The 72,089-nt window shown below is 36.5% G+C and overlaps 3 protein-coding genes across 3 annotated transcripts; all 3 read right to left on the bottom strand.

Moving 5' to 3' along the window:
• Window positions 1-33,811: 33,811 nt before the first annotated feature.
• LOC100777794 (AT-hook motif nuclear-localized protein 28) lies at window positions 33,812-34,522 on the bottom strand. The gene has a single exon (XM_003556702.1). It carries the CDS (start codon window positions 34,520-34,522, stop codon window positions 33,812-33,814), a length of 711 nt encoding a protein of 236 aa, XP_003556750.1.
• Window positions 34,523-49,596: 15,074 nt separating this feature from the next.
• LOC102662371 (AT-hook motif nuclear-localized protein 17) lies at window positions 49,597-50,004 on the bottom strand. The gene has a single exon (XM_006606618.1). The coding sequence runs from the start codon at window positions 50,002-50,004 to the stop codon at window positions 49,597-49,599; it is 408 nt and encodes a 135-aa protein (XP_006606681.1).
• Window positions 50,005-62,912: 12,908 nt separating this feature from the next.
• LOC102662240 (AT-hook motif nuclear-localized protein 16-like) lies at window positions 62,913-67,231 on the bottom strand. The gene is made up of 2 exons (XM_006606617.1): window positions 66,746-67,231; window positions 62,913-63,026 (listed from the first exon to the last, which is right to left on the bottom strand). Exons 1-2 carry the CDS (start codon window positions 67,229-67,231, stop codon window positions 62,913-62,915), a joined length of 600 nt encoding a protein of 199 aa, XP_006606680.1.
• Between the last annotated feature and the right edge of the window lie 4,858 nt (window positions 67,232-72,089).

The raw sequence follows: 72,089 nt of genomic DNA, 5'->3' as shown, positions 1-72,089 counted from the left end.
AAATAGAAAATATGATTTTATAAGCTAAAATGCATTAGGAAATAATTATATGTCTTTAAAGAAATCAATATCATAAGGCTTGATTTTGATTTAATTCTTAAAATGTCTCTAATGACTTTTGATTCTTCAAATAAAATTTTACCATCCAAATATGAATTATCATGTTTTAGATAAGTTTCAAGATATTCACAATGTAATTTAAAGTCTTGACAAGACAATGGTTTAAGTTTTTTAACTCTAAAAAAAATCCAAAATTACATATATCTTATACTGCTTTAATCTTCTTTTAAGTGAACCATTTTTTTAATCCAAAAGTCATTAGAGATGTTTTAACAATTGAATCAAAATCAAACCTTATGATATTGAGTTCTTTAAAGATATTTAATTTTTTCTAATGTGTCATAGCTTATAAAGTAATATTATAGATTTCTTTAATTGTTGCATCTGCTGAAAGAATTTTTTTAAAATTTAAATTGTTAAAAATGTTAAATCCTATATAGACACAATAGTATAAAAACTCATTTAATACCTATTTTTTTCTTTATCCTTCTAATTTTTTATATTATATCCTTTATCTATTATTACTTCTCTTTATCTCTCATGGTGTTGACTAGTATTTATTGTCCACAATACAATAATTATTTCCGCCTTTGACACCAACTTAGCCATCAACAAGAATTCTGAAAACCATCACACACCATCATAGAAGATCTTCAATTTTCCATGAACTTAAAATTCTCTCAAAGGAACATATCACTTGAAGGAAAATGAAACTAATTAAAAAAAAAAAAAGAGGTGTTCAATAATTGAAGGAATCATTTAAAGTAGATAAGTTGAAACAAGTATGTTGGCACATAACTTATCACACAAAAAAAACCCAGCAAATTTGTAGGAAAGGGAGTTCTTCATGGAATTGTTTGTCATCATGACAAAGAGGTGAATGAAATGAGAGGAGTAAAAAAAGTAAAGTGTTTTGGGTGAAAGAGAATTAGATAAGGCAAGATGCAAGAGCCTTGCTTGTGATGGTGTGGCATACGGTAAAATTTTGGATTAATAAAATCTTGTAACGAAAATAATATGAGGACAAGATAATGATAAAATAATTGAGATCGGTAAATAGTTTTTTCAATATATTTTTAATTTTTTTTTCATCCCATTTATCACTAAAATGAGTAATTAAAATTCATATGTAAAGTTAACTATTGAGGAATCATTTATGTTATGCCTAAATATATTTTTGGTTCTTGAAAAAAATTCAAATTTTGCATTAGTTCCCAAATAATTATATTTAGTATTATGCTCTTAAAGATACATTTATTTTGTTATTATACCGACGATTATGATAAAAAAAATTTTGAGGCACCAAAAGAAAAATCCCAAAATATTACAAGAATTATTTATAATAGAGCAAACATAATGGCAAAGACAACTATGGAATAACTTTTTACAGAGAAAAAAATGTATTTAAACCTTTATGCTATAAATATAATAAAATAAAAAATGACTCATTTTGGAATTTATTTTAAAAAAAAATATTTAAATACATTTTATTACTTCTTAAACATATTTTTGGATAGGTTAAAATCATTTAAGACCTATTTGATGAGAAATAGAATTGAATGACACACATATTATTATGTAAACTTCATATAAATTTAATTCAATAATGAGTTTTATATTTGAAAAATGTATTTAAAATGGATTGGTTAAATTTCTCTATTGTAATCAGATAAAAGTATATGATAAAATAATATCAGAAACATAATTGAGTTTGTTAAATAATGTTGTTATAGTTCATTTAAAAAAAAAAAATATTTTGGTTAATCTATAAAATTTTACAATCAGATAAATAGGAAATTTTAAATAAGTAAAAAATTTAATGTTCATTAGTTTTTTAAAAATATTAACCATTTTATGCTTACAAACCTTCTCTGCCTTTCTTTATAGGCATACTGACCTTCCCTACTGTCGCAACCTACCCTTCGGCGGGAGGGCGACGCGTGACTCGCGGGATGCGTGTTCCACAAAAGGAATATGCGCGGAGTCGCCACCAACGTTTATTTGAGGAAAACGTCGGAAAAACCGGAAAAGACGCGATCTACGAACTTTTAAGTGAAAGGCTCGGGAGTTGTATTTACGCACGGGGAAGGTATTAACACCCCACACGTCCGTCCCAAGGGACGACAGCCTTTAATCGTATGTGCAAACATGACTTTGATTTTTTTATGTTCCCTTTTTATGTCTTTTATATCCTTTATACCCTTTTTATATTTTTTCCCTTTTTGTGGTGGACAAGGGTGTTTACCTTTGCTCCTATGTATTCCTCAATTGCGATGAGGAAATCAGACGTACGTAGTTCTTTTTTATCAAGTGATTCTTTTTTACTTAAAAGGTGATCATTTTAAGGCGTTGGACCTTGAGAATGATCCATTTTACTTAGTAAGAAATTGAAATGATAAACTTCAAAAACCTATTTTTATGGACGAGCTTGACTAGGCGAGTTGATTTTAGCCTTAATTTCACTTTAGTTATTAGTCAATTCAATTAAGAATGAGAAATCCCAAAGAGAAAACGTCCGATTGATTTTCCGCTTTATTTTACTAAAAGACATTTTTTTATTATTTATATTATTATTTTACCTCTTTTTTTGATTTCCAACGTGGTTACAGCACGACCGAACGGTCGGAATTCATTTTAACCGAAGTTAACGGATAATACAATTCAAACGATCGGTGGAAATTTATTTTATTTTTAGGTTAAGCAAGAAATGACTTAAATAAAATGGCTTAAGCATGTCAAAAGGGGGTATAAAAAGTAAATGAAACGAGAATAAAAATACACGAAACACAATGTGGACCACCACGGGTACATAGAATGAATCGAAAGGCTTGGTTCGAGGTACTTACCCGTTGAAGATCGAAGAACAATGAAGAACGTCGTAGAACGGTCGAAAACCTTCGCGAAATTCCTCACGGAAACGTTTTGGAAGCGCCTCGGCTTAGATTTTCTTCACGGAAACAATTTTTCCAAGCAAATTCGAAAGAGAGAGAAGTGCCTAAGGGGCTGAACCCTTTTCCACTTCACTTCCTCCCCTATTTATAGCAAAATAGGGGAGATGCTTGCCGCCCAGCTCGCCCAGGCGAGCAGGGTTGCTTCCTCCAGAAGCAACAGCCTTCTGGAGGAATATTCTGGAGGGCCCAAGTGGGCCTGGTTGCTATTTGCACCCCCATTTTTACTAAGTACACCCCCCTGCCTTTTTTTTGGTGATTCTTTTTTCGTAAAGTTACGGAAATTTACGAATTTCGTAACGATACTTGTTTTCTTTCCGTAATGTTACGGAACCTTGCGGATTACATAACCATCCCCTTTTTGACTTACGGAATGTTACGGAACCTCACTAGTTGTGCAACGATGCTTCCATTTTATTTCCGGTGTGTCACGGAACCTTACGGATTGTGCATCAATATTTTCTTTTGTTTTCCAGCATGTCCCGGAATTTCACAAATTGCCTAATGATGGGTGCCAAGCACCTCACAAGGACCAAACAAAAGTTGCATGTCATCAAGCAAAGGTCCCCGGACGAAATTAGGGTATGACAGTTGCCCCTCTTTACTTGTCTTTTATTGGAGATAAAAGGAAAGTAAAGATAAGACACTAATTTCGTTCCTCTCGATTGACGAGAGTCGCGGGTGACCATAAAATCTCTGCATGCAAATGACTTGTTGTTCCCCGGGGGAACAAAAGGTGCAGAAGACGATGTCAGTCTCTGCATGCTATCAAGCGTTCTGTCTTACAGATAGCAAAAGAATGTTTATACAGATAACCACTCGGGTGTTTCCGCCCGTCAGCGTGACTCAAAAGTCAGTATGACAGATCTTGTGAGCACGGAAGATGATGTAAATCTCCGCGTGTCATTGGGCCCGCCGCCTCTGGATGACAAAAGGGTGCAGAATGACCATAATTTGTCTCTGCGTGCCATCGGACATGACTGTGTCTGAAAGGCAAAAGGTGTGCGGAATGACCATAATTTGTCTCCGCATGTCATCGGGCCCGCCTCCTCTGGATGACAAAAGGGTGCAGAATGACCATAATTTGTCTCTGCGTGCCATCGGACACGACTATGTCTGAATGGCAAAGGGGTGCGGAATGACCATAATTTGTCTCCGCATGTCATCGGGTCCGCCGCCTCTGGATGACAAAAGGGTGCAGAATGACCATAATTTGTCTCTGCGTGCCATCGGACACGACTGTGTCTGAATGGCAAAGGGGTGCAGAATGACCATAATTTGTCTCCGCATGTCATCGGGCCCGCCGCCTCTGGATGACAAAAGGGTGCAGAATGACCATAATTTGTCTCTGCGTGCCATCGGACACGATTGTGTCTGAATGGCAAAGGGGTGCGGAATGACCATAATTTGTCTCCGCATGTCATCGGGCCCGCCGTCTCTGGATGACAAAAGGGTGCAGAATGACCATAATTTGTCTCTGCATGCCATCGGACACGACTGTGTCTGAATGGTAAAGGGGTGCGGAATGACCATAATTTGTCTCCGCATGTCACATGACCTCAGGGTCAGTATGACAGAGATTGTGGGGCGGCCGACAAAAGCAAGACTCTTGCTCCTACGTATCCTCCACTGAGGAATTCAGACCTACGTAGTTCTGGATAACTTGTGAGACTTGAAAAAGTCTCCACCGGAAGATGCTGACATCTCCGGAAAGGGCGCAGATGACCACATTGGCCTCTGCTCATCAATCACACTTGGGGTAACTGAATGACGAGGTGCGGATAACCGTAAGGTGTCTCCGCGAGCTACCAGTTCTCGGGTCATGGTAACAAAAAGTGGTGCGGTCGACAAAAGCGAGGCTTTTGCTCCTACGTATCCTCCAATGAGGAACTCAGACCTACGTAGTTCTGGATAACTTGTGAGACTTGAAAAAAGTCTCGGTGTTTTCTCCACTAAAATGCAAACATGCTTTAGCAAAGAGACAAATATTCCAACTGATTAGAGCAGCATATGCTTTTTTGAGTGAAAAACAATGCGTCTACCGGGGAAGGAGAGTATGCTGATGAAATTTTCTCATAACCATAAATGAGATTTTGGATGTTAGCATTTCGTTTCTAAATGACCATTTAGAGGAAACACTGGGTTCGACAAAAATAGAAGAAATCCACTCAAAGTGTATCAATCTCGCACAGGTAAGTGTTTTATCCTAATTCCGAACCATAGATATGTCACGACTTGACTTTGCGAATTATTTCCTATCAAATCAAAAATTACATGCGTGATCATGGATCAATAGGAATTCCCTTGGGAATGGGTTCTTTTGGTGGGTTTTTCGGCTTTTGTGTGTTTTTGGCCTTTTCCTTTTCTGTTTTTGTTTTGCGCGAGGCGAACAAGTCACCGACGCACAGGATTTTGGTTGGTAATCAAAGGGAGAAGACCACTTTCAGGTCGTGGTTTCCTTTCCTTTTTTGTTTATTTGGTGAGAATTCTGTATTGTTCAGATATTGTCTGGTCCAAAGACCTTTCTGCACACTTCTTCTGTTTTCTTTCGATCCTTGATCAGGAGCTTTCTTTCCTTCCTTTTCATTTTCTCCCATTCTTTGGTTGGGAATTTCCTTTCTTTTCTTTTTGCTTTCTCCCACTCTTTGATTGGGAATTTCCTTTCTTTTCTTTTTTTGCTTCCGAGAGTAAGGATTGACATTCTCACCCTGGGTCAAGGTTTATGGTGAGTCAGGATTTTGGCTCAAGGCTTGTAGAATGGATAGAGATGATACATGTCGGGGTTTGGTTTGGTTCAAGGATAAAAGGGATGCCCCACATTATTTCCATAACACAAATGCAAAAATGATGATTTGGAAATTTTATGCAAAATTGGTCATGCATGCACCTATGCGGACACTCAAGTGTCAAATTTTTATGGTCATGTGATGCTAGGGCTCAGGATTCATTTCCTCTATTTTAGTCAACCCAATGTTTTCAAAATATGTTCTTTTATCAATTTGTGCATTCATTCGAGTCCATTTCGGGCGTCCAGGAAAATTTTCACAGCATTCACCCTTCAGGTGTACACACATTTTTCAAAAACTAGCTATGATCAGTGAATTTTTTCAAAGAAAAGTTGGAAGTAATCTCTTTTCAAAAACATGTTGGTTTTTCAGCTAGACAACTTATTTTTTTTCTTTTTTCTTACTTGCTCTCTCTTTTTTTTCTTACTTGCTCTCTTCTTTCCTTACTTGCTCTCTTCTTTTCCTTATTTGCTCTCTTCTTTTCTTATTTGCTCTCTTTTTCATTTTTTTGTTATTTTTATTTTTATCATGATTTTTGTTTGTTTTATTATTATTATTATTATTTTGGACGATGTTCCTAAACGAAGAACTCTACACGGTTCCAGAATTTCAAACATCGTTGATAGTAATGATATAAACACTAACGCAACAATCCAAACAAAAATGTATGCGTTGTACAAATGACAATCGAAACAAGAAAAACAAACATTAGTCCCTCAAGTCAAAAAAATAACATAACATAAAAAATGATAAACGAAATATGAAAGAAAACATGAATCTGGGGATCTCCCAATCATGTAGCTCCACTCCCTCCCAAGAAGTCAAGCAAATTGGTCATCTCCTCGTCCTCGTGGGCCTCCTCGCCATCGCCGGGAGCTTCTGGGGGCGCCTCTCCTGCTTGGGCCTCGGGCCAATCTCCGGGCCACGCGACCTCTGCCCTGAACTGGTCTGGAGTAGGGCATGAAAAAGAACGAAGCCCTGGCTCTGCATGCTGAGGCTCATCTGGTACAGACAATCATGGGTCTGTACATGTGCCCGGTGGTTGGCTGCCTGCAGGCGAACCAAATACCGTAAATACTGGTCCATGTCAAATGACCCAGCCTGGCCAGCCTGATGAGGTGGTGGTGGCGCGCCTGCGGCCTGTGGAGCATCACCCTGAGCCTGTCTCTGGGTACAGTACTTCTCAATAAAAGCCCGGGTGATGGGCGGTCGAATTACCTTGGTAGGTGCAACGGGGACTCCAAACGACTGGCAGAGTCCTGTGATCAGCGAGGGAAATCCCAAGGCCCTATTGGACTTATCTGGATCCAAAGGGTGCCTGGTAGGCGCCATACCTGCAAAAAAATAAATGGCATCAGCGATTAACTGAGCCACATGGATGCTCATCCGCGTCAGGATGGCGTACACCAGCTGACACTTCGGCAGGGGGAGGTCGGAATTATGGTCGGTGGGCAGGATGCTGCTGAGCAGCAAAGTCATCCATATCTGAGTCAGGGTGGTCATGTTGGTGCGCATAATTCGCAATCGCCTCCCTGCAGCAGTCCGGGCAAAATCTTGCCCCGGTATACATAGCAGCTGGGCGATGGCCTCCTCATCGAACCCATCAGACCGGTTCCTCCTCTGGCCATACTCGCACTCCTGGCCCTCTTCCAGCACTAACGGATATCCCAGGAGCTGGCCGATAGCATCTGCATCAAACGGGATCCACTGACCCCTTACCCAGGACCTCATGTCACGCACGCCCTCCTCTGTTGGCCAAGCATTGGCATAAAATTCGAGGACTATTTCCGGATCGAACTTGGCCATGGGGGTAACCAGTGATGCCCACCGCCGGCGACCTATTTCCTCCTGGAAATCAGTATACTCATCGTCCCTGAGCAGGACGCGTCGCTCCCGGAGAAACGACCATTCCTTGATGGCCTCGAAGCGCTGCTGGTGTACAACGCTCCTAAAGCGGTGACTGTCATACTCAGGAGCGGAACTAGTTCCTTCGGCCGCCTTATCCTTCCTGGACCTCTTTGAGGCAAGCTTCCTCGGGGCCATTTCCTGCGAAGGCAAACATTTGGAAAGTTAGTTTTACCAAGAAATGCTACTCTTAAAACAAAAATGGCATACAACCTCCTTTAATAAACACAAACATCAATGTAAATTTAGAGTAAACTCATGCACATACTTCTTTACGAACATTCACTCGCACAAGATATTCTTCTAACTAAGAAAAATGCACAATCAAGGCACCTTCGTTACCTAGATTATTTATATGTACTTCCAAGGTGTATTTGCTATCTACATCACATGCACTTCCTTTGCTAAATTTACATACATGCATACTCAAAGCATTTTGGCTACCCAAAATTGCACACGTGCACATTCTGGTATTTCTAATACCTATGCATATACAAACTTTGTGATGAATCTTGGCTATCTACACAATAAGGTGCTACATTTCATGCTTTATTCAAGTGTTTTTTCTACCTAAAGCCGCATGCAAATTCAAGTATATTTTCTTTTGCTGACTAAAATTGCATTCAAATTAAAAGGTATTTTTGTAATGTATTTTCTTTACATAACATGCAACATATATATATATATTTTTGTGAGACATTTTGACTACCAAAAATTACATGTACATACATCCAAGTATTTTGCTACCACACCCAAAGTGTAACTTGCCAAAGGTATTTTGCTACCTATTCTAAACCTACACATTTATGATGAGCAAAATTCCTAAACACCTAGGCGTAGGGAAATTATTGTAGCGTGGCTCATAGCTGATTGCTGGCCAAAAGGGGTAACTTTACCCAATATGCACCTCCTCTTGTGTTCTTTTGCATAAAAACTTTGGTTCTTAGGCCTAGGATATATGTGGGGCAATTACTCTAGCCCTTTCGAAACTGAATGCATGTCCAAAAAATAGAAAAATGTGCAAACCAAAACGCCCCATGGGTTGTTTCCCTACGAAAATCACACGCTAATGCCATTGAGGCATTTCACCGAACACTTAGTGGGCGCGCGTTTAGGCATCAATAGCAAGAAAATGGGGACAATGTGGCATGCCCCATTACTTCAAAATGCATTATAGGCCTAGGGCCATCTCATACAAATCCCCAATTCAACCCAATCAAGCAAGAAAACAAACCAAAATTGCCCTACATATTTGAGCACATTCCCACAATTTAGAGCACCAAAAGGAGATCAAAACACACCAATGAAAAGCTAGAAAGCTTAAGGATGGAATACTTACTTGTTGGTGATGAATAAAAGTGCAAAACGGAATCGAACAATGCGAAAAATAGAGATCCTAGGGCTGCAAACTCGTAAATTCCGTGGGTATGGCTTTTGAAAGGGGGGAAAAGAAGTTTTTGAATGCAAAAAGTCCCCCCCTTTCGTCACTTTTATATTTTGGTGCAGGGGTTGCTCGCCCAGGCAAGCTCAGCTCGCCCAGGCGAGCTGACCTGCATTTTTTTTTTGAGGGGAACATTAACCATGTCCCCTCCTTTCTCATGGGTTAGCGGCCCGCCTAACTTGAACTTACTTAAGTTAGAATTAGGCGTCGATTACTTATTTTAAAACAAACAAATAATAAAAGAAAAATGCGAATACAAAGGATACGGGGCTGCCTTGCAGCGACATTCTCTGCTTGTTTAGCGCAGAGAAAGGGCAACGATCAGTCGGTCGTGACTCCATCCCCACTTGCATCCGTTCCTAAGTACCTGCAAGTAATAAACAACCAGGTTTGGCCAATCTTGACCGCGTCGTTGTCTTACCTTGATTGGTTTCTGCTGTCCATGTTTTGTCCCCACCCCAGAAGGTAGCTCAAGATGATCCTGCCCCTGTTTTACCACAACAATATGCATGCGTATGCGTATGCATGAATGTTTTCAAACGCAGCAAATTTTAGCGAAAGTTGGTTTAGGTTCAATTTTAATTAAGCGCTTGGGGCATCCCATGAACTGAGCGGAAGGGCTCAGGTGATCACAAATCAACGCAAGGTTTGAAACCAAAGTGAGGACTAAAGCCTCGAATCCACGTTCATTTCTTTGAAAGATTGTAACGAGAGGTACAGCAGACGGGAAATCCCTGGGGGAAATCCAGAAAACACATAAAGATAAAGAACATGCAGCGACATCCTTAATTGCCCCAGATTCTAAGTATAATATTGCTTGACGACATCAGAATTCACGGGTGAAGGTAGCTCTTCGCCATCCATGTTGGTAAGCACCAGGGCTCCTCCGGAAAAAGCCCTCTTCACGACAAAAGGCCCTTCGTAGTTCGGGGCCCATTTCCCTCGATTGTCCTTGACAGCATGGGACATTTTCTTTAGCACAAGGTCTCCCTCATGGAACTTGCGCAAGCGTACTTTCTTGTCGAATGCATTCTTCATTCTTTGCTGGTACAAGCACCCATGACTCATGGCCGTTAAGCGCTTACCCTCAATGAGGTTGAGCTGGTCATAGCGCGTTTGAGCCCACTCTGATTCCTTTAATCCGGATTCTGCCAAGATCTTTAATGACGGGACTTCTACCTCAAATGGTAACACAGCCTCCATCCCATATACCAATGAGAACGGCGTTGCCCCAGTTGACATTTGCACTGAGGTTCGGTAACCGTGTAACGCGAATGTGAGCATTTCGTGCCAATCTCTATATGACACGGTCATCTTTTGGATAATCTTTTTGATATTCATATTGGCAGCTTCCACGGCTCCATTCATCTTTGGCCGGTAGGGTGAGGAACTGTGATGCTGGATTTTAAACTCCTCGCACATTTCCCCCATCATCTTATTATTCAGGTTGGTGCCGTTGTCCGTGATAATCTTCCTTGGCAAACCATATCAGCAGATGATCTCTTTCTTAATGATCCTGACCACTACACCCCTCGTGACATTGGTGTAGGAAGCCGCCTCGACCCACTTGGTGAAATAATCTATCGCTACGAGGATGAAGCGATGACCATTCGAGGCCTTGGGCTCAATGGCCCCGATGATATCTATTCCCCACATGGAGAAAGGCCAAGGGGCGGACATGACATTCAGAGGATGCGGTGGAGCATTGACATTATCTGTGAACGCTTGACATTTGTGGCATTTCCTTACATGGACACAACAATCACTTTCCACAGTAAGCCAGTAATAACCTGCTCTTAGGATCTTCCTGGCCATAGCATGCCCGTTGGCGTGCGTTCCAAACGAGCCCTCATGGACTTCCTCGATCATGTGATTTGCCTCCCTGGCATCCACACACCGCAGGAGTGTCATGTCGTGGTTTCTCTTATACAGTATACTTCCGCTCATGAAGAAACCGGCCGCCAACCTCCTCAATGTCCTCTTATCATTGTCGGCAATCTCTGGCGGGTATTCTTTGCTTACGACATATCGCTTGATGTCGAAATACCAAGGCTTACCGTCCCGTTCCTCTTCTACTTGGCAGCAATGCGCAGGTTTGCCACGACACCAAAATTCAATGTAGGGTAGATCCCCGTGCGGCGTTAATTGGAACATAGACGCCAAAGTAGCAAGCGCATCCGCCATTTGATTCTCCTCGCGGGGAACATGATGGAAGGAGATCTCATCAAAGGTTTTAGCCAATTCCTTGATATAGGCTTTGTAGGGTATCAGCTTGGGATCTCTAGTTTCCCATTCCCCTCTCAGCTGATGGATTGCCAACGCTAAGTCGCCGTACACCTTGAGTAGTTTGACATTGGAGTCAATCGCTGCCTGGACGGCCAGGGCACATGCTTCATATTCGGCCATGTTGTTGGTGCAGTCGAATCCTAGCCTGGCTGTGAAAGGTACACATTGATTGTCCGGAGAGACCAATACTGCCCCAACGCCATGGCCTAGAATGTTTGACGCTCCGTCAAACCATACGGTCCATTTGTCCCGATCTTTGTCCAATTTTTCCTCAAACAAGGCCATGATGTCCTCATCCGGGAATATAGGATGCATGGGCTGATAGTCGTTAAGAGGCTGTTGAGCCAAATAATCTGCTAAGGCGCTTCCTTTTATCGCCTTTTGGGTGACGTAAACTATATCAAACTCGGATAGCAGGACTTGCCACCGGGCGATTCGTCCCGTGAGAGCTGGCTTTTGAAAGATGTACTTAACCGGGTCCATCTTGGATATCAACCAGGTAGTATGGCTCAGCATGTACAGCCTTAGGCGATGGGACGCCCATACTAAAGCACAAAACGTTCTTTCGAGCAAGGAGTAATTCATTTCACAGGTCGTGAACTTCTTACTTAGGTAGTAAACAGCGTGCTCTTTCTTTCCGGATTCGTCATGTTGCCCCAGCATACACCCCATTGACTCATCCAAGATTGTCATGTACAAGATGAGAGGCCTTCCAGGTACTGGTGGCATAAGCACGGGAGGATTTATAAGGCACTTTTTGATCCTTCCAAAAGCTTCTTGCCAATCCTCATTCCAGCGATCAGTTTGGTTTTTGCGTAAGAGTTTGAACAACGGCTCACAAATGGCGGTGAGCTGCGATATGAATCTGGCAATATAATTCAAGAGTCCCAGGAAGCCTCGGACTTGCCTCTCAGTACGTGGTTCCGGCATCTCAAGGATAGCCTTCACCTTTTCGGGGTCTACCTCTATCCCTTTCTGGCTTACAATGAAACCAAGCAATTTCCCTTATTTGACCCCAAAGGTACACTTGGCGGGGTTCAACCTTAATTGATATTTCTTAAGCCTTTCGAACAACTTCCGCAGGTTGACAAGGTGTTCTTCCTCGGATTTAGATTTAGCAATTATGTCGTCCACGTAGACCTCGATCTCTTGATGCATCATATCACGGAACAAAGCTACCATGGCCCGTTGATAAGTTGCCCTGGCATTCTTGAGTCCAAAGGACATCACCTTGTAACAGAACGTCCCCCACAGGGTGACGAAAGTAGTCTTTTCCATATCCTCTGGCGCCATCTTTATCTGATTGTAACCGGAGAAACCGTCCATGAAGGAAAATAAAGCGAAATTGGTTGTGTTATCTACGAGGATATCGATGTGTGGTAAAGGAAAATTGTCCTTGGGACTGGCCCGATTCAGGTCCCGATAATCTACACACATTCGTACTTTCCCATCTTTCTTAGGGACCGGTACGATGTTGGCAACCCATTCTGGATACCGAGCGACGGCCAGAAAACCAACGTCAAATTGCTTCTTCACTTCTTCTTTTATCTTCAAGGATGTTTCGGGCTTCATCCTTCTCAGTTTCTGCTTTACCAGGGAACACTCGGGATTTAGAGGTAATCGGTGCTGTACAATGTCAGAACTCAAACCGGGCATATCTTGGTATGACCAAGCAAAGATGTCTTGGTAATCTCTTAGCAGGATTATTAATTCTTCACGGATAGGTGCGGTAATACCTGTGCCTATCTTTACTTCCCTTTTTCCACTGCCAATTCCCAAGTCTACTAGTTCTATTTCTTCTTGATGAGGCCCCATTTCTTGGTCCTCATCGGTGACCATCCTTTCTAATTCTGGGGGAAGTCCCACATCCTCGTTCCCTTCATCTTCCGTTTGATTCATTTCTTGCTCGAAGTTGATAGACGGGTCCCAGGTATTAGTACCTTCGGGGGACTCGTCATCGGATCTGTCGTTTCAGAAATAAAGAAGTAAACATGCAAATGGATGAGAATGGGTAGAGACATAGGAACAGATGAAGAAAGATCCTTGTATTATAAATTCGAAAACAAAAGACACAAAGCCTTAACAAAAGAAAAACTCTAAAGCCTAGGCCCAACTATAGAGCTTTTAAAACCGTAAAGGTTTACATTATGCTTGTTGCGTAAACGCCGGGGCGTTCCTCCACTCGCCAATTTCCCAACTGGAAATCAGGAGGGCATGGTCGTACCAAATCCAATGTACTCGAGACATCATCTTCGTATATCGCGACCACTTGACCTTCGTCTCCCAAACCTGCGCTTATAAAGCTTCTGCTTATGTGGCAGGGCGGGCTCCCTTCACTTTCTTGTCTCAACTGCGAGCTTTGACCACTGCTCTTCCTTCCCGTGATGCTTCTCTTCATATCCGCCTGAGTGGGCTTATAGCCTAAACCATACTTCCCACGATTTCCTTTGGCATTTATCAGGCTAGTTATGCCGCCGTTGTCTTTGCCCAAACCCATTCCGGGTTCGTAACCGTTCCCCAACATAACTCGGGCCATCATTACTGCTGCATCGGACAGGCAAGGCTGCCCAGAAAAGGAATCCACGGAGGAAATGCTTACCACCTCGAAAGACTGGAAAGCGGTTTCTAATGACTCCTCTGAGGCCTCCGCATAAGGCATAGAGGATGAGCAGCTCACCAAGATGTCTTCCTCGCCTGATACGATGACCAGATGCCCTTCCACTACGAATTTCAACTTTTGGTGGAGTGTAGAGGGAACAACTCCCACTAAGTGGATCCACGGGCGCCCCAACAGACAGCTGTAGGGGGGGTTAATATCCATTATTTGGAAGGTAACTTGACAGGTGTGAGGGCCTATCTGTACTGGGAGATCGATCTCTCCCCTAACCTCTCGGCGGGTGCCGTCGAAGGCACGAACCACCATTGAACTCGGCTTTAAGTGGGAAGCATTGAATGGTAATTTCTCCTAAGTGCTCTTAGGCATCACGTTTAAACTAGAACCATTATCGATGAGCACTTTGGCTACGACATGGTCCATACACTTGACTGATACGTGCAAAGCTTTATTATGCCCTCTCCCCTCGGCGGGGATTTCTTCTTCGGCGAAGGCAAGATAGTTGTTGGCAGTGATATTATTGACCAGCCCTCCGAAACCTTCTACCGAGATGTCTTGGGCCACATGGGCCTCGTTCAGAACTTTTACTAGCAGAGCCCGATGAGGCTCGGAGCTCATGAGTAACTCCAACAGCGAGACCCTGGCCGGAGTTTTGTTGAGCTGTTTGATAACCTTGAATTCGCTCTGCTGAATTATACGGAGGAACTCGCTGGCTTCCTCTAGCGACACCTCCTTTTTACCATCCTTTTTCTCCAGAAGACCTTTCACCGGAATATCTTTATTCGAAGCATGGGGCGCTTCACCATCTTGTTCCTCCACCACTTTTCCTTTCCCCTTGACGTTCGCGGGTTGGACTGGTAGGTCCAGAGGTGCAAACACACGACCGCTACGGGTCACACCGCTCAGTCCCGTGATATTTGTTACCTTAGCCGACAACGAGCTGACGTCGGTGGCTTCTTCTTCCTTCCCCCTCGGAGGTGCATATCTCCATGGGATTGCGTGGCTATTTTGGTACGGGAAAGGAACAGGTTTAGCTGCTAAGGGGTGTCCGGGCTTTTGTGAAGCTGTGCCCTTAGTGAAGTATATCACCAAGGGTTTGGGCTTCGCAACACTGCTCCCATCCGTGGACTGCATGCATATACGTTGCTCTTCTCTTCCTTCACTGCCAACTTCCAGTCGACCTTGATCTATCATCCGCTGTAACAATTCCTCTACTCCCAAACACGTTTCCATGTCATGCAGCTCGCCGGAATGCAGCAAACAGGAATCCTCCTTACACCCACTATGGGGAATCACACCTCCCTTTTGTAGGGCCTCAAAGATAAACCTCCTAGGGGTTGCCACATCCCTTAAAGGTTTAGACTTGCGCGGCCTATCGGACTCAACGGCGTTAACTGCTCCCCCTCCATGATTGGCGAGAGGGTTGGTTCTCACATTGGGCCGATCCTCTTGGAAGGTCAGCCATCCAGCATCAATCAAATGTTGGACCTTGTATTTAAGGGCCAAGCATTTTTCAACGGAATGCCCCGGGACACCCCCATGGTACTTGCAAGTTGCGTTAGGGTCATACCACTTTGGGAAAGGGGGTTGGAGGACCTTTCTGGGAGTTACCACAGCCAAATGGTTGGCAATGAGGGACGACAAGAGGTCTTCGTACATCATTGGGAGTGGGGTGAATTCTTGAAATGGCCTCGGAGGGAAGTTCCTTGTTGCATTGGAATTACCGGCCGGGCGAGTCGTGTTCGGAGTTGGAACTTGGGGAGCTTCCCTCTAGGTGGGTGCTTTAGGCTGCACGGGTGCTGAACTAGAGGCGTTCCCAGTATGAGCCGAGAAGCTCGGATGATGTTGCGCGTACTGATGGGTACCATGAGGTGTCTGCGGGGGTTTGACCCACGCGGGCGTTAAAGAGACGGCATGGGCATCTCCTTCCTTCCTTTTTGCCCCCGTTGCCCCGATTCTTTTGGCATTCGCACTCGTGGAGGAAACGTAATCGAACTTTCCTCTTTTCAACCCTACCTCGATTCTTTCCCCGGCGAACACTAGATCCGCGAAGCTAGACGGAATGTAACCTACTAGCTTCTCATAGTAGAACACTGGCAGAGTGTCTACCATCATGGTGATCATCTCTCTCTCAACCATGGGAGGAGCCACTTGTGCCGCCAGGTCTCTCCACCGCTGTGCGTATTCTTTAAAGGTTTCGCCCTCTTTCTTGAACATATTCTGCAGCTGAGTGCGATCGGGAGCCATATCGGAATTATACAGATATTGCCTTAGGAAGGCAGTAATCAGATCCTTCCAAGTATGGATACGGGAAGCTTCCAAATTAGTGTACCAAACTACTGCGGCTCCGGCCAAGCTATCTTGAAAGAAGTGTATTAATAGCTTCTCATCCTTAGAGTGTGTGCCCATCTTGTGACAGTACATCTTGAGATGGTTTTTGGGATAAGTCGTCCCTTTATACTTGTCGAAGTTCGGCACTTTGAACTTCGGGGGGATAACAACATCGGGTACTAAGCAAAGATCCGTCATGTCTGTGAACGGATAGTCCCCAAATCCTTCCACGGCACTCAATCTTTCCTCGAGGAGATCGAGCTTCCTCCTTTCTTCAGTTGTCGGGGGCGGTCCTTCCGTGGACAAAACTATTGGTTGTGTCGTGATGTTGGGCTGAGGAAACGTGCTGGGTGCCGGCCCTTCGGGGATCGGGGGATAGAACTCGACATCCCTTCGAGCATAGTCTTGAGGGTCTTTGTGGACCTCGTCGGGCTGTTGAAGAGGTTCTCTTTCAAGGACGGGAGAAGCAAGATGGCCCGCATCGTCTTGCAGGACGGGTGGTGAGTAGTTGGGCGGCAATCCATAAGGGTAAGTCGCTCGGTTGTATCCCAGGTGAGGGTTGCCATTGTGCCCCAGTGTGTCCCTTCCCCGTCCTACTACGTTTGAGGGAGGATGGTGCGCAGTTGCCAAGAGAGTTGGGTCTGCTTCGGCAGCCGAACTGACAGCGGTAGCGGTGGCCACATTTTTCTCTATGAGCTGCCTCATTCCTAACATGGCCTCCATCATGGAAGCCATCTGTTCTTTCAGAGCCGACATGTCGGCTTTCATCTGTTCCTGTGTCTCCTCTTGATCACCCATCGTTCTAGATTTGGATCTGGTGCGATAGGGATGCCTTGTGGCGCGTTTAGCTATGGTGTTTTTCCCTAAAAAACCAAACGTGAGGAGTGGGTAAAGAAAGAAAAAAAATGCATGCTAGAGATGAAATGCAGGAGTGATTTGATTTGCACAAGCTTTTTGGAGTAGAAACATGGGACCAACTCATTTTATTTCAAAAAGTTGTATCTAGTCAAGGTCTGAGAGACCATACAAGTTTCCTAGCGATTTCTAATTATGTGGGTCATTAAGTCTATCATATGCTGACAATAGCCGAGAAGCCCATGAATTTCTTCGGGGGCGGAGTAGGTGTCCGCCATCGCCTTGGCCTTGGCTAACAATCGGGGAAGTTCTTGACTCCCGTTCAAGGTAAGAGCAAACCGATCCATCCACATGGTTGCCTCTTGGTGTAAAGAGTCGATCACCCTTCCTCTAGCCTCTTTTTCCGCGTATACTTGGGCATACTCGTCCGTGACCCTATGCTCGTGGGCCGTGGCTAGACCTAACTCTTCTTGGTACTTGGTGATGATAGCTAGCATGTTGGTCTCCGTCTCGCATAAACGCTGAGACAAGCTCATTTTGGACCTTGAACAGGCAACTAACTCCTCTTTCAAAACCATGCTATGTGCTCGCGACTGGTCCCTCTCTTCCCTTCGCAGCTTAAGTTCACTGTTGCTACCCCACAGAGCTCCGCGAAATTTGTTACGGCCATACTCTTCCTTGCGAGCCCTCTTGGTCTCTTGGTTAAGGGCTCTCGCGGTAGTTGCATTCTCTTCCCGTAATCCGGCACACTCCTTCCGGATGTGTGTAGCGACCAACTTGAACTTCTCCTTGGCAAGTTTCGCCTTTCCTAACTCGCTTTTGAGAGCTTGGACCTCTTCGTCCTCTTCCGGTGCTTCAAAACTCTCTTCGCTGATGACTTTTAACTTGGCGAGCCAATCTAAACCTCGTATATGAACTTTCAGCCATTCATGGTAACCACCAATGATGCCATTACGAATGCCCATAAGTTCTTGATCTTTTCTTAACGGGGTTTCCCATGCCTTATGGATTCTTTGTATAGCCTTGAAATTTTGCGCGCCGAAATCCCTCACAAGGAAAGGAGACATGCTTTCTTCTGTCGGTGCTCCCCTCATGGGGTACCCTAGTTGTCTTATAGCGAGCGCGGGATTGTAGTTAATACAACCCCTCGTTCCTATCAGCGGAATGTTTGGGTATCCTCCACATGAGAAAAGGACTTCCTCCTTTCCTTCCTTCCATCGGGGGAACCAATTGATTGTTCTACCTCCTATCCCAGCCAAAAGCTGGTCCCAATCCATTCTTCTCTTTTCAGTACATGAGCGATGGCTCTGGAGCGGACATGGATGCCTAGTGTCTTGCAGGGACAGGTGCGAAACCAACCAAACACAGAGAGCGGGCAAGCAACAGATGATCCGTGCGCTACTCTTCTTGCACCTTCGGTCAAATGTGTCGAATAAATCTGCCAAGACAGCTACCACCGGACTTTCCTTGCTATGGTGGTATGCAAGGAAAGCGTCGATTGCTGCTAGGTCTACCAAACCATCTACATTTGGAAAGAGGACGACCCCAAAAATTAGCAAAGCTAACACATCCATAAACGGGACCCAATCTTCTTGATTGGCCATACCCCTTGCCTTGTCTTCTAGGTACTTCCGTGGTAGGCCCGCTATGCCGTTTCGAGTCTGTTTTATGCGGTCCAAACCTCTTGCTGAATCCTTGACCACAATTGCAATTCTGCTCAAGGAGGGGAGACACCCGGAGGAAAGGTATGGTTTTCTTCCCCCGAGAGGACATCCTAGAATTTCCTCAAATTCTTCAATGGTTGGTACCAATTGGAAGTCTCCGAACGTGAAGCATCTCAAAGGCTGGTCGTAGTATTGGGTGAGTGATGCAATGGCTTCTATGGATACCTCTGCTATGGTCAACTCTAAGATCTTTCCGTAAGTCTTGCGGAAGGCTTGCATTCGAAGAGGTTCCATCAACCGCCCTAATTCCTTGATGCTGGTGGTATCTAGGCTTTTAACCTTGACTTGGTAAAACCTCTTGCCGGTTTGATTTGTTCCCATGCTTACTAAGGTGAGACAAAAAGCTGGTGCAAATCAAAACTCCGATATCTCATGGGTGGAATGGATGAATGCATGAAGGAATGCATATGACACAGATGCAATCTAGGAATGTGGGGGCCTGAGGAATTGTCTCTTTCTTAGTTACAATGTCTAGGGGTAACAAAGTGCCCCAACGTATGTTTTTAAGAAGGCGACACGGACCCTCCGATGATTTGTTTACAGAGGGGATCAAGACAAAACCCATATGCGATGCATATGCAAAAGACGCAATGCGGGAATGTACATAGTATGACAATATTCACTGAACATAAGCAAAAGGGTATATGATACTTATGCATGGCAGTGTGAAAAATGGCACGCAGCGTATTTGCTCTGTGCCCCTATTTAAGGGACCTATAAGGGAGAGAACTAACTAGGCATTTAGTGATAACCCCCCCAAGGTAGTCATATCTCTCTTGATGGTTTCTAGAGGTATTATCCCCTTCGAAGAACATACAGCAGCAGTAGGGACTACTAGCAACAATATGTTTTCAAAGAGGAAAACTCTAGACGAGGGTTCACTGTAATCAAGCAAGTCGGAGACCTAGCATGATCACAGATTCACCTCCACTCCTTATGTTCCTATGAACCCGGGTATAGGGCCCTTTTTCAACTCACAGTGTGTGCAAATAGTGTTGGTGTTTGTGTGCATCAAATGAATAAATATTTACCTCATGCATAAATTTTAAAACGCACTAAAAGCAATAAAGAGTTTATATACACAAGAACATAATGAAGGGAAACCAACAAAGGAGTAAGTCATGGCAAAACTTTGCACAAGATTAAATGGCCTAACTCTCTAAAAACAGTCCCCAGTGGAGTCGCCAACTGTCGCAACCTACCCTTCGGCGGGAGGGCGACGCGTGACTCGCGGGATGCGTGTTCCACGAAAGGAATACGCGCGGAGTCGCCACCAACGTTTATTTGAGGAAAACGTCGGAAAAACCAGAAAAGACGCGATCTACGAACTTTTAAGTGAAAGGCTCGGGAGTTGTATTTACGCACGGGGAAGGTATTAGCACCTCACACGTCCGTCCCAAGGGACGGCAGCCTTTAATCTTATGTGCAAACATGACTTTGATTTTTTTATGTTCCCTTTTTATGTCTTTTATATCCTTTATACCCTTTTTATATTTTTTCCCTTTTTGTGGTCGACAAGGGTGTTTACCTTTGCTCCTACGTATTCTTCAATTGCGATGAAGAAATCAGACCTACGTAGTTCTTTTTTATCAAGTGATTCTTTTTTACTTAAAAGGTGATCATTTTAAGGCGTTGGACCTTGAGAATGATCCATTTTACTTAGTAAGAAATTGAAATGATAAACTTCAAAAACCTATTTTTATGGACGAGCTTGACTAGGCGAGTTGATTTTAGCCTTAATTTCACTTTAGTTATTAGTCAATTCAATTAAGAATGAGAAATCCCAAAGAGAAAACGTCCGATTGATTTTCCGCTTTATTTTACTAAAAGACATTTTTTTTATTATTTATATTATTATTTTACCTCTTTTTTTGATTTCCAACGTGGTTGCAGCACGACCGAACGGTCGGAATTCATTTTAACCGAAGTTAACGGATAATACAATTCAAACGATCGGTGGAAATTTATTTTATTTTTAGGTTACATAACCATCCCCTTTTTGACTTACGGAATGTTACGGAACCTCACTAGTTGTGCAACGATGCTTCCATTTGATTTCCGGTGTGTCACGGAACCTTATGGATTGTGCATCAATATTTTCTTTTGTTTTTCAGCAAATTGCCTAATGATGGGTGCCAAGCACCTCACAAGGACCAAACAAAAGTTTCATGTCATCAAGCAAAGGTCCCCGGACGAAATTAGGGTATGACACCTACCATCCAAACCTCGTGCATTTTTATTTTTTATGCAATCCTACCCCCAAGGGCATTGGATAGAAGACTCCAAGAAGATTGGGCCAGAGATGCAAGGGAAGGTCCTAGGGTTCTCATGAGCCTTAGGGTAGATTGCAAGCCCACGGGCTAAGTATGAGCCCACTTATCTTTGTACATATTAGATAAAGATTTCATTATTTTTTAGCCTTGTATTTAGGGCTCCATAATGTAGGTAGGGTACCCTAGAAATGTAGGATTCTTCAGCCCTTGTATTTTAAGGCACCTAGACTATAGTTTTTGTATTAGGGGCAGTTTTGTAATTTCACATGCATTAAGTAAATATGTGTGTGTTGGGAAATAAATTTAATTGAATTAGGAGAAGCCTAATGCAATTAAATTTTAGAGGGGGAGGTGAGCATTTGCTTGGTACACTCCATTGTCACATCATATAGTCATACTTTGTGCATGTCCTTCATGCTTTACATGCCTCATGACACCAATGAACACTTACCAGAGAATCTTGGACTTGATATTGGATTAGTGGGCTAAATCATAGCTAAAATTCACTAATCATAATTAGTGAAATTTTGGCTCCACAAATTCAACTTTAAATTCAAGTGAAATTTTAATGGAAATTCTAATTTCCCTCTAATTTTGTGTGACACTTAGGTTATAAATAGAGGCCATGTGTGTGCATTTTTTTAACTTTGATCATTTGAGAATTACACTTCAAAGTTCAAACCTTATTTGAGGTACAAAATTTCGTGCTTCTTCTCTCCTTCTCCCTCCACTCATCTTCTCCTACCTTCAAGCTCTTATCCATGGCTTCATATGGTGGTGAGCTTGTTCTTGACTCATTTTCTCCTTGGAGTGGCGTCTCCAATCATCTTTCTTCCTTCTCCATTCCGCTTCCATGATCTTCAAGAAGCAAAGGACTCCATTGATGAAGAAGATCCAAGGCCTACAAGCTCCACATGGAGTTACATCATGTGGTATCAAGAGAATTTTCATCTAGGCAATGTTCTTTTGCTTCCTCTATCTTTTTGTTTGATCAATTCACTTTAATTCCTTGTTCTACAGATTATTCTCCATGTATATCCTCCATTGTCTTGTGGTTTGGTGCTGTTTAGAGTAGATACAAAAAAATAAACCGATTAAATCTTAGATCTACACTTGTTATTGCATTTCAATGGTTCAAATTTTATAGATCTACTTTTGAATCATGTTTTTGTGTTGATTTTAGGTTCTATCATTTTTCAATCATAATCTTCTTGTGTTGAACCTTTAGATTTAAATTTTCTTCCAAAATATTCATTAACAAAACACAAAAATCTAAGTGTAAGTCACTTAATCCATGTTGTCTTAGAGTCATGTTTAATCATAATAATTGTCACATTATGTTCTAAGTTTGTGTTGAATTTCGATTTTGTTGATTGAATTCTAGATACATTTGTTCATGTATTCTTGTCATTCTTAGCCTATCTTTTGAATTTTGAGTCTAATTCATGCATGTCATTTAGTTCATAACATGTTCTAAATCAATTCCTAGAAGTAGTCTTGTTGAAAATGACACAAGTTGGCAGAAAAATCAGTGTCCAGAAAAGAAAAAAAAAGTGAAAGGGAAGTCTGCTTGTTGTTTTGGCTCAAAATTTGTTCTATAATTGGTGCCTATTTTATACCAATCTTAGTTCTGAAATTTCAATTGAAAATTAGTGTGAAAACAAGTGCCAAAACTAGAGGTTTCTTGAGTCTTATTTTTTTGTTTTTTTACTCTACTCTAGAGCCATTCTAGGTTTCTCTTTGAGTCCTAGCTTGCTTTTGTGTGCTTTTCATTGCTTTAACTGTTGAATAATCCTTGAAAATTTGTCTTGTTAAAACTCTATTGATTTAGCTTTCATTTTCATTTTTTGGTCTTTATTTATTGCTTGTCTCTTTGTTTCCTTGTTTCGGAATTGCCATATAGGGAATTGGAAAGGAGGATTGGTGTCATCCCTTTAAGAATTTGAGTCAAAAAGCAAGGGGCCAACCACCTTAAGAGTTATTGGACTAAGAAGCACTCCAAATTGAGTGAATCACCAAAGAGAGAAGAACCACCAAAATTGAGGACCTTTATGTAATTTTGTAATTGACAATTTAGTTACCTTCATTGCTTTCAAATTTTGTAACAAAAAAATCTTTCATTGGAAATAAGTTGGGAGCCTCCAATAGGTCAACCTACTTCCTTTTGTGTGTAATAATTTTAGGCAATTTTTCCTTAGGATAGTGAGTGTTTTGTTGGGAACCTTAAATGAGGTAATCCAAACACTCTTAGGAACCGCCTAGTTTACATTTCTTTTACTTTAATTTCTTGCTTACTTTCATAGCTTATTTTCTTTACTAGTCACACCTAGCTTATCTTGTTATTGCATAATACTTTCTTCTTGCTTATCACGCTTATCTTGAGTTCTTTTGGAACCCTAGCTTTTACCTTTTTTTCAAACCCCCAAAAAGAAAGAACCACAACTAAGGAACCAACATGAGTCATCATTCATCTACTCCCTGGTTTGCAAACATTGTCAATTATTTAGTTGCTTCTATTTTTCCACCCTTAGCATCTAAGGCCCAAAAAGATAAAATTAAAAGTGATGCTAAGCATTTTATTTAGGATGACCCCTACTTGTGGAAATTGTGCAGTGATCAGGTCATTAGACGATGCATTCTAGATCATGAGACTGACTCAGTCCTGCAGTTCTGTCATTCTTCCGCACCGGGAGGTCATCTGGGTGTTCAAAGGATAGCTCGCAAAGTGATTGACTGTGGCTTTTACTGGCCCACCATCTTTAAAGATGCGTGGAAGATTTGTAGCACTTGTGAGCAGTGTCAGAGAGCAGGAAGTGCACTTACATGGCGACAACAAATGCCTCAGCAACCTATGCTATTTTGTGAGGTGTTTGATGTCTGGGGAATAGATTTCATGGGCCCTTTTCCTATATCTTTTGGTTATGTTTACATTCTCCTTGTAGTTGATTATGTTTCAAAATGGGTGGAAGCCAAGCCCACTAGAACTAATGATGCTAAGGTTGTTGTAGATTTTGTCAGATCTAATCTGTTTTGCAGGTTTGGAGTACCTAAAGCAATTGTTAGTGATCAAGGAACCCATTTTTGCAACAAATCAATGCATGCCTTGCTTAAAAAGTAAGGGGTTGTCCACAGGGTATCCACACCATACCACCCCCAAACCAATGGACAGGCAGAAATTTATAACAGGGAGATCAAGAGAATTTTAGAGAAGATTGTGCAACCAAGAAGGAAAGATTGGAGTACCAGGCTAGATGATGCTCTTTGGGCACATAGGACTACCTATAAAGCACCCATAGGAATGTCTCCTTATCGGGTTGTCTTTGGAAAGGCATGTCATCTTCCAGTGGAGATTGAGCACAAAGCATATTGGGCAGTGAAGACCTGCAACTTCTCTATGGATCAAGCTGGTGAGGAAAGAAAGTTGCAACTGAGTGAGTTAGATGAGATCCGCCTAGAAGCCTATGAGAATGCCAAGTTCTATAAAGAAAAGACCAAGAAGTTCCATGATAGCATGATAATTAAGAAGGACTTCATGGTTGGGCAAAAAGTGTTATTGTATAATTCTAAGCTTGGACTCATGAGTGGTAAGTTGAGGTCTAAGTGGATTAGTCCTTTTGTTGTTACTAATGTTTTTCCTTATGGGACAGCTGAGATCAAAAGAGACTCCACAAACAAGAGCTTTCAAGGTCAATGGACATCTACTTAAGCCATTCCTCACAAACCCTTCTTTAGTGGACGTAGTGGTGAAAGAGACTTCCTTACTCCACCCTACTCTTCCTCTACCATGACTTAGGGAGTTTTTCTTTCTTATCTCCTTTAATTTTATTACATTTGTCTGATTCTATTAGATGGTTTAATTGCTTTTAATCTTTTAATTGTGCCACATTGAGGACAATGTGTTGTTTAAGTATGGGGGGGAGTGTGTTTTGGTTTTGGTTTTGTTAGTTTTGTTGGGTTCTAGTTTAATTTTGTTAGTTTTGTTGTGTTAAATTTGCATGTTTGTCTTTGAATTATAGGATATGTTCAAGTAATGGGTAATTGTTCTGAAAATAAAAGTCTATTGACATTTTGTGACTTGAAATCCTTGTTTTTCCTTTACATGTCATGATAGTTTTGAAAGCTCAATTTGAAAGTGATAAGTTTACCTTTGTGAGAATTCGAGCCATCCATCATCATAATCTTTTGGTGTGTTTTGCCCCATTGATTTGCTTGCACAATAGCCTTGGCTTGATTCTTGTTGATGCTTCCTAATTCACATGCATATTTGGAAATGATTTAGGCAATTTCGTTCTTATAAGCTTCTAGCCAAATGGACTTACCTTGAATTAATTCCTTTGATAGCCCTTTGAGCCTATTTTCCCCTTTCTTTGTTTTGAAGCTCATTACAAGCCTTAAGTGAAAAGCCCATTGGAAGATATGGAATTTTTGGCATGCTTGGATGTATTTATATATATTGGCCTAGTTTTTCTTTAATTTTCAATTTGTACTGTTCAATAAAAATAAAAAAAATGAAATGAAAAAAAATTCATTGCTGCAAATTCTGCAATTCGTACTATTCAAAAAAAAAAGAAAAAAAAGAAAAGAATGAAGTTGAATAAATAAGGTCTTGATTTGGGAGCCTTGGTTGATTTTGTTGATATTAGAGGGTTTGGTTTACTACTTGTGCTTAATTCCACTTATTCCCCATTGCTCCTCTATTCCTTTGGGATTTAGCTACTTATTCCATATTTTTTCCCTACCTTGTCCTTGGCCCCATTACAACCTTTAAAGACCTTTTGATCCTCATTGCATGTGTTGTCAAGTGTTTGTCAATTTTAGAATTTTGCCAAGTCTATGTGGTGTTTGTTTTCATGGGTGCTTCGAGAGTAAACAGTAGCCTAGACACTTGAGAGATAGAGTGTATATCTTGTGAGGCTTTATCATTTTCATTATGAGCTATTAACTATTTTGCCATGATTGGGTTGCTTGGATGATTTTCACGAATGTCTTGACTCTTTGGATCTCTTCATGTTAGATGTTACCCATTCCTTTCATTCCTTGATGTTCATTGAGAAATATGTAAATGTTTTTGTTTGTCTCTCTTTGATATCCTTGGATTTTGTTCTTTATTTCGTTTTGCCCAGGAGTGCAAAAGGCTAAGTATAGGGGGGTTTTGATGTGCCATTATTTTCTCCTATTTCTTAACCCTTTTTGCACCATTTTAATACTGATTAGTCTTAATTGTCAAATTTATGAGACAGTTTTAATATTTGGGCTCAATCAGCTAATTTGATGTTTTTAATCTAATTTCAGGAATTAATGAAGCATTGGGCTTGAATCTAAATTGGCTTGGCTTGAATCTAGAATTGGGCTTGGACTTGAAGAGGGCAGACTAATTTATTCTACAAAATTAGATCTTATCTTATCTTATCTAGATATTATTTAGATTTGATCTCATCTAGATATTATTTCATCTAGATCTTATCTTATCTAGATTTGATTTGATTTTACTTATGGGCTTGGATTTAAAACAAATTTGTAAGCTTTGGGGCTGAAAAACTATATAACACACCAAGGTTCTAGTTTAGCTCTCTCTCTCTCTCCTCTCTCTCTCTTCTATCTTTCGTTTTTAGTTTTAGTCTCTCTTCTCTTTCTCTTTTATTTTCGTTTTTACAATTCCAGTTCTGACTTTTAGTTTTCAATAAAATTTGTTCTCTATTGATTAATGGAAGGCTAAGTCCGCACGTTGTTTTCTCTTGAGAATCAAGCACAGTTCTCTTTGAGGTTCTATTATTACTGTTAAATTTTGTTCAGTTTTTCCTCTTCACTAATTACTCTGAATTTGTTGCTATTAATTCATGCATGCTTAGTGTTTGATTAATTATCTCTACGCTTAATTTATGTTCATGCTTAATGATCGTTTATGAGTAATTGGTGTTTGTGATGCTTAATCACATAATGAATGCTTATGTTAAATTTCGCTTAGTAATTTAATTTAGGGTTGGATTAAGTGGTTGAACTGATAAAGGATAAATTCTCGCAACCTAGGATAAGAGACTTGCTTGCGAATCAAGGGGAAGCATCGTATTTTAATTCTGATATTTTCTAATTCAATTTTACTCGCTATTTAATTTACAAAAGCAAACAACCCCCCCCCCCCCATTTGTTACTATTTCCTACTATCTGTTATGAACATTTGGTTTATCATTGCTCGTTGGGAAACGACCTAGGATTACTTCCTAGTTACTACATTTTAATGTTTATTTGATTCAGGTATGGCCTTGATCAAAAATTAAATTACATATTTGTTCATTTAGTTATTTTAATTAATTTTTAGATTTTTGATAAGTTTACAAATATTTGATCAAATGAAAGTGTTTGAGAAATGGTTTTTTTCTTATTGATTATAATATTTGCTTTTAAACTTAACTTAAATTTATGATTACCAATTTTATTTCAATAAAATAATAAAATTTATCATTATCACTTTATCTGAAATTAAATTATTTATTTTGATAAAACTTTTTCTTATCATTTGTTAACTAAAAAACTATATTTTAGATTGGCTTAATTAAATTTTTCATACCTGAAAAATAGACCATTTTCGAATTACTACCTAAAAATTCATTTTTTGTTAAATAATTATCTGAAGAAATTTTGTTTTGACTTACTACCTCTCGTTAGTTGACTTCGGTTAAGTGATGACGTGGCAAACAGAGTGTCACACCATCATGTACAATCATTGACACGTCATTGTCACGTCATTGAAGGTGATGATGTGGCAATAAGATGTCTGTGACAAGGCGTAATGATATGTCACTCTATCTGTCACGTCATCACTTAATGGAAGATGACTAACGGCAGGTAGTAAAATGAAACTAAATTTTTTTCAGGTATTTGGTTGAACAAAATGAATGTTAGTAGTAATTGAAAATGACCAAATAATAGCTTTATATTAAATGAGTTTCTATACTAGTGAGGTGTCTATTAATCATGTTAGGTGGAAATAATAGCTTTTGTGTGCTTGAAAGGTTCAACTTGTTTTATAAATGGGCTTGTGTTGTGTGTGATGTTGCTAATGCTAATGTGTGTTAGTGGGAGGTTATGAAATTCCATAGCATACAATCTCACAAGGTGTATTTCTTTCTTCCACGCTCCTCAAGAAGGTCATTTTACTGTGTTAATGCTGACCATGAAGACAAGTGAAAAACAAAGAAGTTAAGTCTCATGCATATCATGTTGAATTCAAATGGATTTCATTATTCCGTTATGCATAGTTCATATAAGTTATCCTTTTTTGTTTTTTCATTACAAACTCTCACATCATTTTTGTTATAAAGTCATGCGTGCATTTCATAAATCTTTAACACTTTATTACTTTATGAAATCTTAAATTAATTCCTTATTTATTATGGATTCAGATTTTTTTTGTAAAAAAAATATAAGATGCATTCATTATAATAAATGCCACCATTCAAAATAAAAAAGATTGTATAGTATTAGTTTATGTTGAAACGCCTTTCTTACTATATTTGATTTAACTTTTCGGACTTTCTCTCATGCATCTAGTGTCTTCCAGATCATGGCATAACATGATATTATTGAAATGGGATACACTAGAAGTAAACGAAACAGTATTCATTAACATGATATTACCAAAATTTTGGATACCCTTTACGACAACTTTTTGAATTCTTATTTACATTCAATCGTATGTAAAGAATTATATATATATATATATAAAGAGAGAGAGAAGAAGAGAGAAGAGCTACCATAGGTAAACAACTAAAGTCCTTGCTTCGGTCTCTAAAAAATTAGGCCTAAAAAATATATATTAATAATTATAAGACTCGTATTTTCTTATAATACGCATAAAAAATAATACAGAAGAAAAATAGTTTTAATTTATGGCAAGAACCATAATTTTATTGTTTAGTTTCCACTTAAAATTAATTACTCACTAATTTTCATTAATTAGTGTGTCTTTAATTGACTATTTCAAAGTTCTCTCATCTGAATATATCGATTTTCATTAAAATAATCTGAAATCTCTTTTCTTATTTTCTCTAATTACCAAAAGTAATCCAAAAGTCACTCTTTATTCTCTTCCAATGATCTGAAATATCACTCTCATTCTCATTTATACTCTTTGTGCCTCTTTGTTCATACAAATTTTCATTCCTTTAATCTCATTTGATTAAGTACACTTATTATTTTTCTCCTCAATATTTATTTTGCTTTTGATTTGTGGTTTGGCTTTGTCACTCCTATTTCATCACATGTAAGGTATTACACATGTTATTTTTAATAATTCTTCTATCCATTTGGCTAAATAATTTGAATCCTTTATGCTCTTTTCGCTTTTTCAAATACGATTGTAATTTTTATAATTTTTTATACTTCATTTTTTATTATTTTTGTATAATTTCTTGAAATTCTAAAATATTTTTGTTTTACATTTATTATTTTTGGAGTTCATAGAGCATTGTGGTGAAATATCTCAACTCAAAATATAAAGCAATCAATTTGCAAGTTGGCAATAGTTTTATTGTTCTAAATTTTTTTTAAAAATCTTGATTTATAATTTTTTTTTCATTTTTTATACATTAGTTGCTTTATTTCAAAATGTCAACTCAAAAATTTGAATATGGTTATTCAAAACTAAAAAAAAAAAAGTTCATGCTTTAGTTGAATCACAGAAAAAGGGATTTTGATAGATTTATCAAAACAAATAAAAATAAATATGAAACTATAGGTAATTGCTCATGGAATGAACAAGTTAATAATGTAGAAATTGATGAAAATGAAAATAGAAAAGAAGTATTAGTTAATGAACAAGTTAACAATGTAGTAATTGATGAAAATGAAGATAGTGGGGAATTATTATTAGTTAATGAACAAGATTATATTGATTCAAAACTCAAAATGAAAAAGAAGAAATTAATAAATTAAAAGAAACAAGTATTAAAAATATATATGATCCAAGTCAATGGACAAATATTAGTACAAATTCGAGAGATTTATTAGTAGAAAAAAGGTCCTACTAAAATTACTAATATAGATTTTCCTAAGGATGAATTCTCAAGGTACTTTTCTTTATCATTTTACATTCAGAAGCTGCCTAATAGTGAACAACATGAAAGAAGATGGTTAATTTATTCTCAAGATTTGCATAAAGTGTTTTGTTTTTGTTGCAAATTCTTTAATCTTGTTCCTAGTGCAACTTAATTTGCTAATGAAGGTAGTAGGGATGGGAGAAATATTAGTCATCAGTTGAGGAATCATGAGATAAGTAATGGGCACATTGCTAATATGAGTTTATGGATTGACTTAGAAACAAGGTTACTAAAAAATAAAACAATTGACAAACATGTTCAAGAACAAATAAATAGAGATAGGAAACATTTGATAAATATTTTATTTAGAATTATTGCGGTTGTTAAAACTCTTGCAATAAAAAATTCAAGTATAATTTAAATGATTGCAAAATTTGATCCTATAATGCAAGAACATATTGATCGAATTAAATATAATAATATTCATAACCATTACCTTAGGCATGGGATACAAGATTAATTGATAAATTTGTTAGCAATTGAAGTTAAAACAAATATTATAAAAAATATTAATAATGCAAAATATTTTTCAATCATACTTGATTGTACTCCTGATATAAGTCATCAAGAACAAATAACTTTTGTATTACGATATGTAAATGTTTCTTCAATTCAAATACAAGTTTTTGAATGTTTTTTAGAATTTCTAAAAGTAGATGATACAACTGGAAAAAGGCCTTTTTGAAACTATTATGAATGAAATAAATAATATTTCACTTGATATTAATTACTTAAGAAGACAAGGTTATGATAATGGATCAAATATGAAAGGAAAACATCAAGGTGTGCAAAAAAGAATTTTAGACATTAATTCTCGATCATTTTATACTCCACGTGATTGTCATAGTCTAAATTTGGTACTTTGTGATATGACTAACTCTTGTCCTAAAATTACATCTTTTTTCGGAGTACTAAAATGCATATATACTCTATTTTCTTCTTCAATAAAAAGATGGAAAATTCTACAATATGATATTCTAGCCTAACTCTCAAACCATTGTCACAAACACGATGGGAAAAGTCATATTGAAAGTATAAAAGCTTTTTGATTTCAAACTCCACAAATAAATGATGCTTTACTAAAATTACGTCAAATTAATGATGATCTGAAAAATAAAAAAGCAAAGCTAATTGTTTGGCAACTTATGAGCTTCAAAATTGAGTTTTTGTTAAGTATGATTATTTGGTATGACATATTATTTGTTGTACTCCATTAGTAAAAAGTTACAAATAAAAAGATATCAGAATGTATGTTGCTATAGAATAATTGAAAGGCCTAGTCTTGGAGGGATAAGCAAGGCATGGATCTAGTCTTGGAGGCATTGATGGAGAGGTTCTCCTGGTCCCTCTCGCAATGGCTTGGGAACCATAGAGGGGGAGTTAGAGAATGAGAATACACAGAGTGCGAGAGAGTAGAGGGAGACATCAAATATTAAAAAAAAAACGAAAATTCTTCTAAGACAGTTTTGTAAAATTGTCTTAGAATGACAATCTTCTAAAATGGTTTTTACAAAATTGTCTTAGAACGATAGTCTTCTAAGACTGTTTCCAATAAATCATCGTAGAATGATTGTATTTATTTACAAAAATGCCACCACATTTCTTTCTAAGATGATTTTTTGACAACCGTTTTAAATATGCCTCGTAAAAACTATTTTTTTAGTAGCGACAAGACATTCTATATTATTATGAAAAAAAATAATTTACAAGTTAATTCTTCAAATGTAATCACTAGTTGAAAGCATCACTTGGTTATCCTCTAACCCGAGTAGCATGGGGCACGTGGAATCCCAAGTGAATCAGCAAGGGTGAATGACTATTCTGAGATCAAACAAGAAAACATTCTAGGTAGTATTTTTTTTAAGTGAAGTTTAGGTTGTAAAATTAAAATGAATATTATATGTAAGAAAAAATATATTTAAGCCAAAATTATATAATTAGATGATAATGTGATAATTTTATCCAATATCAGTCTATTCTAGTTAAATTCTCACAATTATATAAATAATCTAATTGGAAAATATGTAAAACTCAATTTTCAAATGGTAACATAATTTAATATAAATTTATATTTAAAATAAATTTAAATGCAAGTTTGAATCACATTGAATGGGTTTGTGTTAAACGTATGAACATTAGTTTTATTAAATTTTACACCAATTTAATTAATTAACTGATAAGAAAAACAATTTAGTTCAATTATGTCTGACTCTTTGACCAGCAAAAACATGCTTGACTATGTGGAAAGTCAAATGAGCTGGAAGATACTAGATATACGTCAAATGTGTGTCCAATGCCCAAACAGTGAAATAAAACATAAATTTTTACGTACACTATAAATCAATTTATATATTTTTTATGGTGTCATTGACTGTAATAAATGTCTTATTTATTTTATTTAAAAAATTGAATGTGAAATAACTAAGGATGTAGTTAAAGAATTCATAAAAGTAACAAAGAATTAGAGTTTTATGAAATGCATGAGACTTTATAACAGAAATGATGTGTAAGGGTCTTTAATAACGAAAAAGAGGAGAATTTTCCATGCATTATTCATAATGGAATAATGAAAGCAACTTGAATTGAACATGGTGTAGTCCAGTGAGCCATTTGTGGCCTGTTCCTTCAAAGCACCATGCACCATTGACTTAGCTTCTTAATTTCTCTTTCGTTGTCTTCATCCTCAACATTGGAGATCATAAATCAAACATCTCTTGACAACGAAGAAGCAAAAGAAAGAAACACACCCTGTTATGCTATGGAAGTCCATAACCACTCCCTGGCACACATTATCATTGGCTACATTAGACACCCAACCAAAACTACAATTTCCACTTAACATGATAATAGACACCTCAACAATACAATAACTCAATTTGTCTATCCTTCTTGTTACATTATATGATTTATCATATTATGATGTCTCACCCTTCTGTTTCTTTATCTTTCATTCTGTTGATTAGAATTTATTGTCAACAATACAATATTCATTTCCACTACTAAATCTATCTATTCCATCTACAAGAATTCCGAAAACCATCATGCACTGCCACAAAAGATATTTGGTTTTTCATGAACTTGCAATTCTCTTAAAGGAACAAATCGCATGAATGGAAAAATAAAATTGATTTGAAAAAAAGAAAGAGGAATTGATTAATTGAAGAGTTTCATTTAAAATAGATAAGTTGAAACAAGTATATATGTTGAACATATTTTTTCACCCAACAAAAAGCACCAGCAAATAGAGTGTTGTAGAGGGCCATCCTCTTATTTTACCCCCATGACACAATGTAACAACTAACACACTTCCAACAAGACCCAAAACATAAACAAAAAACCACAAAAAAATTGACACATTTAGAGAGATAGATCTTCATTTATTTGATGCGTTCTTGCTCTCATGTTATAACTTTCACATCATTCACCACCCATGGACTCCGATCCATAACTAATCATGTTGAACCCCAATAACTCATTACTCCCATTAAAAGCTTTAGTTATTGTTATAATTGTTATTGTTATTATTGTCACCCCTGTCTCTTTCTTTGTCTCTAGAAGCGTACTTGTACATCACAGGGTTCTTGAAGGTGCAAATTGTAAGGCTAACATCATTACCGGCAATGACTCTACTGCCTATGGCACCGCCAAAGACTTGCCCTTGAGAGGTGGAAAAGCTGATCCCAAAGGATAAGGGAGGGGCAGGGGTGGCTCCAGGGTGAAGGGTGTAGTGGTTGTTGTATAAGTAGGAGCCATTGAGGGAGAGCAAGGTGAAGGGCCCGTGAAGTGTGAGGGCATCAACACCATGCAAAGAGTTGTTGAGGGTTACTCCAGTGATTGTTCCAGAGGCACTGAGGACAGTGAGGCTAACGTGGCCTCGACGAGCAACATCAAGAATGGACTCAATGATATCGCTGCTTGGGGTCACATTGACAATGATGACCTTCATGTAGGGTTCCACAGGTTGGGCCACCAAGAAAAGGGTGGTCTTGGGCTTGTTCTTGGAGCCCACGGGCCTACCACATGGCTTCTTGGTGGATGGGTTTGTAAGGGGGAGATTCTCTAGGGGTTGGTTTGTAGTTGGTGATAGTGGACAACGAGGGAGTCGAGAGGAGGAGCTAGTGTGGTTGAGCCAGGAGGATGTCAAGTCTAAGTCGAAGGAGACGGAGTTCTGGGAGTTGGAAATTGCCATGGAATTGTTGGTCATTATGACAAAGAGGGGAATGAAATGAGAGGAGGTAGAAAATGTAATAGGTGTTTTAAATGTTTCAAGAGGTATGGAGTGAAAGAAAAAAAAAAGAGGTAAAATGTTTTGGGTGAGAGAGAGTTAGATGGAACAAGGTCCAATAGCCTTGGTTTTAATGGTGTGAAGTTTTGTTTGTGAAGGAATTTTTAGTGTGGTACTGGTAGTGACTTCTATGAATTTCTTTTCAGTAAACAAGAATCAAGGGGCTTTTTGGGGAAGGTAATGTGAGCGATTTTTGAAAGTGGGGCTCTTTTATGCACAATGCAACAAAAGTTTTTAAAGTCTCACGAAATTTATTTATAAAAAGGTAATATAATTTAAAGTTAGGATTATAGTCAAAGATTTTAAAATCATTTATTAAAATTATTACAAAAACTACTTCTAATAAAAGGAAGAATTTATTGGTATATATTATTTTTAATGTTCTATTTAATTAAGTCAATGTCATGTTAGACATATTTATTATTACTAAGCACATAGATTAGTTAGTCTGAAATTTTTTTCATCATAATCAATAGTCTCAAGTTCAATTTATGGAAAAGCAACTATGTTAAATACATAGAGAGAGCTTTGTTACTAATAGTGATTCTACATAACTTAAATAAGGCGTCTCCTTTGAATGATAACATGCAATCTCTACAAAGAAAAAAAAAACATATCCAAGCCCAAAAATGTTATACTTGTTAATTAAAAAATAAAGCTCATCAATGAGATATATGCTATTATGTGAATTTTATTCAACAAAAAATATATTTAAAAATGTGTCATGAGAATCGAGTTCAATGAAATATTGTTGTTATTTGAATTTTATTTGGATTTAATTCAATAATAAATAAAAATGAGTGTAAATAAAAATAATTAGAATTTGTATTAATTAAACTTTCCTAATTGCATTACGAAAAAGGTGTGATGAGAAAAATACTGATAAAATAGTTGAGCTCATTAAATAGAAATTTTTATATAATTTTGATTTATTTTCATATCATTTATCTACAAGATTAATAATTAAAATTTATCAGTAAAGTTCTCTACTTGCGAATAACTTATAAATGTTAACACCTAAAAATTTAGTCATTGGAGCAATAGCTAAAAACCACAGATTTCACCTCTTCCAAAGATGATTGAGCTGTTAGCAGGATATTATCATCAATACTAACCAGATTAGGAATTGTCTTCGCAATAAGGTCATTGAATTCACATTATATGCTGCATAAAACTTCTTAAAAGAAGTTAAAAACAAGATCTTCTAGTTTTGCCTGAGACTGGATTTACATCCCATCTTTCTTCATTGCATTCATATTCTTAGTAGCCCTTCTCACCTTAGTTACTTAATGAAAAAATGCAGTGTTATGGTCCCTTTGCTATGCCAATGATGCCTAGCTTTATCCTTCCAAAAATACTCTTGGACTACTAATTCATTTTGAAGTTCAATTTGTTCCTTTGTTTCAAGCAAATGAAGTTCCTCCTAGAGATCTATCACTTTATGCACATCTCCAAAACACCAGCTTATTCTAGGGTTTAAGTTCATTCTTTAAACCTCTAAGTTTTTGCCCTAAGACATACATAGGAGATCCATATATACGAGAACTTCAAACTTTAGAAAAGTCTTCTACAATCTGGATTATTAATCCACATCTTGTGAAATTTAAAAGAAGAGGCAAGAGAAGTTAGCCTATGTTTAAGGTCAAGAAGTAAAGGATAATGGTCAGTTCTTACCTTCATTAGTGTGCTACTATTAATAAAGTTTCAAAAATTGAATGCCTCATCATTACTCAACAATCTGTCCAGCCTCAATGAAATATATTGACTGCCATTCTTCCCATTTGACCAAGTAATTTAGCACCTAAGGTAGTTATGTGAACTAAGCCACAACTATCTAACCAACATCTAAATTCTTGACATTAGGCCAAGAAAGGATAGCACCCATCATTCTTCTCATGAGCCCCAAGAATTGTATTAAAGTCACCGTTGTAACACCATGGTTCAGGATTCACAGCTTGATTGTTAAGGGTCTTGATTTTTCTAATCTTCTAAAATGTAGTTTGGTTCTCCCCCTACACAGCTATGCCCCTTCTTCCTAACATATATAACTTGGACCTTCCCTAGCAATGGCATTGTCTTGCAAAATGATCTCTTTATTTTTTTGTTTGGAGGACATGAACCTCTTTCTTCCTTGCTCCGATTACAGAACATTGTTTGATTCCTTTGATTTCTTTTTGCACTCTATAGGAGAATGACTTTCATTGTGGAAGCTAGAAAAAATGAAGTGAGTCTTTCATACTTGATACGCACAAAGAGCGCATATCCTTTCCTTTCCACTAAGACTTGTTCTGTAGTTTTCTATCAAGGTCCACATCTAAAAAAATCCAAGCATAGTGTCCAAATGCACGACTATTCATTGCATCATCTGTGCAGAGGGGATCCCAACACCTATTGCGATGGAGAATAGGATGGCTTGTCTCCATACTTTTGTGCTAACCCTAGAATTCGAATACAACTCTGGGTATTGGTTTGTTTCACCAAATTAGGGTTAAAGTTTGGGGTTCAGTTGAAAAGCCTCAGAGTGCTAGGGTTTAGGTTCCAAATCCCTACCACCAATACCTTACGTAAATCTTGAACTAAGGAGAAAGAAGAATTGAAATAGCCTTTTCCAATTGGGATCATATGCCAACGTCCCAAAGGATGCCAAAGCTTTGCAAGCTTGGCTTGCAAATCAAAAACTCTTTGAGGAGGGACGCCCTTTGCCAAAAGAATCCTGCTATGCAAATAACTTTTGCAGTCTTCAAGGCCTGCTCTGTATTCCTCTTTCGGTATTGCAATAACAACCACATAACCCTTCAAAGCTTCTAACTATATTTACATGTGGCAAATATATATAACACATCACTATATATACATATATAGAATAAAAATAATACACAAGCAAGATATTCAAACTCATGAATTTCCTAATTAGTTCCTAAAGTATACTTAAGCAAATACATATATTTTATATATGAAATTGAAATCTAAAACAAAATCACTACAGATGTATCATTATATATATATATATATAACACATTAGAATCTTATATACATATAATTTTATATATGGAAAACAAATATACATATATCACTAAACATATTCCAAGGCAACCATAAGAATCTAGCCACGAGAAGTTTAGTCAATAGAAGACTATGATCAATTTTAATTGGTGAAGCTTCGCATTCTAATTCACAAAAACATGGTTTCATGCATTGTACCAATATTACGGAGATTAATCACAAAATTTAAGAATTATCATATCTGTAAAACACAATTCGGCAAAATTCATCATTGGTGAAAAGGGGAAATTGTTACGAACATCATAACAAAAAATTTGTCCCTTCAAAATAAAATTAAACTTATTTGGAATTTTTCAACCCGTTCAAATCAAGGAAAAATTATACAATAGAAGGAAGAGAGAGAGCTCACTCCCCTTCACTCGAAAATATGATTCCCAAAGGCAAGACACTGTTGAAGTTGCTACAAATTTCTAGAATATTCTTAAATATAATATGTATGAATATGGTAGAACAATCTACAACTATAGTGTATATGAATATGGTAGAACAATCTAGAACTATAATGTGTATGAATATGGTAGAACAATCTAGAATCATAAGTGTATGTATAAGATAGAAGAATCTAGAATTATCATGATACTAATCTATCATGAAAACTCTAGAAAGACCTAAAGTAATGTAGAAACATTCACCACCATTGAGAGGTTAGTGACTTGAGCCTATAAATAGGCAATTGGTATGTTGTAATTGATAATCAAAGAAATCAATGACATAGCCTTCTTTCTAAAACAATTCTCTAAAACTATCAACTATCAACTATCATCTAACCAACTACCAACATGGCATCAGAGCTACGTTCGGTCATACATTGGGCGTAGTTATCTTACCTACCTACCATTCCAAAATCCTCCAACCTACTTCAAAAATTTCCTTTGTACTATTAACCCACTCTAATAATATTTTTTTCTAAGCTATGGATAACACTATTCAATCGTCAACTATTTCTGTCCCTATCTTCAATGGTGAAAATTATGATTTCTGGCGTGTTAAAATGGAAACATATTTTTCATCTCAAGATTTATGGGACATAGTAGAAGAAGGCTTCACCATTCCCGCGGATACTTCAGCTCTTAATGCATCTTAAGAAAAAGAGTTGAAGAAAAATAAACAGAAAAATTCAAAGGCGTTGTTCACCTTGCAACAAGCAGTGACTGGTCCAATTTTCCCAAGAATTATGGGAGCTAAGACTGCCAAAGAAGCGTGGAACACATTGCAGGAGGAGTTTCAAGGAAGTGTTAAGGTACGTGCCGTTAAACTTCAATCTCTAAGAAGAGATTTTGAAATATTGAAGATGAAGGAGTCTGAGATAGTTAAAGATTACTATTCTAAAGTTAAAGAAAGAGTTAATCAAATGAGAGCTTTTGGGGAAGATATTCTTGACAAGAAAATTGTTGAGAAAATTCTAATTACTATGCCCCAAAAGTTTGACCCAATCGTGACAACGATTGAGGAAACCAAAGATCTGTCCACTCTATCAGAGACAGAACTTGTGGGCTCTCTTGAAGCATATGAGCAAAGACTGTATAGGCATAAAGAAGATACAATTGAAAATGCCTTCTAGTCAAAGTTTAAATTTCAGCCCCAAAACAAAGAAAATAAAGGAAAGAAAAGTTATGGAGAAACTTCCAGAAGAAGAGAAGGTTCTAGGAATTTCCTTAAGAACAAAACAGATAAAAATCCTCCATGCAATATATGCAAAAGGCAAGGCCACGCAGAGAAAAATTGTTGGTTCCGTAATATGCCACAATGCAACCATTGCAAGAAGTTCGGGCACGTAGAGAAAAATTGTCGCAACAAAAATAGGCATCAAGCCAATATCGCAGAGGAGCATGATCAAGAACAATGTACGTTCTACGCCACTCAAGACTCAATAAAAGAAAATGGAGGAAACTGGTACTTGGATAGTGGATGTAGCAATCACATGGCCAAGGATGAGACTATTTTCAAAAGCATTGACGAGTCGGTCAAAGTCAAAGTTCGACTGGGAAATGGAAGTGTGGTTGAATCTAAAGGCAAAGGCACTGTCATGGTGGAGACAGATAAAGGTACGCGACTCATCCATGATGTCTTACTAGTTCCCAGCCTAAAAGAAAATCTTCTAAGCATTGGCCAAATAATCGAGAGAGGCTACACACTTCACTTTGAAGGAGGTGTATGCAAAATCTTAGACAACGAAAATAAAAGGTCTGAGATAGCCCAAGTAAAGATGAATAAGAGCAATAGAAGCTTCCCTCTAAATTTAAAATATGCAACAAACATTGCCATGAAGGTACAAGTTGATGATTCATGGCTATGGCATCGAAGATTTGGCCACTTCAACACACATGCCTTGAAGTTGTTACATGAGAAGAACATGATGAGAGATCTTCCAAGCATAAAGGAGAATAATGAAGTGTGTGAAGGATGTCTCCTTGGTAAGCAACACCGATTTCCTTTCTCAACAAGCGGAGCATGGAGAGCGAAAGATCTATTGGAGCTGATACATACGGACGTTTGTGGACCAATGAGGACACCATCACATGGGAACAGTAGGTACTTCATACTCTTCATTGATGACTACTCTAGAATGACATGGGTATATTTTCTCAAAGAAAAATTATAAGTCTTTGGAGTATTAAAAAAGTTGAAGGCCCTTGCTGAAAATCAAAGTGGAAAACGGATAAAAGTACTAAGAAGTGATTGCGGCAAAGAGTACACCTCTTGCGAGTTTGAAAGATTTTGTGAGGATGAAGGCATTGAGCGACAACTTACAGTTGCATATTCTCCTCAACAAAATGGAGTGTCCGAGAGAAAGAATCGCACAGTTATGGAGATGGCTAGATCGATGCTCAAGGAGAAGGGACTACCTAACACATTCTGGGTTGAAGCAGTCTACATTGTTGTTTACATACTCAACAGATGTCCAACTAAGTCTGTAAAAGACAAGACCCCAATTGAAGCTTGGAACGGGAAGAAGCCATCAACAAAGCACCTAAGGGTCTTTGGATCTATATGCTACATTCATATTCCAGACGTGAAGAGACACAAGCTTGAAGACAAGACTATACGAGGTATCTTCCTTGGGTATAGCAATATCTCTAAGGGCTACCGTGTCTACAACTTGCAAACTAAGAAACTCGTCATTAGTCGAGATGTTGAAGTTGATGAATATGCTTCTTGGAATTGGGATGAATAAAAAGTGGAGAAGAATGTTCTTATACCCACTCAACTACCTCAAGAAGAAGCTGAGGAAGAAGACCCAGGTGAACCAGCTTCACCTCCACCACAACAACAAGATCAAGAACTATCATCACCAGTGTCTACTCCAAGACGAGTAAGATCTTTGGTGGACATATATGAAACCTGTAACTTGGCCATACTTGAACCTGGAAGCTTTGAAGAAGCGTCAAAGCAAGAAGTATGGGTCAAGGCAATGGAAGAAGAGATACAGATGATCGAGAAAAACAACACATGGGAGTTAGTAAATCGTCCCCATGGAAAAGATATCATTGGCGTTAAGTGGGTCTATAAGACAAAGCTCAACCTTGATGGAACCATACAAAAACACAAGGCGAGGCTAGTAGCTAAGGGTTACTCACAGCAACCCAGAATTGACTACAATGAGACATTTGCACTAGTAGCTTGTCTTGATACCATAAGAGCTCTAATAGCTCTTGCGTCACAAAAAGGATGGAGTATCCATCAACTAGATGTCAAATCCGCCTTCTTTAACGGCGTACTTGAAGAAGAGATCTATGTGGAGTAGCCACAAGGATTCGTGTCTGAAGGCAAAGAAAACAAAGTGTTAAGACTAAGAAAAGCACTCTACGGTTTGAAGCAAGCACCTCGAGCATGGTATAGCATAATCGATCAGTATTTCATGGATCGAGGATTCAGGAGGAGCAAGAGTGAGCCTACACTTTACATCAAGTCTCAAGGTCAGTACACTTTCTTACTCTCTTTATATGTAGATGATCTTATCTACACGGGAAACAATACTAAGATGATGATGGAGTTTAAAGAAGACATGATGAAGACCTTTGAGATGAATGACCTTGGTTTGATGAGTTACTTCCTCGGCATAGAGGTAAGTCAGAGAAATGAAGGGATATTCATCTCGCAAAAGAAATACACAGAAGGCTTACTTAAGAAATTCAAGATGTATGGTTGCAAACCTGTTGCTACTCCACTCATAACAAATGAGAAACTACAGAAGAATGATGGAGCACCAGAAGCTGATGCATCCAAATATCGAAGTCTAATTGGAAGTCTCCTATATTTGACAGCTACACGGCCTGACATAATGTATGCTACAAGTCTTCTATCAAGATTCATGCAAAGCCCAAGTCAAATACACTTTGGAGCAGAAAAAAGAATTTGGAGGTATCTACAAGGAACAAAAGAGTTCAGTATATGGTATACTACCGAGACCAACTCAGAATTACTTGGCTACATCGACAGTGATTGGGCAGGTTCGGCAGATGACATGAAGAGTACCTCTGGCTATGCTTTCTCACTAGGATCAGGAATGTTCTCTTGGGCGTCGAAGAAGCAAGCTACAGTAGCACAATCAATAGCAGAAGCAGAGTACGTGGCAATTGCTGAAGCAACGAGTCAAGCTATATGGCTTCGTAGGATACTTGAAGACATGGGAGAAAAACAAGATGAGCCTACTAAAATCAACTGCGACAACAAATCAACAATTGCAATGGCGAAGAATCCAGTTCATCAGAGCAGAACAAAACACATAGCAATCAAGTATCACTTTATCAGAGAAGCTGAAGCAACTAAAGAGATCAAACTCGACTACTGCAGAACAGAAGATCAAATTGCAGACATATTCACGAAGGCTTTGTCGAGACCAAGATTTGAAGAATTACGAGCTATGCTCGGAGTCACAGAAATTTGCATCAAGGAGGAGTGTTGAAATTGCTACAAATTTCTAGAATATTCTTAAATATAATATGTATGAATATGGTAGAACAATCTAGAACTATAGTGTATATGAATATGGTAGAACAATCTAGAACTATAATGTGTATGAATATGGTAGAACAATCTAGAATCATAAGTGTATGTATAAGATAGAAGAATCTAGAACTATCATGATACTAATCTATCATGAAAACTCTAGAAAGACCTAAAGTAATGTAGAAACATTCACCACCATTGAGAGGTTGGTGACTTGAGCCTATAAATAGGCAATTGGTATGTTGTAATTGATAATCAAAGAAATCAATGACATATCCTTCTTTCTAAAACAATTCTCTAAAACTATCAACTATCATCTAACCAACTACCAACAGACACAAATACGGTGATTCTTTGTGATTTCCTCTTCACTGTTGCGTTTGTGTTTCTGATGGCACATTTCTCAATGAAAGTAGATAGAGTGCAAAGAAAAAATAGGTTTTAGAAAACCTATCAGCTTTTAAAGTTGTTTAATAACAAATAATATATATTTAAAAATAAATTTGATGTTACATTCAATCCTTAAGAAACTGAGCATTGTCTTCTTGTCAACAGATTTTGGGCGTGGTCTTTCATAAAGCATTATATCCACCGTTTCATAGGTTATGTCCTCCCAGTCTTTATCGAACACCAATGCCTCCTTGAAACAATCACTTGTAGCAGTAATGCTTTTAGAAAAGATAATCACCTCCTCCCTATTTACGCATCCTCTGATGCTTACTTTGTCTGGCCTTTTTGTTCCCCAAAATAAGGCATAGGGGCAATAATGCAAGGTACTAAATTTTTCAAGAAAAATAGTCCATCCTACATAATCAAAAAAATCTTTTACATCAGACCCATCTTCTTTCAAATTTCTGAAGTTCACCCATCTTCTAGGAATGAACCACTGTTTTAGGAAAGCTTTCTTCGCATTTTCAACGTTGTTGATTACTAGAATAGAGACCGCTTTGTTCTTCTTAGGGAACATTTTCACAAACATGTTTTTTAAAGAGAAGAAGAGAGTTTTTGAATGACTAAATTCTCATATGCAACCAAAACGCACAAGAGTTCTCAGAGTTCAAGTTTTCAAAAGAGTCTCTATAGATGCCTACCTTTGCCTTTTATAGGTTTTTGAAAAGAAAGAAAGAAATGAACAATAATGATTCAAATCACATTTAATATTTTTTGAAACTATTTTCAATCATGGCAAAATAGGTGGCACACATTGTTCAAAAGGAAACTAATAACCTTTGTCTTGTCGAACATGCTTCCTTTTCCGTCTGTATACTTTAACACATGTTAGTCCCAATAGATTAATGAACAACCATAAGACCATGGCATCATCCAAGATGATATAACATAAATCATCAATTTGATAAACTAACCATATTTAAATGTTCCTAATACAAACGAAACAGTCTTTAGACAAAGACTTAGTAAAGATATCAACCCATTGATGATTTGTGTCTATGAATTTTATACCAAAACATATTTTTGCACATAATCACAAATGAAATGATATCCTATCTCAATATGCTCAACCTTTGAATGAAGTATGGGATTCTTAGATAGATTGATTACACTAGTATTGTCATAATATATAGGAATATTGTTTCAAAACTAGAGTAATCTTCTACCTAATACTTTACCCATAATAGTTATGAGCAACAACTTACAACAAACACATATTTAGCTTCAACTGGGGATAAACCAATGGAGTTATGCTTCTTGTTTTCCCAATATATCAGACTTCCAATATAATGGAATCCTCTACTTGTGCTTTTTTATTCTACTTTGTTTCTTACATAGTTTGCATAACAATATCCTACTAACTTGAAATCTTGATATTTCTTATAAAACAAACTTTGGTCAATAATTCCTATTAGATATCGTAAGATCCTCTTAACAACTTGAAGATGTGACTCTCGAGAATCAAACTGAAATCTAGCACATAGACATACACTATACATAATATTAGGTCTACTTGCATTTAGATAGAAAAGTGAATCAATCATACCTCTATAAATCATCTGATCTATTGGTTTACCTAAATTGTCTATACTTAGAGGATTGGAAGAATGCATGAGATTTTTCATTGGTTTAACATCCTCCATCTTGAACTTCTTTAGAAGTTCCTTAATGCATTTCTGCTGGTGAATGAATATACCATTGTTATCTTGCTTGATCTAAAGCCCCAAAAAGAACTTAAGTTCTCCCATCATGCTCATTTCAAACTCACTCTTCATCATATCAGAGAAATCCTTGCAGAAAGATTCATTAGTAGCTCCAAAAATTATATGATCTACATATATTTTAACTATAATGAAATCTTTGAAAACTTCTCTTCTAAAAAGAGTAGTGTCTACCTTGCCTCTCATAAAGTCATTTTCTAAAAGAAAAGAACTTAGTCCATCATACCAAGCACGATGCCCATTTTAGAACATACATGGACTTTCTAAGTTTGAAAACATGTTCTAGAAGAGTATGATCTTCAAAACCAGAAGGTTGTTTAACATACACTTCTTCAATAAAGACATTTAGAAAAAACACTTTTAACATCCATTTAAAAAATTGATGTTAACAAACTCGTCTTAGCATCCCTTTTACCAAAAATCAATGTTACTAAAAAAATATAGAGAAAACTCAAACAAATGTGGGTTGAGGTTTGTTCTTCTGCTGCTCGTGTCAGCATAAAGGAAACTTGTGTCGATACCTAAGGGAAGGACCTAGAAATGGGTGACTCAAAATAATGTGGGTTGTATGTCGATGAAAATCCTCCTCGACTGGTTGTTTTTGGAAGAGTTCATGAGGGATCGACGACCGTCCACAATGTTCCTTTGGGCAATGATCAAGTTAAGGTTGGTGTTGAGGAAGTTCAAAATGCTGATGCTCGCGTTCCAGTACCCACTCAAGAGGTTCAGTTAGTGAGACAGGTACTTAACACCTTCCTTGCTTGGACAACACATATTGTAAAACCTTTTTTAGAATAGGTATTTCATTTTGTTGTTTTTAAGAATTATTAAAAATGGATTTGTTACAAATAATGTTTCCACTGTCATTCGTTTATGTTTATCAACTGTGTAGGAAAACATGGAATTGAGGGACTGGAAAAACTTGTAGATAGGTTGAATCCTAATGTCAATCCCTTATACTTGATGACAATGACCATCCCTTCACGCTGGCCAACATTTTTTGCATGATGAATTTCTTCAGGACCTTCATCTCAGATGACATGATGTTCCCCATGGCACCGGCGATGGGAGGGATAAGCAAGACATGGATTTGATCTAGGAGGTGTTGACAGAGAGTTTCCCTTGGTCCTTGACACTATGGCTTGGGAATCCTAGATGGGGAGTCAGAGAGTGAGAGGGAGAGTGAGAATACATAGAGTCCATGAGAGTAGGGGAAGACATCTAATATTAAAAACAACAAAAAATCATCTAAGATAGTTTTTACAAAACCGTCTTAGATGACAACCTTTGAAGATGGTTTTTACAAAATTGTCTTAGAATGACAACCTTCTAAGACGATTTTCAATAAACCACTGTAGAATGATTGTATTTATTTACAAAAATACCACCACATTTCTTTCTAACACAATTTTTCGACAATCATCTTTAAATACGCATTGTAAAAAGTATTTTTTTAGTAGTGAAAAGTCATTCTATATTATTATGAAAAAAATAATTTACAATTCAATTCTTCAAAGGTAATCACTAGCAGAAAGCATCACTAGCTTATGTTTTGACCCAAGTAGCATGGGGCACGTGGAATCTTGTGTGAATCAGCAACGGTGAATGGCTATTATGATATCGAACAAGAAAAATTGAATATAATTAATTCAATTTATACAACTTTGAAACAATTAGAAAATTACAAAAATAAAGTATTGTTACAAATGGGTCATTCGGGTGATATGCGAGTGTGTCTGCATTTACTTATTCAAAGTGACTTAGACAAATCTTTTTTGTCCATAACCTCAAACCAATCAATCGAGTATTGATTAATATGTAATCAATTGAACACTACTTGAAAATGGCTATTTTGGTAAAAAATGAAATAGTCCAAATGTTCCAGGAAATTCAATTATATGATAATTTGAAATAATCACAATCAAAAAAGTTAATATATTATTATTATTATTATTATTATTATTATTATTATTATTATTATTATTATTATTATTATTATTTATTTTTAATGTGAAGCAAATACTTTTCATAAAAAATATATAATTAAAATAATAATATTTGAAATATTAATAAACTCAATTTCAAAAAATCATATAACAGATTAAAAAAACAATATTCAACCCTCTTAAACGAGGCGTCAAAGCATTACAAGTGAAATTTAATTTTTATGTTAATAATAAATTAAAAATTATCGCTAAATCTATATTTTAAAAAAAATTGTTATAAATTTTAATAGGTATTACAAGAGTCACGAATTTTATTATAAATAAATATCTATAAATTATAGTCTTAAATATATTTTTCATACTTGTAATAAAGGAATAATATTAAAGACTAAATGAATATTATATCATCACTTAACGAATCCCAACAGATGTTATAATCAAACATAAAAAACATTCCACGTAGTATTTTTTTTAGTGAAATTTAGGTTGTAAAATAAAAATGAATATTATTTGTAAGAAAAAACATATTTAAGCCTAAATTATATAATAATCTATAATAATATATAATTATATGGTGATGTGATAATTTTATCCACTATTAGTATATTCTGGTTAAATTCTCACAATTATATAAATTATCTAATTGGAAAATATGTAAAACTAAATTTTCAAATGGTAACATAATGTAATATAAATTTATATTTAAAATAAATTTAAATGCAAGTTTGAATCACATGGAATGGGTTTTTGTTAAATCTATGAACATTAGTTTTATTAAATTTTAAACCAATTTAAATAATTAACTGATAAGAAAAACAATTTAGTTCAACTATATCTGAGACTTTGACCAGCAAAAAGATGCTAGACTATGTAGAAAGTCATCTCGATCAAATATTTTTAAAGGTTGACTGACCGTAGTCCAAACTGTCTGGTTGTTTTAGAAACATGTATCAAACAGTTTTGAGACATACTTTAATGTAGGCCAATACATGGTTGAAAACGCTAGTCAAAGGAGTATTGTCAATGCCACATCAAAAATGAATAATTTGTTGGCCATATTTGTAATTAAATAATGAAAATATTTAGAGAGTTTCATTAAGAGCTATCTTGTACAAATTTAATATATTAGTTGTTACAGGTCAAATTTATAAAAAAAATAATTTATTATAGTCAACAAATTATTCATTGATAAATATAAATATATCATTGATAAATAATATAAATATTTCATGCTAAAAATAAATAAAAACTAAATGTATTATAATTTAATGGTGCAATAGCATCTGGTTTACAATTGCTGCTTTAGAATAGACATGTTTAAGTCACTCATTGTGGTTGTCAAAACATAAACATTCTAGTTGAGTGTGTATACTAAGAATTCAAAATGGCGTGTAAAGGTTTCCAACACTTCGTTAATATACACTTTTTAATAAACTTTGATAATACCTTAGGTACTCCATTTGTTACATAATATTTGTCATTTTAAGTTTTTTTATATAGACAAAAAATTTAATAAATAAATAAATGAGAGTAAAATTTTTATAAAGTTAACCTTATTATCCTTAATTTATATATAGATTTTGTTGTTCATATTATTAATATTATAAGCAACATTTTTTCTTGTTACATTAAAAATAACAATTATTTATAGACTTATTTTTTTACATGATAATTATTATATGACAGATGAAGTATCTAACTAGACCATGAGCTGGAAGATACTAGGCCGGTATACATCAAATGCAAGATGTGTGTCCAAGCCCAAACAGTCAAACAAAACGTAAATCTTTACAGTATAAATCAATTTATATATTTTTAATGGTGCCATTGACTGTAAAAAATGTCTTATTAATTTTATTTTAAAAAATTAAATGTCTAATAAATAAGGATGTAATTAAAGAATTCATAAAAGTAACAGAATTAGAGATTTATGAAATGCATGACACTTTATAACAGAAATGATGTAATGGTCTTTAATAACGAAAAAGAGAAGGAGAATTTCCGTGCATTATTCATAAAGGAATAATGAAAGCAACTTGAATTGACACATGGTGTTGTCTAATGAGCCATTTGTGGCCTGTTTGTTCAAAGCACCATGCACCATTAACATAGCTTCTCAATTTCTCTTTCGTTGTCTTCATGCTCAACATTGGAGATCATAAATCAAACATCTATTGACGAGGAAGCAAAACAAAGAAACACACTCTGCTATGCTATGAAATTCCATAACCACCCACTGGCACACATTATCATTGGCTACATTAGACACACAACGAAACAAAAATTTCCACTTAACATGATAATAGACAGCTCAACTATACAATAACTCATTTAATGTAAATAACTCATTTTTTCTATCCTCGTTACATTATATGACTTATCATATCATCATATCTCACTCTTCTGTTTCTTTATCTCTCATTGTGTTGATTAGAATTTATTGTCAACAATACAATATTCGTTTCCACTACTAAATCTATCTATTCCATCTACAAGAATTCCAAAAAAACCATCACGCATTGCCAAAAGATATTTGATTTTTCATGAACTCACAATTCTCTCAAAGGAACAAATCGCATGAACGGAAAAATAAAATTGATTTGAAAAAAGAAAGAGACATTGATTAATTGAAGAATTTCATTTAAAATAGATAGGTTGAAACATATTTTTTCACCCAACAAAAAGCGCTAGCAAATAGTGTTTGTAGAGAGCCATCCACTTATTTTACCCTCATGACACAATGTAACAACTAACACACTTCCAACAAGACCCAAAAAAAACACAAAAAAATTGACACATTTTGAGAGATAGATCTTCATTTATTTGCTGTGTTCTTGCTCCCATGTTGTCACTTTCATATCATTCACCACCCACGGACTCCACAACTAATCATGTTGAACCCCAACAACTCACTACTTCCAATAAAATCTTTAGAGTTATTGTTATAATTGTTGTTGTTATTATTGTTACCCTCATTCTTTTCTTTGTCTCTAGAGGCATACTTGTACATCACAGGGTTCTTGAAGGTGCAAATTGAAAGGCTGACATCATTACCGGCAATGACTCTACCGCCAATGGCACCGCCAAAGACTTGCCCTTGAGAGGTGGAAAAGCTAATCCCAAAGGATAAGGGAGGGACAAGGGTGGCTCCAGGATGAAGGGTGTAGTGGTTGTTGTATAAGTAGGAGCCGTTCAGGGAGAGCAAGGTGAAGGGCCCGCAAAGTGGGAGGGCACCAGCACCATGCGAAGAGTTATGGAGGGTTACTTCCATGATCGTTCCAGAGGAACTGAGGACAGTGAGGCTAACATGGCCTCGATGAACAACATCAAGAATGGACTCAATGATATCGCTACTCGAGGTCACATTGACAATGATGACCTTCATGCTGGGTTCCATGGGTTGGGCCACCAGGAAGGGGGTGGTCTTGGGCTTGTTCTTGGAGCCCGCGAACCTGCCACGTGGCTTCTTGGTGGGTGAGTTTGTAAGAGGTAGATTCTCTAGGGGTTGGTTTGTAGTAGGTGATGGTGGACAACAAGAGCGTTGGGAGGAGGAGCTAGTGTGGTTGTCCCGGGAGGATGTCGAGTCTAAGTCAAAGGTGATGAGTTTTGGGAGAAGGAGATTGTCATGGAATTGTGGGTCATTGTGAAAAGAGGAGAATGAAATAAGAGGAGGCACAAAATGTAATGGTGTTTGAAGTGTTTCAAGAGGTGTGGAGTGAAAGAAAAAGAGATAAAATGTTTTGGGCGAGAGAGTTAGATAGGGCAAGATCTGAAAGCCTTGGTTTTAATGGTGTGAAGTTTTGTTTGTGAATAAATTTATAGTGCGGTACTGATAATGACTTCTACGAATTTTTTTTAGTAAACAAGAATCGAGGGGCTTTCTGAGGAAGGTAATGTGAGTAGGTTTTTTGAAAGTGGGGCTCTTTTATGCACATCGCAACAAAAGTTTTTAAAGCCTTAAGAAATTTATTTATAAAAAGGTAATATAATTTAAAGTTAGGATTATAGTCAAAGATTTTAAAATCATTTATGGAAATATATTAATTAGGTCAAAGTCATGTTAGACCTATTAATTATTACTAAGCACGTAGATTAGTTAGTCTGGAATTTTTTCATCTTAATCAATGGTCTCGAGTTCAATTTATGGAAATGCAACTAAGTTAAATACACAGAGAGAGCTTTGTTAAAAATAGTGATTCTACATAACTTAAGTAAGGCATCTCCTCTAAAGTATAACATGCTATCTCTACAAAAAAAAAACATATCTAAGCCCAAAAATGCTATGCTTGCTAATTCAAAAATAAAGCTCAATGAGACATGTGCTATTATGTGAACTTTATTCAACAAACAATAGATTTAAAAATATGTATCATGATAATTAAGTTCAATGAAATATTGTTGTTATGTGAATTTTATTTGGATTTAATTCAATAATAAATTAAAATGAGTGAAAATAAAAATAATTATAATTTGTACTAATTAAACTTTTCTAATTGCATCACGAAAAAGGTGTGATGAGAAAAATACTGATAAAATAGTTGAGCTTGTTAAATAGAATTTTTTATATAATTTTGATTTATTTTCATCTCATTTATCTACAAAAATTAATAATTAAAATTTATAAGTAAATTTCTCTACTTGGGAATAATTTTATAAATGTTAACACCTAATAATTTAGCCATTGGAGGAACAAATGTTTATTGGATATGACTAGGACAAGGAAACTGATTGAGGTGGCTGAAGTGGCTAAATTGGGGTAAAATGGTCAAGTGACTTAGACAAAATACTTTGAATAGTGTGTAGGCCATTTCAGAGAACATGGGCGAATGACAAACAAGGAAGCGATTGAAGGGATGATAACCATGATCTCCTAGATTTTAGGGATTCTTAATAGTGTTTCAGCTAATGTAGCCATTAGTCGGTAATTATGAATAGGGCCTATCACAAGTATTGTAGCAAGGGACAAAGACATCAATACACAAAACCTAGTCATTTTCCTGCCTATTACTATTTGCATCATTTCGCTTATTTGCTTTATTTTGCCTACTTCTTTAAGTTTCTTTATTGCTTTTAGTCATTTATTGCTTCCTTTAGCGCAATTCCACATAGGAGTAGCCTAATTTAGAAACTTTAGTTTATTGATCAATTGCGGGAAAAGCTCTTTGGAGTGGACCAAGAACCCAACAAAGGAACAAAATCCCTTCCTTAAGTCAATCACCTAAAGGGAATCATCATTTGATATTTAGTCGTCACAATGACTAAAGGAATTCAACACCAATACAAAATTAGCATGATGAGTGGGACCCCAATTACATCACTAAGGTTTCCAACTCTTCCGGCATCATGTTGTCTGTGAGGAAAACCTAGCCCTCGTGGGATAGGAATCTCCACGGGACTTTGGAAATAAACCATGTACGTATTGTTTGTGAACCATGCATCATGTTGTGCATATGTGCTTTAAAGTGAAGAACGTTTATGAACGTAACCGAAAGGTAATGAATGAGTTAACAAATGACTTTTACCTTGGGGGTGGTGTAACGGTTTAGAATCTCTTTTAAGCTCATGTTGATCACATGGGTTGGAGTATCCTTGCAAAGCTAGAACACCATAATGCATCGTTGGCGGTGTCATCTTGGTGAGAGTGATAATGTCAATTGCCCATTGTGTGACAATTCATCGACTACATGGACTCCTGGATTACATTCATAATGTTTTCGAAAATGATACCACATGTATACGAGTTTGAGTCTAATGTGCGTCGTATTTCATATGAGTTTGAGTGTAAGTGACGTTTAATTTGGTAGTGGTGTGTTTGTGAGACGTAAATATTCATATATGCAATTTATTTCTTTATGAATTACTTAAGCTTGAAATTTATTTGAGATGTATCTCACACCTCATCTCTTTGACTTGCTTGTGTTTAGGATGAATTGACCCCTTGCATGTGTGTCTCTATAGAAAGTTACAATGATAGTGCTGAAAGAAAGACTTAGGCCTCTACTTTATTATCTTTAAATTTTATGGTTATGGGTGCTCTAAAATAATGTAGCATTAGGTATGGATTTTATAAATTTATTTTGTTTTCAATTCATTAGTAGTTTTCTTTATTTTTTTATTCAGTATGAATTGCATGGCCACTAGAGTGCCAAGATTACTTTAACTATAAATTATATTATTGACTGAACTATTTTCTTAAGTTTACGAAGATAGTCATGTAATGCTTCTTTACCACAAAAAGTTTTTGGAAAGTCGTTACATCCCTTTGAATTAAATTCAACTGTGAACATATTTTAAAAATATTAAGTGTATCTGTTCCAAGGAAGAAAGGTGTTACAGTTGTACAATGTGTTAAATCAAAATGCTTGTTTACTGAATGTTACTTTTGGCTTGCATATATGATATTGTTTTAGGTGATGGGAACAAGTCCTTGAGTTTTAAGATTAATGCATATCATTTGGGTTTGTATGATCATTATGAGACTTCTTCCATGTGTTTTTTTGTTTGTAACAAGATTGGGAGTGATGAACTCTATAAGCATGAAGCACATATGTTAAAGGATAAGACGTTTTGTATGCCTATAATGTTATTACATGGAGAATCTCATGATAAAATTTTATTGGTTACGTTAAACATGAAACTAAATGTACATCAGATGTGTGGTGGGGGCATTAAAGTTGAAAATGCTAGGAATAACGTATTGTTCCATTAGTCATAAATTGTATTGCAAATGATGTGTGTGTGTGTCTTTGACCTAGGAGAATGGTTACAAGGTAATTCAATAAGAGGTTCCCTACTTTCCTCTAAACTAAAACGTACATGTCTTTTTGTGTTAATTTATGATGTAGGTATCTTAGCACTGAATTCGAGGTCAATTTTTTTTCAAGATAGAGGGAATGATAAAGGTCTAAAAAAAGGAGGTTGGAGGCTACATTGGAGTCAAATAATAGATTAAAGAATTTATGTAATTTTGTGTTTAACTTGTTGGGCCTTGTTAGTTAGTAGTATAAATAGGACTCTTAACATTTTGCAAGGGAGATTTTGGATCAAGTTTGAGATTAAACTTTGTGCTATGTGCAAGAGTTCCCTATTGGCTCTTGGATTAGAACCTTTTGATTCTTATCAAAGAAACACATTCTTTGTAGCGAATCTTCCTCGACTTATCAAACGATTTTTGTTTGTGGCATCATATCCATTTTTATCTTTTTTGGTTTTGGTATTTCTTCACCTTTTTAGTTCCATTTTTTTGTGTATTGATTCTAAATTTGTGATCCAATTTTGGCGGTAATATCAATTTGATATATGCACTATTGTATTTCATAAATGTTTATTATACTATTTTAATGCATTTCCACTATATAACTATATGTTTTTTAATACTGTAATAGTAATCCTTAGCTAATTGAGGCAGAGCTAAATACCTTCCACTTGTAGTTAGAGAAAGTGTGACCATAATTATCTGTGTAATGTGACACATAGATGGTTACGTTGAACTGGTGCTCAATGAAGTTGGGACTGGAGATATCCTTGTACTGTAAGACATAGACCTTGGATACGTGTTGGTAGTTAGTGACTTGAGACCAAAGATATTAATTATTAGATAGTAAGTTATGAGTACTGTTAAGTTAGGAACATGCAGTGACATGTTGCCTATAATGGAAGACAAAGCTTAGCAACCTAAGGAATGAAAGGCAAGGGCTCACAAACGGAAGTCTTGGGCATATGGTGTCTAGTGATGAAGTAACTGAAGGGCCAGAGGTAGTGGTGGATCCATAAATTTTTCTTAGTGGGAGCAAAAAATAGTTTATGATATTTTTGGATAAGTGACCATTTTGGTCTTGAAAGGTGTAAGCCATTTAGTCATAAAACAACAAAATTTTGGTTTAGTGATTAAATATGTAAAGAGTGTGACATGTGTGTTCTGTTGTTATGTTTTGTGAAACCATTTTGGCTTTAAGCTATAGTGTTCACATACCAATTTTTCAATAAGTTATATTTTTTGAAGACTAATTTTTTTCAAGATGCTATTATCACACTTCTTAATTACATGTTTATGAACTAAATAAAAAATCTTTTAGAGACCAAATTGTCACTAATTTACATATTCAGAAACCAAAATTATCAATTATCAAATATGTTTACAAAAAAATATTGCGAGTTTTTACAAAAATACATAATGTCATGACAAAAGAAATCTAACATAATGAATAAAAAAAATAAAAAATACTTAAAGATCAAACTAAATTACAATTGTTCTATATGTGTAGAAGCAAATAACACAAAAAGGGGGATTAAATTGTGTTTTTAACTATTTAAAACTATTTCTACGTCTAAAAATATGTTTATCATATGATAAATAGACCTTAAACACTTAGAGATCAGACTGTATCAAACGATGAGAGAAACAATTTTTCTTTGTAAAACAAAACAAGATATAAAATCTAACACTACTACTTTTAACATCGGTTATTTTGGACATTCAACATCGGTTCAAAATTGATATTGAAACTATCAACGTTAAAAGTATCAACGTTAATATCAGTTATGAAAACCAATGTTAAAATACAATACACAACATTAGTTTTAAGAAACCGATGAGGTAATATAAGAAATAAACCAAAAAAATGTAAAATATGCAGAAAACCAACATCGGTTTTATTAAAAAGTTACAACATCGATTTTGACCAAAACTGATGTAGAAAGACACTTTCTACATCGGTTTTAGCCAAAATTGATGTTGTGATGCAAAAAATAACATCAGTTTTTTCAAAAACCGATGTTGAATGTTCTTTGACATTGGTTTTAGACCAACTGATGTTGTTTTTTGCAAAAATTTTAAATATTTTGTTTGCTTTTACAATGAACCAACTAAAACTAATTTACAAAAAATATATTAATTTTAAATTAAAATATTATTTTCATTACAATATCACATTAGTTACGAAATCATTTGGTATTATTAACAAAGAAAATATAGCAGAATAAAATTACCTTGATGAACAATAACAAATTTTCTATAACAAGCCAAAGAACTATAACAAGCTCTCAACATTAGTGAAATATTCTCAAAGGAAAGATCTCAAAGGGATTGCAAGCCTAGTTTTGTATCATAGAAACATTATAGTTTCTCCCTAGCAAGAATAATTTGTGATGGATTGAAATTTCCTATATGTACTTATGAACCTGCGGCATAAAGTTTGTTTTTGAGCACACATGACATGACATGATGATACCTAACATTGTGTGGATCTTTAATGATAGGAAGAATGAAATGAAACTGAGATGAAATGGAATAAAATAACTTTAATATTGTTCAGATAAGTTATGATAGAATAAATTATAAACAATAAAGTATACAAGCTTTGTTATACATCACCTTCATTTGTTCAAAAACTAGCTTGATAGTTTTCTCATCAAAACCAAATCCAAAATTTGTCGTTGAATGGACAACGTCATGAAAATTTTAGAAGGAAAACATTAGAAATTTGGAAGCTTATGTACTAATCAAGTAAGTTGAACCAACAAAGCACAATATTGACTCCACAACAAAGAAAAAAGCAACAAAATTGTAAACCATAAATTTAAGACATAGTGATCAAATGTTCAACACTTAAAGGAATAAAAAAATGCATAAAGGAGCTATTACAATGAAAAGTGTGTTTTGCAAGTGTTTCATTGGGCATATATTCTACCACAAGCAACCTCTCATCTCCTTCACAATAACAACCAAGCAAATTTGCCAACCTTTGGTTATGAAGCTGACCAACTAATCTTGCTTCCTCCTTTAGTTATGAAAGGAAATTGTTTTGGATAATTAAAAGTGAAAACAAAAGGTGGAAGGTGTATCAACACAACCTAATGCACACCATTAGCTTAACATAAACAATGAAACCTAAAAATCTTAGATTATTAGCAATCCATTGATAGAAAATATGTACAAATACAATTTTAAGCTTTAGGCATACTTGCATGTTACCAATACTGCAAATTGAAGCATTAGGTGTGTCATACCCTAATTTCGTCTGGGGACTATCATTCGTTGATCTTTTGATCCTTGTTAGTTGACTTACGATGTTGAACTCTAGTTACAGTGCGAAACAAAAGATCGTTCAATGTTTTGACCAAGAATGTGATAAATACCAAAAAAGAGGGGCAAAAGGATCTTTTCATTGAGTTTCATGGACCCTAGCTCACCCAGGGTAGCCTCTAGCTCACCTGGGCCCCAAAAAGACTTCAGGGTGAAGTAACCAGCTCGACTGGGTGAGCTCCATTGCCCCAAGTGCCTATTTTCCTATAAATAGGCGTGCTAGGGAGGCTGAGGAGAAGTTACAAGGGTTAGAAGGTGAGGGAATTGAGAGAAGAGAGAAAGGAGAAGAAGAAAAAAGAGGAAACGAGGTCGAGGCGCTACTGAATCGCGACCGCGATCATTCCTTACTTTGTTTCTTGTTTCGTGTTTTTCGTGCGACCATCAGTTAGTTTTTTTTTTTTTTGGGATTGAATGTGATCTATATACCTTTAGGGGTCCCCCTTGTTATTATGTGCACATTCATCTTCTCCATCTATCATCGGCGATCTCTTTTTCTTTGTAAAGTTCAATCTTAATTGATCACTAGTGCAATAAAATTGTCTTTAAAGAGATTGAAAGTTAATAAACAAAAGCAAGATAAAACCAACTCATAAACTTCTTTATTTCATCAAATATCACATGAGATCGTTTTAAGGTCCAACGCCTTAATGATTCTCTCTGCTTTTTTTCAAAGTTTAAAACATTGTTTCAAGGTCCAACGCCTTAAACGACTTTTTTTTCGCAGTTAAAATGAATCTTTCAAAAACATAAAAAATCAATTTAACACACAAACATTCAGACTTAAAGAACTACGTAGGTTTGAATTCCTTATCGCACCTGAGGATACGTAGGAGCAAGGGCAGCCCCCTTTTCGACCCCAAAAAATAAAAAAAGGGAAAATAAATGATATTGAAGTCACGCTTTTTGCACAATCGATTAAAGGCTGCCATCCCTTGTGGCAGGCGTGTGGGGTTCTAATACCTTTCTTATGCGTAAACAACTCCCGAACCCTTCTTTTCAATATTCACAGACCTCATTTTTGGTTTTTCTAATGTTTTTCTCGAATAAATGTTGGTGGTGACTCCCACGCGTTTTCCTTTTTGGAAGACGCTCCTTTGGCTTTTCGCCCGCACTCCCGTCATAGGGTAGGTTGTGACAGATGGCGACTCCACTGGGGATGTTAGTTAGTTAAGCCAATCGATCAGTGTGCAATGTTTTATCGTGACTTCTTCTTTATTTATGTTTCCTTTCGCTTGTGTATAACCTTTGCTATGTTGTTGTGTTTGGTGTGTGTCTATCTATCTACTACATTCATAGTTAGAAATACTTTTTTTCTATGCACACATGGAACCTACACCTTTGCACACACATTGAGATATTAGGCCCTATACCCAGGTCTATGTGAGACATAAGGAGTGGAGGTTCGATCTGTGGTCATGCTAGGTCTTTGGGTCGCTTGATAATAGTGAAGCCTCATCTAGAGTTTTTCTCTTTTAGTGATGCATTGTCGTTGATAGTCCCTATCGCCACAATGTATTACCTAAGAGGATGATATCTCTAGAAGCCAATAAAGTTACATGAAACCACCCTTGGGCATTGTCACTAGAAGGGGACTTTTGGATCCTTTCCATTAGGTTCCTGAATTAGTGGGGAGGGGGGCATAGCAAACTCACTCTGGCTTGTTCCTTGATCGCATCATGCATCTCTTCATGGCATCGTAATGGACATATCGTTCCTGCATTTATCATTTATCATATTCATGCATTGCATTTGCATAAGTCATTGCATTATCATACATCTTCAATTAACATGATTTTGTTCTGCCAACTGCATACATTCTATTTTCATCGTTCGCATGTTATGTTCACTCATGCATGATCCTTGCATTTTCCTCTGCAAAAAAAAAAACAAAAAAAAAGAACAGAAAGAAAGTCACAGTGAAACTTGAAAGTTTACACCGCATTCTTAGTTACATGTGTTGGATACCATGATGATAGCTATAAACAAACCATGTTGGGATTATACACTCATTTCTCTTGAAAAATGATTGAAAATCATGTGAACATGGTTCCTAATGCCTTGTTAACTAGGAAAAGGGTGGTTCTTCGGGCGTCTCATGTCAATCTCATAATTATGTTTGTCATGCATAGCATAAGTGTGCCCTAATCATTCATCTCTATGATAGCTTGTTGAAGTATTGGCAATCTAAATTTCAATTCTTGCGAACATAGGGTCGAACCAAGCACATGCTTTTAAGAAAAGGTTTTCATTAAGTCAAGGTCAAGTATGGAAGTAACCAGCTTGCAAAAGTTGGGGCTGAAGATGGATTGAGTTTACATAGCTTCTTTGGTTACAGCCAACACATGATTGAGCTAAATAATTTACAAAAATTGTGACTATTGATGTCCATGTTTTATTTCCAGTTGCACTTTGACTCTAACAAGATCTAATGAACAATGTTGTTTTAATGAAAATCTGGATTGATTCAACCCTATGTTCTACTGAGTGCCCTATGTAAATTTGCAATACTTCAACAATGTGTTGTTCACATACATCCATGCTTATTTTTTCTTTTCACATAGGTTGCATTCCTCATTTCATTCTTTCCTTGAAAGCCAAAATGTAATCATTGTGATCAAAAGGAAAGCACGTGCTTTACGGTGCCCTTACCAAACGCGTGCCAAAGCTAGAGTGATGAGTGAAATAGAAGAGGTGCAAGAGCAGATGAAGGCCGACATGGAGGCCATGAAAGAGCAAATGACAACAATGATGGAAGCCATGATGAGTATGAGAAAAGTGATGGAGGTCAACACGGCTATAGTCATTGCCACAAGTACTGCCACTGAGGTGGACTCGACTCACACATCTAGCATCAATAAAGCAAGTCGTCCAGTCTCGGATATGGTAGGTCATGGAGGCGAAGCATTGGGAAGTACGGGGGGGGGGGGGGGCATTTTGTGCAGGTCCAGAGTAAGTATTCCTTCCCACCATATGGCTTGCCTCCCAACTATACACCACCCAAAATCCCCAATTTGGTCATGCACAAGTCTCTCAACCCATGGGGGAGACACATGAAGCACCCCGAGACCACAATCTAGTCGACTTCGAGCCTCACATCGGATATGCTGCTGAGAGGCAGGCATTTTATGGCGTACCCATACCAAACACTTTGGGGGTCCTTCAGTATCGCCCACAACCACAACCCTTGCATTTTACAGTGGGAAGAGTCCCTCTTGCTATAGTGGAAAGGGAGAGATTTGATCATATAGAGGAGAGGCTGAGGGCTATTGAAGGAGGCAGAGATTATGCCTTTGTTAACATGGTAGAACTGTGCCTAGTGCCCGACATCGTTATCCCTCCAAAGTTCAAGGTGCCGGATTTCGATAAATACAAAGAGACTACTTGCCCTAAGAATCACCTAAAGATGTACAATAGGAAAATGGGGGCATACTCAAAAAATGAAAAATTGTTGATGCATTTCTTCCAGGAAAGTCTTACTGGGGCATTCGTCACCTGGTATACTAATCTGGAACCTTCCCGAGTCTATTCTTGGAAGGACCTAATGGTTTCCTTCATTAGGAAGTATCAGCACAATTCTGATATGGCTCTGGATAGAATGTAGCTACAGAACATATGTAAGAAGGAGCATGAATCTTTCAAAGAATATGCCCAAAGGTGGAGGGATCTAGCAGCTCAAGTAGCACCCCCAATGATGGAGAGGGAGATGATAACAATGATAGTAGACACGTTACTGGTGTTCTACTATGAAAAGATGGTGGTTACATGCCTTCAAGCTTTGCCGATTTAGTTTTTGTCGGTGAAAGGATCGAAGTGGGTATGAGAAGAGACAAATTTGATTATCCTGCTTTGATGAATAGGAAGCCTGGAGCAAATGGAGAGAATAAGAAGAAGGGAGAAACCCATGTTGTGGTTACCATTCCTATATGGCCAAATTTCCCATTAGCCCAACAATATCAATACTCAACCAATCTCAGTCCTTCTCATTACCCACCACCCTACCAGCTAAGAACGCTCAATCATCCATAAAGGACATCCCCAAATTGTCCATAAAATCCACCCGATGCACATCCAACACCCAAAACCACCCCTAATACCAATCAAAACACCAACCAGGGAAGGAATTTTCCAAAAAAGAAGCCTGTAGAATTCACCCCAATTCCATTGCATACGCTGACTTACTCCCCTATCTGCTCAATAATGCAATGGCAGTTATAAGCCCAGCAAAGATTTCTCAACCTCCATTTCCCAGAGGATACAACCCCAACATGACATGTGCTTATCATGGGGGAGTTCCGAGGCATTCCATTGAGCATTGTATGACCCTAAAACATAAGGTGCAAAGTCTGATTGATGCAGGCTGGTTGAGATTCGAGGAGGAAAATCGCTCGTGAGTTTTGATGTCGTCAAGTAATACTCTGTATGATGCTTGGAGCAATTTAAAGATTGTGGTTAGATGTCTCCAATGACTCATTAGGATTTTCAGGTTTATGCCATTATTGTAAACAATAGTCACAATGCTAATAATATGGATAAATTTGATGTCCTTGTCACTCATTCTCTCACAATTACATCTTTGCTTATTTAACTTTCACTGGAATGTGAATGTAAGTTGTTGGTTTGTTTGCTCAAGTGACATGCGCTCCTGAGTTGATCTCCAAGTTTGTTCAATCAAAAATTGTTCGTTCTCCACATTTGGTGAGGGTGCCGTAAACAACGAGTAAAGTAAGAAGTAAAAAAAAAACCTTTGATCGACTGTATTCCAAATAAAAAATAAGAAGTATCGACATTCATGTGACCTCATTTTATCATTCTTAAAAGTTTTCTTTTTGAGAGAAAAGTGAGTTATCAAGAACAGGAGTCATTTGACTTAATTTGTCAATTGAAAATCTTTTAAATATTTCTCGTCCTTGAAAATTCATTTTTGAGAACCTGTACAGTTTCTTTTATTGCTACAAGGTCATGACAAAAGACAATAGATACCTTAGAGCCCTACACTGGGGCAATGAGAGGCACCATGCATGAGTCTCAAGCGAACCTAGGGGCAGATCATAAGTTCTCACCTAGTAGGTCGAAAACCCGAAAGGGAGGCCTACGCAAATATTAGGGTTAATAAAAAATAAAAAAAGGAAAAAACAATCAGGAGCATGTTTATTAGGGGATTGGTCTCGAAATTGAAACTACAAAAGGATCTAAGTCAAGATTTGAAATGACACATGGTCGTGTTTCAACATCTCAAACACTAATTTATCCCTTGCTATCCCCCTCCGAGCCAAAGCATATTTTTTTTCTAAAATAAAACAAAAAAGAACAAAAACAAAATAGAAACCCGAAGTAGGAACCACTGCTAAACCGACGAGAAGAGCAATGCAAACTACACATGCATGAAGTTGGACAACAATGAAAGGGAAAAGAAAATAAAATCTGCCAAAGGCGAGTGAAGAAAAAGAGAGACAAAAGATCTCCAGATTTTAGAAGGAAGGCACAAAAGTGCAATAAAGATTAATGTATAAGACAAAAGGAGTAGAGCCCGACCCAAGAGTTGAAAGGAACAAAAGTACAAGCAAGACTCTCAAGGTTCTTACTCAATATAACCCTTATACACTCTTTGAGCCTCTCTAATCCTTTCTTCCATAGCTCTCTTACCCCTAACCATGTTACAAGCCCAATAAAGCCCATGTGGATCAAGGAATAACTAATTTTGCTTTTAAGTTGGGATTCTGGAATGAAACCCACACACGCTTTTGATTGTTGAATACATACATACATACACACATACATACATACATACATATATATATATATATATATATATATATATATATATATATATATATATATATATATATATATATATATATATATATAAAGAGAATCCTCAAGGTTTCACACTTGCACATTTGAGAAGAAAACTCATTTGACCAGGAGCTCGTGGAAAATGCCCAAAGAAAATTGTGATAATAGGGTCCATTTGATGTTAGTCGCTCATGCAAACTCCTTAGGATTCCTTTTGAATCCAATGGTGGCCTTTGTTGTATAAAATCTTTCGGGATTAGCCCATGTCATCAAGTTTCAGTGGGATCGACAGACCCTTGACATCACTCTATAATCTTAAACCAGGAAAGTTTCACTGGTTCATACACCAAAGTGTAACCATCCATTGCCTTCCTTCCATGGTACATGCGGTCGATCCCAAAGCCATATATTTCTTGCTGTGCAGAATAATCGAAGTTTTTTTAAACAAAAAGAAAGGGACAAACCATATGATCAATATTTCAGTTGATTGATTAAATGTCAAATGGTTCCACTGCCATCATCCAAAATTGTCAAGTGACCAAATCAAACAAAACATACACTCTGAGGGAGTCCCTGAAGAGATTTACAAAAAGATAGGATGAGGTCTCATGAGTTATCACGTCTTTCAGAAAGAGACAGTCAATCTGTGTTTTCCACAAAAAAGGAAAAAAAAGAAAAAAAATCAAATATAAATCAAAATCACAAAAATAGGAAAGAATGTCATGAGCATTGCACAATTTTTCAGTTCAAAACCTTTTACATTTTTACTGCATTTCAAGATGAAGGTTGCATGCATCTGCATCCCAAAAATCATGTTAGGTTATAAGTGAATAGATTTCTCTTTATATACCAAATTTCCAAATCAAATGTCCTATCTTTTGAGTTTAGGATGAGAGACCCTTTCAAAGAGTCAACCTCTTGCTTTCTCATAAGGTTAAACCCTTTGGTACTAGTACCTATTGGCTTGTTTCGTAGGATTCAACGTCTTTTCCTTTATCTTTCATAGGACTCAAAGTCCTCGCTTTTATCTTTCACAGGACTCAAAGTCCTCGCTTTTATCTTCCACAGGACTCACAGTCCTTGCCTTTATTTTTCATAGGACCCAAAGTCCTCCTTGCCTTTATCTTTCATAGGACTCAAAGTCCTCGCCTTTATCTTTCATAGGACTAAAATTCCTTGCCTTTATCTTTCACAGGACTCAAAGTCCTTGCCATTATCTTTCATAGGACTCAAAGTCCTCGCCTTTATGTTTCATAGGAATCAAAGTCCTCACTTTTATCTTTCATAGAACTCAAAGTCCTCACCTTTATCTTTCATAAGACTCAAAGTCCTCGCCTTTATCTTTCATAGGACCCAAAGTCCTCGCCTTTATCTTTCATAGGACTCAAATTCCTCGCCTTAATCTTTCACAGGACTCAAAGTCCTCGCCATTATCTTTCATAGGACTCGGGTGGAATGCGCCTGCGACAAATGGTGGACTGTCTCCTCGAGGCGCTCAGTGGAGGATTGGCGAGTATTGTGTTCCGGCATTGTCGTGGGGGCAGGTCGGACCAAAATGATAGGGAAAACTATTCTACTAAGACAATTAAGATAAGTAGTAATTCATCTCTGCCTTTATTCCTTCATTAGGTTTATATTTATAGCTGAATACAGGATAATTTTGTAGGAAATTAGAGATAACAGACTAACAACTTTGCTAATTTGAATTGTAGTTTGTTACAACTAACTATTGGCAAAGTAGTGGAACCAACGGTGGGGCCTGATCGTGTTCACTCATAATCCCACAAGTGGACTAGTTTGTTGCTTATTCTCTTTAGCCTGAGGTTCTTGGTAAGATTGCTATCAATTACCTGCACGCTCAACCTTAATACAAAGGGGAGTAGAAGTTCCATATGGTGCTTGTGTGTTTGACGGAGCACATTTTACAACATGGTCTATTCTATAGAGGGAAACACTTGCGTGGATTACAACATGTTAAATGGCACACAACTTTCTGGAGTTTGTGGTACCATAGGAATCAAAAGGTTTTTAATGGGGTAGATGGTGTTGGGACTTAGCTATCTAGAGATTATCATGGTCTTGGATAATTTCTAATATCAAACTTTGTTCTGGTATCTCTTTTGCCCATTGGTGTAATAGTTCTTTTCATTGTCTAAGGACGTTAGCTACCTTATGATGTAATTTCTTTTTTTATTATGGGTCAAATTTCGTGTCTAGTCTAATAATATTCACTTTGCTTTTTTAAAAAAAGAAACATCATTTATTTTTAATAAAATTGTTAAATCATATAAATAGATGCATAAAAATATTAATTAATACATCTGATCATATGTTAAGTAAATAATGAAAGCATATATACCATTAAAAATTTTAATTAATACATTTTAATAAATAATATTATTACTTGATACTAAAAGAGCATAAAAAGATTTTATTATAATATAATAGCGCCAAAGCATGTAGTTTACACACCCACACACTAAACTTGAGTATATTTTTTTAATTTAGGTATGTCATATTCGAATAAACCATTGTGAAGGTTAATAACTATCTATTAAAGTAGATTATTTAAACCATGAGATGGATGAAGCTAGATAGTGGGATGCCAGATATGTGTCAGAACAGTCAAATCGTTGTGGTAAGAAACGTGACACAACATAAATTGTCATAAATTTATATTATTTAAGTCAATTTATTTGAACAGAGTTATTAATACAATAAATGTGTCTTATATTTTAGTGAAAAAAAAATTTAAATCCATAATAAATATGGTATATATTAATTAAAGAACTAAAAAAATTATAAATAATTATAGATTTAATGAAATGCATGACACTTGAAAACGGAAATGGTGTCAAGATTTGTAAATAGAACAAAAAAAAGGAGAAAATTCATGGACGACTATGCACAATGGAATAATGAAAGCAACTTGAATCATGCATGTTCTAGTCAAGTCATCCACAGGCCATTTCTTCAAAACAACACGCTCATGTGACAGTTTGTTCTCATTGGGTTTTTTTTCATGCTCAACATTGGAGACATTTAATTGAACCCTACCTTAGACAACAATAGAACAAAGAAACAGTCACAACGCTATTGTATTCTATGGAATTCCATAACTACCCACAGACACACTAAAATTGGCAACACACGCAGTACATGTCCAATGGCAAAACAAGTTGAAATTTGAAACTTCCATTAACATTCTCACACAAAAACTATAACTTTAACCAGCAACACCATCCAAGCACTCAATGAGAATTCAGAAAACATAGAACAAATGAAAGTAAATTAAACATATTAACTATTAAAAGAAGAAAAAAAACGGCATCGAACAAATTTATAAATATAGAAACTACAGTTTCTACCAACCAATGATTTCTAAGTATAAACACCCATTTAATCTAAATACTCATTTAGTATCTCTTTCTTTCCTTGTTATCTTTCCTTTTTGTTACACTATTGATGATTTATCACATTATTACTCCTTCTTCTACATCTTTCTCTTTTAAGGTCTAGACTAACAAATTTTACACCAGTCATTCCAACCAATAACACCAATAAAGTACTCAATAAGAATTCTGAAAACCATCATGCACCTCCATAGAAGATATTATTTTCCACGAAGTCACAATTCTCAGGAAGACATGCACGAATCACATTAATGAAAATTAAATATATTAAAAAGAGAAGCAATAATTAGTCAAAGAAATTCATTTAATACTGGTAATTGAAACATGCAAGATGACACATAACTCATCACCCAGCACAAAAAACACCCCCAGCAAATAAAGCATTGTAGAGAACTCTCATCTTATTCCACCCTTATGACACACTATTACAGCTCACCAGAAATAAAGTAAAACAAAACAAGATAAGAAAAAGTAAAAAATGACACATTCAGAGACATCTCGATTGCATTTAGTTATTCAATGTTTCCTTGCACTTATGTTATCACTTTCACATCATTCGCACCCCTCAGATGCTGATCCCACCATGTTGAACACCAACAAGTCACAACGCCCACTTAAATCACATGGATTATTGTCATAATTATACATTGTTGTCATCATTGTTCCCTTCTTTGCCTTTAGAAATAAATTTGAAATATTGGGTTTTTTTTTAAGGTGGAGACCATGAGGCTGACATTGTCACCAACAATTATGCTACCACCAATAAGTCCATCGAAGACTTGTCCATGAGATGTGCAAAGCTTGATACTGAAAGAAAATGGAGGGGGAGGGGTGGCTCCTAGGTGAAGGGTGTATTGGTTGTTGTATAAGTAGAAGGTAATGAGGGAGAGCAAGGTCAAGGGCCCAATGAGCAAGGTAGGGGCACCTTGTGGTAGGTTGCAAACAATTACGTTTTTTATCATGCCAGAGGCATTGAGAATGGTGAGGCTAACATGGTCACGACGAGCAACGTCAAGGATTTTCTCCATGACATCCCTACCCAAAACAATGTTGATCGTGACAAGTTTCACAGACAGTTCAATGGGTTGGCCAACTGAGAGGGAGGTGGGCTTGGGCTTGTTCTTAGAGCCGTTTGGCCTGCTCACTATTTTGAAATTGGGGCCATGAAAGACCGACTGGTGATGGCAAATGTTGGAGGGGGTGGACATCAATGGGAAGAGGAGTCCATTAGGTGGTCCAAAAGTGACACGGGTTTCGAATCAGAGGAGAGAGTTTGGGTGAAGCACATAGCAATGAAGAGGTATACGAAGTAAAAGAAAGACCAGGAAAGGTTAAAAGAAACATATGAGGTGACAGAGGAAAAAAATGAAATGTTTGTAGTGACAAAGAAAGAGAAAGATATAGACTAACCAAAGCGCAAAAGACCTGGTTGTGATTCATGAAACTTTGCTTGTGGGGGGATTTAGTGTGGCGGCAGTGGTGGTGACATGTCGAGGTTAGGGAGATAGAAATCTAGGGGCCTTGTGAGGAAGGTTTTATGTATGGAGAGGTTGTGTGAAAGACTTTAAGAGTGTGGTCTCTTTTTTTTCAATAATGCTACACAAGATTTTAATGTTTGAAGATATTTAGTATAAAACAGGTAATATAATTTAAGATTGGTAAATTCAAATATTCTGATATCATTTATTAAACTGTATGAGTAAAAGTTAGATCAGACTCATTAATTATTATTGAGAAAAATGAAACAAAGAAACATTAGAAAAAAATAATAAAATATTAATTTTTTTGAAGAAGACAAAGAGAAAAAATAGATCTAAAACCTTTTAAATCCCTAAACATAGATTTGGAAAAGGTTTTCGCACTTGTTTCTGAAGAGACAGCCTTTTTCATAATTTACTAGCTTAAGTAATGAGAGGCAATCCTTGATGCAATCCTACCCCCCAAGGGCATTGGATAGAAGACTCCAAGAAGATTGGGTCAGAGATGCAAGAAAAAGCCTTAGGGTTTTCATTAGCCTTAGGGTAGATTTTGGGTCCATGGGCTAAGTATTGGTCCACTTATCTTTGTACATATTAGATTAATGTTTCATTATTTTTGGGTCTTTTATTTAGAGTTCCATAGTGTAGGGAGGGTACCCTCGCAATATATGATTTTCAACCCTTGTATTTTATGGCACATAGACTAGTTTTTCTTTTAGGGGTAGTTTTGTAATTTCACATGCATTAAGTGCACTATTTGATGTGTGTCATGGGAGAGAAATTTAATTGAATTGGGAAAAGCTCAATTCAATTAAATTTCGGACCAGCCTGAGGGGGAGGTGAGCATTTGCTTGCTACACCCCATTGCCACATCATATAGTCACACTTTGTGCATGTCCTTCATGCTTTACATGCCTCGTGACACCCAAGCATACTTAGTGGAGAAACTTAGATTTGATCTTGGATTAGTGGGATGAACCATATTTGAAATTCACTAATCATAATTAGTGAAAATTTGGCTCTAAATTTGGCTCCACAAATTCAAGTGAAATTTGAGTAGAAATTCAAATTTTCTTCCAATTTTGTGTGACACTTAAGCTATAAATAAAGGCCTTGTGTGTGCATTTTTTGAATTATGATCTTTTGAGAAATTAAACTTCAAAGTTCAGACCTCATTTGAAGTATAAAATTCTTGCCCCCCCCTCTCTCCCTCTTCCTCCACTCATCTTCTCCTATCTTCAAGCTATTATTCATGGTCTCCTATGGTAGTGAGCTTGTTATTGACTCGTCTTCTCCTTGAAGTGGCATCTTCAATCACCTTTCCTCCTCCTCCATTCCGCTGCCATTGATCTTCAAGAAGCAAAGGATTCCATTGATGAACAAGATCCAAGGCCTACAAGCTCTACATGGTGTTACATCAATCTTTTGATCAGATTCTCTTTACAAGGCAAAATCTCAAATACCAAATCCAAGAATCGTCTTTGACACATGTCTTCAAGTATGTTGAATGATCAAATTTTACATTAAGTATGAAGATCCTTTTTTAGGAATGATAGCTTGTTGTTGCTTCTAACAAGTTGTTTCTCGAATTCCATTAGCAGATTCTTAAGCTATATCGACTAGTTTTGCTCTGTTGTTTGTGTTAGATTCTAGATTCTCCATGTTTGACTCTAAAAGGATATTGTCTTAGAAATTTCCTTCGTATGGAAGCTTGATCATAATACTACAGACTTTGCAAACAATACATAAGAGATTATGAAATTATTTATGCCTACAGTAAAACCTACCAAAGAAGACAAATTGACACTAGTAGACTATGTTTCAATAATATATTTTCTTATAAAAGCAGAAAAAACTCAAGTAGTCTATATTGATTTAATTTTCATTTCTATATATCAATTCAAATGCTGAATCAACATTCAAATTTTGTTCCAAATTACTGTGAATTAAAACCATCACTAGTTTTTCTATTAAGTATACGCAGATACACATACAATAAGTTATTACACAATAAAACCTTACTTGCTTAACTGCTATCACTCCACAACTTAACACAATAGATTGGAAACGGATGTGACACTGAATGAGAAACACTCCACTACTCAGTGTTAACGGAATAGCTATACTGTTAATGCGAAAACACCACCAGAACAAAGTTGACCGAGGTGGGATGCCATCACTTCACAAGGTTCATCAAACTGCTGGCCCATTATAAAAGTATCAAGAATTAAAATGGGGATAGGATAAAATAAATTAAATCAAGTTCTAGACTAAACAAATATTTTCACCAAAAAAGAGGAGAGAGATGGATTCAAACCCTCGATATTCACCAATCAAAAGTAAGAAATAGTTTATCTTACAAGAAAAGGATGGCTTAATTGGTCTATAAAGAGCATGAACTAGTTGATGTTGTTTGATGACTCCAAAGGTGGACACTTTTGGAAAAGGTTTTCTCACTTTGTTTCTTGAAGATACAACTTTTTCATAATTTATTAGGTTAATTAACGAGAAACAAACCATTGATCAAATTCTCTTTTGACAATAAATTTAATACTTTAATGTTTTGAAGGAAAAATATCAAATACCAAATCCTAGAAGAGTCTTTTGACACATGTCTTCAAGTATCTTGAATGATCAACTTTGACATGAAGTATAAATATCCCTTTTTAGGAATGATAACTTCTTGTTGCTTCTAACAAGTTCTTTCTCAAACTAAACTTCATTAACAGATTCTTAAGTTGTATCGACTAGTTTTGTTCAAGTGTTTGTGTAAGATTCTAGATTCTCCTTGTTTGAATATATTAAAAAATTTCTTAGAAAGTTCCTTCATGGAAGCTTGGTCATAATAGTATAGACTTTGCAGCCTACACATGTGTGTTTTTGTTTCTTCTCTCACTCCTTTTTTTATTTCTCACCATTATGTGAAGAGAATTATGAGTCTGTAGGATCGAGTATAAGTGGTCCAACACTAAAGGACAATAAATTAACACTTCTCCAATATTTAATGCCTAATATTATACTAAAGTGAGGCAAAGTAAACAAAGAGGAACTTCCAAGGATATATCTTCTTACAGATAAGGGAACTATATCTCTTTCGGACCTTAATCTTTTCCTCTCTTACTGACCTAGTTAGATTTTCTTCCACCATCTAAGAGATTGCAAAAGTATTTTTGCCTACCATCAAACCCACAAAATAAGACAAATTAAAACTAGTAGACTATGATTAAAATATGTCTACTTATAAATAAAAGGAAAAAAAAAATACTAGATACTGTGGATTTTACATTCTATTTAATATTGCTTATAAGAATATGACAATTCAAATGTACTGATTCTACATTCTATCTTTTTGGTAAATTATTGTGGATTTAATACACCACTTCTTTTTCCTATTAGGAATAAAAGGATATGAAATAAGTTACCGTATGGTATAGTATGCTCATTATTATGGTGAAGAAAGAGATTAGCTTTCATATGTTACATTATGAGGATGATTGGTTATTGTTTAGGGAGGTTTGTTGGCAGAATGTGTGGATAACTAAAGCAACTCTATAGGGGTTCTCTACTAGAAAATAAACTTTTAACATCGGTTGTTTTTTACTTTTAACATCGATTTTTAACCGATGTTGAAATCATCGACGTTAACATTATCACTATTAACATTGGTTTTAGTTTTCAAAAAATCGATGTTAACATACATTACACGACATTGGTTACTAAAAAAATGATGTTGAATTGTGTATTCTGAAGTGTTTTCTACATCGGTTCTAGAAAAACCAATGTAGATAGTGTCTTTACAACATCAATTTTTGGCAAAATCAATGTTGAATGTGTTTACAACATCAATTTTGGCCAAAAACGATGTAGAAAGTAGTCTTACAACATCGGTTTTTCAACATTGATTTTTTAAGAACTAATGTCGTCTAGTGTGTGTTAAGATCGATTTTTCTAAAACTGATATTTTAAGGGTACTTTCTACATCGATTTTACACCAACCAATGTTGTCTTTTGAAAAAAATAATTAATATTTTATTTGCTTTTAGAATAAACCAACTGAAACTAATTTATAAAAAAGATATTAATTATACATTAAAATATTTCAAATATAATTTTCATTATAATATCACACTACTTACAATCTCATAATATTAATCTATAAACCAATTTAAATGATAGTTATCAAACTATAAGTATAAATATTACTCATTTTCAACTTACTCACATATATATCCTACCACCAAATAAGTTAAAACTAGATTTGTTGCATTTAAAAACAATTGGTGTATTACATAAATTAAAAATAGATAGATAAGGTCTAAAGAAATAAATTAGCTCTACAAGAGCAACAAAGGATGCCATCATCATGGCAAAGGCTTCACCAACATCAAATGTAGGTGCTACCCATTGAAATGGATATGGAACTCGGATCCTACAAACACAAAATACATGTTTAATACTTTCCCATAGGTTTCAAGTCACGAGGCTATGACTAAATAGTAAATTATCGTGAGTAATAAATTAATATCTCAAGGATGCAATAGAGTCATACATAAAAATGTCAACTATACCCATGCTCTAAGCTTGATTG

Source organism: Glycine max, chromosome 20, assembly GCF_000004515.6.
Source record: "Glycine max cultivar Williams 82 chromosome 20, Glycine_max_v4.0, whole genome shotgun sequence".
In the NCBI taxonomy this organism is placed as follows: domain Eukaryota; kingdom Viridiplantae; phylum Streptophyta; class Magnoliopsida; order Fabales; family Fabaceae; genus Glycine; species Glycine max.
Note: the sequence above shows the minus strand (reverse complement) of the source record. Positions and strands in the feature narration are given on the sequence as shown.

What these genes read in the sequence shown, in the direction of transcription:
- LOC102662371 (XM_006606618.1), bottom strand. Translation starts at nt 50,004, where the DNA reads ATGGAAGTAACCCTCCATAACTCTTCGCATGGTGCTGGTGCCCTCCCA.
- LOC102662240 (XM_006606617.1), bottom strand. Translation starts at nt 67,231, where the DNA reads ATGTCCACCCCCTCCAACATTTGCCATCACCAGTCGGTCTTTCATGGC. An exon ending in GTGACAATGTCAGCCTCATG is followed by an intron (nt 63,027 to 66,745) that starts GTCTCCACCTTA and finishes TATTCTGCACAG; the next exon opens with CAAGAAATATATGGCTTTGG.
- LOC100777794 (XM_003556702.1), bottom strand. Translation starts at nt 34,522, where the DNA reads ATGACCAACAATTCCATGGCAATTTCCAACTCCCAGAACTCCGTCTCC.